This window comes from Dama dama, chromosome 5 (assembly GCF_033118175.1).
Source record: "Dama dama isolate Ldn47 chromosome 5, ASM3311817v1, whole genome shotgun sequence".
Lineage (NCBI taxonomy): Eukaryota > Metazoa > Chordata > Mammalia > Artiodactyla > Cervidae > Dama > Dama dama.
This window is the reverse complement of record NC_083685.1, coordinates 110,311,655-110,383,743: the sequence shown is the minus strand read 5'-3', so window position 1 is coordinate 110,383,743 and position 72,089 is coordinate 110,311,655. Positions and strand designations below refer to the sequence as shown.

The 72,089-nt window shown below is 47.6% G+C and overlaps 1 protein-coding gene across 1 annotated transcript; it reads left to right on the top strand.

The window, feature by feature from the left end:
* The first annotated feature begins 29,044 nt into the window (after positions 1-29,044).
* CCR7 (C-C motif chemokine receptor 7) lies at positions 29,045-40,156 on the top strand. The gene is made up of 3 exons (XM_061143971.1): positions 29,045-29,149; positions 35,042-35,091; positions 38,145-40,156. The coding sequence occupies exons 1-3, from the start codon at positions 29,140-29,142 to the stop codon at positions 39,222-39,224; spliced, it is 1,140 nt and encodes a 379-aa protein (XP_060999954.1). The 5' UTR covers positions 29,045-29,139; the 3' UTR covers positions 39,225-40,156.
* Positions 40,157-72,089: the final 31,933 nt, after the last annotated feature.

The following is a 72,089-nucleotide window of genomic DNA, read 5'->3' as shown; positions in this document are numbered from 1 at the left end:
AAGGTTTGACATGAGTTACGTCCTTCCCAGATTCACTTTTCCTGTGTCCTCACTAAAGTGGAGGGGTTGCTAGCTCCTAAAAGTAGCAATCCTTTACATAACCCTTTTCACGCCCACAGCGCAAGGGAGGGGTGTCAATACGATCCGTCACCAGAAGAAAGCCTTACAATTTCTGCAATCACAGGGAATTCAAAGGATGGCAAATAAAAAGCAATATACACTCAGCATGGCACAATTAATAAGTATTATTCTCTTGATCCTTTTCCCAGTTCTGCCAGTAAAGCTGAGCTCGGTGGGTCTGCTTTCTTCTTTGTAATGCCAACTGATGAAGTCACCAACCTACCCACCCCCCACCCTCCCCAAAGCAGGCCAGCATCAAAAACACCAGTATCTAAGAAGGAACTACAGACGATGGCGTGTCTGCCCCGAAGCTGGGGAGGGAGAGGTGCCACTCTATATCCAAAAAATACTTCAAAGAGTCAGATTTAATAAGGTGTCATGTTGAAGATTTTCATAAGAATATAAATCATATTCTCCAGGGTGATGTGTGGACTCACATAATTTTTCATTACTCTTTCAGGCTGGACTTGATCTGAACAAATCTGTCCCTGGACACATTCAGTCAACAAAAGGGTCTGGGGAGATCCCTAAAGCTTTAGAAATGGTTACCCAAAAGACAACCATAAAAAGAGCCTTGGAAGACATCTGTAAGTCTGACTGGTTTTCTCACTTGAGGATGGGTTGTCTTAGAAATCACATTGGAGCTGACATCTCTGCATCCCTCAACTGTCCTGTGGGCTTTCTCTGTCAAATCACAAGAAGATCATTCAATTTTCCCCTTCTCCCACCTGCATGGAAGAGCAAGTGAAACCTAAGTGTGTTTTCCCTTACTGAAGCACCCTTTGGATCATTTAAAACCCACAAGGATGGCATCATCTCCCCACCTCCTCTCTCCCTAGAAGCCCTCCTGGTCCAACTTGAACTTCCTGTTTAGATCCTTCAGAGTCTTCAGTATGAAACAAGACAAGTACATCTCTATCACTAAGTCCCTGACTCTTGGCTTTGTTTTACCAAAGACTTCTCATCGGGAACAGACAGTGAGGCAGAAAAAGAGGGGAGTGAGGGAGGGGGAAAGTAATCATGACCAATCACTAAGAATCACTCATAAAAAAGCAGCTTCTCAATTAAAACAATTAAGTGCTCATCAAGCTCACTCTCATGGTGTAAAGTCAAATATTGAATTTCAGTTGCCCTGTAAGGCCTAACTGAGATTCTAACTAGTCAGACATAAACTGTACAGCTGGTTCATTCCTGGGACCCTTTGGGGCTTCTCAGAAGCAGCATGCCCTCTCACCCACAGTGTATCCCCACCAAAAAAAAAGACACATTCTTACAAGTATAATCTACCTGATTCTGAGAACTCTTCTGGCCCAATTTGCTCAAGTGTATGTAACCAATTACTATGCCCTTGAATCTCATACCATTTCCTCCTATAAGCCTATGTCTCTTTCCCAGTCTTGGCCCATCAAAATGTCACTATCCATAGGCTGACTCTGTTGGATACATCCCTCTAATAGACCACCACACAACCATTAAAAGTGATGTTGTGGAAGAATATTTAATGATGAGGAGGAAAGCTCATCAGATACTTGTCAAGTGAAAATTGCAGGTTTAAAAACAACAGGTGCCATAAGGTGCAAGCCCACTTTAGAAGGTTGTATATATATATATATGGCACAGATATAGTCATCTCTTAGTGGTTTTATATTCTTTCTTGGGCTTTTCAGCAGGTCACATTTTATGAATATTTTTATCATTGAAAAAATGTAAATAGAAAATAGAGGAGGGTATGGCAACCCACTCCAGTACTCTTGCCTGGAGAATCCCATGGATAGGGGAGCCTGGAGGGCTACAGCCCGTGGGCAAAGGTTTGCCTACAGTGCATAGGCTAAGAGTCGGACATGACTAAAGCAACTTAGCACAGATGCACGCAAATGGAAAACGCCCTACTTGTTATAGGCTGTGTGCCCCCTGCCACCCCAGTTAATGTGTTTAAGTCCTAACCTCCAATACCTCAGAATGTATTTGGAGACAGGGCCTTTAAAGAGATAATTAAAGTCAAATTAGGTCATTTGGGTAGGCTGTAATCCAATATGACTTGTATCTTTATAAGGAGACAGTGGAATGAGCATGTGAATACACAGCGAGAAGGCATCCATCTGCAAGCCAAGGAGGGAGGTCTCAGAAGAAACCAGTCCTGCCAAATCCTTGATCTAGGACTTCTAGCCTCTAGAACTGTGAGAAAATAAATATCCATTGTGTATGCAACCCAGTGTGTTTTGGCAACCAGAGCAAACGATACACTATTCATCCACCAAAGACTAGCCCCAAGGCCAAGCCTGCCATGAAACTACCTCTCACCCCCAAACTTCCCCTCCCTCTGTCTTTCTGTTGCTACTGCTTCTGTGTCACTTGGCCTTGTTTAGAATACATTTGCTCACACTACCCCCTGCTGCATTGTAAGCTTCCTGAGGATGAAGTCCACGTGTTAATCACCTTTTTCTATCCCACTGCTGCTGGTTCAGAAGGCCTGGGAGTTCTCCATGAATGGCCATTGAAATAACCAAGGAACAGGAATGCCACTGGGGATCAGACCACCTAGATGTTTTCTGGCGGTGGTGGTGTTGGTGTGTGTCTGTGTGTTGGGGGTGGGTGTGGTTTTTCCAGGAGGGCACCACCTCTTAGCAGCTGTGTGATCTTGGGGGCGGTCACACTTCACACCCAAACCTGAAGAGTTTACAAAGCATTTTCCTACGGAGTCTCTCATTTGGTTGTCATAACAATCCACCACGATTGCCCATCGTTTCCTCCAGTTCACAGGTAAGGTAACCATGCTCAACGAAGGCAAAGAAACAAAACATTTCATTGTGAAAATTTACAATAATAGCTAAAATGCGCTGAGTGTCTGGTACAGCACTGAATGCTTTTCGTGGCTTGTCCCAATTAATCCTTACAAGGAGCCGGGGAGGGAGGAATTGTCCCTAGAGCTATCTTACAAGTAAATGGAGGCTCAGAGGAGTCATCTGAGATCACAGGGCTAAAAATGATGGAGCGGAGCTTAAACACAGGCTTGATAGCCACAGCCCACACTTAGAACAAATGCCGCCTCCTCCTCACATAAATCAGTATATTTTGTTATTGTTCAGTTGCCCAGTCGTGTGTGACTCTTTTGAGACACCATGGGTTGGGATTTTCCAGGCAAGAATACTGGAGTGAGTTGCCATTTCCTTCCTCCAAGGGATCTTCCCGACTCAGGGATCCAATCCTTATCTCCTGCCCTCATCTCCTTCGTTGCAGGCAGATTCTTCACCAGTGAGAGCCACCAGATATACAGGGTCCTAAATGAGAGACGCAGACAGGAATTGCTCCAAAATTCAGAGACGGAGTTGGTCTAGACAGTCTTCTTAAACAAGGCGAGGTTCGAGCCAAGTCTTTTCAGACATAGCTGAGTGGAGAGGATGGGGTGGGGCCCGCCTGCCTCACTTCAATGCTGTTTATCACTGAGTCTCACAAGTCAAATTTAACCACTCAGTTTAACTCCTCATATCCCTCTGGAACCACCAGGCTCTACCAGCACCGGAGTGGGAGGTGCAGGGATGCAGAGAGGATGAAGTGGAAGGTCCCTGCCCATGAGGAGACCAGTCTCCCGTGTAGAACAATAGGGTCCAAAAAGATGTGAATCAGTTATGATGCCGTAACTTCAAGGGTCTATCCAGGACCTTGGGGAAAGCCCTGGTCTGAATTCTGCCACTGATTTTCTATGAGACTTTAGGCAAATCGCAACACGTCTCCCGGCCTCAACTTCTGCACCGGGAAACAGAATCACTGAATATGTGTTAGAGAATGATTTCTATAGGCTACCCTCTACCATTTACATCCTATTTCTTCTCCCTCTCTCTATCTCTCTCTCTCTCTCTTCCTCTCCTCTTTTTGTTAAAAATAGGAATTTAATGTTAAAGATAGAGGTCAAAGCAAAAACAAAAGTTTAAAAGTCAACAACATACAGATAAAAGTCACAGGAGCCAATAGACCCTCAAGAAAGATGCTTGTTAAACACAAGATTAATTAATCCATTCTCCTAGGCCCACCTCATGGTTCCACACAATCAAAAACACTAACTCAGGCAATAAAATGTAAGGAAGGCAGCTATTTCTAGAAGATGGAGATATAAATAGCACCAACTGCCATTTACATCCTGCTGGGATGAAGGATGCTTTCAGCAGAGACGTTGTAAATGGATTAACCATTTCCTAGGGAAGCCAGAGGAAGAAGTTTGGGCCTACAACAGTGCGTGATACCTAGAGCTGGGCCCACCTGCTTCCAGCACTAGAACTCATGGGGGCCTCTCAGAAATTCTTTCTGCCCCTAGTGCTGGCCCTTCTCCCACTGGAACAGTCACCTTAGCAGTGGGGACAGGTTTCTCTTGGCTTATTTCTTGTAAGATTCAAAAGATAAGAGGGACTCCTAAGGAATTGGATGGGCAGTATTTTCTTACTTAAGAACAGAAGTTGAATAAATAGAAACAATCCCCTAGGACCAGTTGACCAATGCAGTCTTTTTAGATTCTTTCTTTTTATTTATTTATTTATTAATTTTTTAGTTCTACCAGTTTCTTGCTACCAACCCATCTCCCTCCACCCTCGTGCACACACGATCAGTCATGTAATCCCATGGACTTCGGCCCGCCAGACTCCTCTGTCCATGGATTTTTCCAGGCAAGAATACTGGAGTGGGTTGCCATTTCCTTCTCCATAGATTCTTTCTTTAAATTTTATTGGAGTAGAGTTGATTTACAATATTGTGTTAGTTTTAGGTGTACAGAAAAGTAATTCAGTTACGTGTATGCATATATTCATTCTTTTTCAGATTCTTTTCCCATACAGGTTATTACAGAATATTGAGTAGAGTTCTCTGTACTACACAGCAGGTCCTTGTTGGTAAGCTATTTTATATATAGTAGTATGCTAATTCCAAGCTCTGAATTTATCCTTCCCCTCCCCCACATAAGTTTTGTTTTCAAAATCTGTGAGTCCATTTTTGTCTTATAAATGAGTTGGTTTACATCGTTTTTTTAGATTCCAATTACAAGTGATGTCACACATGTGTGATAGCCACATATGAGTACCCACATTTGATAACCACATATGAGTGGTATCATATGATATTTGTCTTTCTATAAGTTTCTGTAGATTCTTCAGCACAGTTAGCATCTTGGTACATATATGATTTCTTTCCTTTGTATTTTCTTCCTTTTCTGTGTTTTAATGACAGGAGAAAAACTATCAGCAGAGGAAAATTCTTCTGTGTGAACTGAACACTTCACCTTTGTCATCCCACTTTTAAGAAATACCCACTACAGTAAGATGAACCCTTCTCTGGAAGATAAAAAAGAGAGGGGTCTCCCCCTTCCCTGGGCCCCCATCATTCTACAATCCCAGGGCCCCCTAAAGAGTAGTGGGTCTCTTCTGATTGCTCTCCAGGTTGGTTTTCAACAACCCACCCAGCATATCAAGGGGTTGGGCTCTCTAAGAAAACCTCCCCCTTCCTGAGCTGCTGTAGAAGCTTAGAAGATGTGAAAATGAAAGATTTCCCAGGAACTGTGCCCACAGGGTTCTGGGGACTTCACAAGCTGAAACCTGTGCCGAGTGACTCCTGCCTGAGGGCCCAGCAGGACAAACCATCAGTGTGGCCATTCATTCAGTGCATCAGAAAGTGCCCCCGAGTCACCTTCATTCACTCATCTGACAGACATCAGTGTGCATCTGTCTCCCCAGCACCGCATTCTCTTCTGGGGATATAAAAAGGAGAAGACAAAGCCCCGTCTTCAGGAACTCAAGACTTAGTGGGGGCACAATGAAGCCTCCAAGCTTGCTTTCTCACTCCCTACCCCCACTCCAGCCCCACAACCCCAATATCAGGAAACGAGACAAGAAAGTTTGAGTCAAGTTGGAAAAACTGTTGGGTTGGGCTGTTGACTACCATTTTGGCAGAGAACCCAGTGGAATCTGAGATGTTGAGAATTTGCAGCAATCGTGGTAGCTTCAGTTGGTCTTCTGTGCAACACCCTTTGGGGGTGAGGGGTAATATTCTAGGCTCCTCATGAGGGACAAGCCTACAAAAAAGAAAAAAGATAAAACAGTCACAAAGCTGGACACACTGCCTGCTCCCATGGAGAAAAGAAAATGATATGAGTAGAAAAAGATGCACGTGACAGAGATTTATATTGAGATAGGCCGTCAAGTAGGAAAAAGTATTACTATGAACCCAGGTGCCAGGTAAAGGCCTTGAAGCCTGGGCCCAGGGTGGAAAACTACTACCTTTTCTGATGGGAGAGTAGTGGTGTTTATGGAAGGTGAGTATAGGGGTTGCTTAGGTAAACCAAACTCATGCAAACCCCATCCCACCATTTCCTCACCCAGTGCCAAGAAACTGGGTCTGGTTGAGTCTGATTGGGTCTGACTGAACCTGGTTGAGTCTGGTTGCATCTGCTTAGGTTGAGTTCGGTCTGGTTGGTGATGCACTCAAATACTGCCCATGACCTTTGTGGACTAGTAGTCAACACAGAGATGTGAGTCCAAGTCCCACATCTGCTCCTTGTTTGGAAAAGTCTCTGATTCTCTTTAAGCCTCAGCTTCCTCATGTGTAAACTTGGGGACCTGATCAGTACTTACCATGTTGTTGGTGTGAGGAGTGAATGAGACTACTGTGTAAAGCTTGAAGAGTACCCAGCAGAGGTTGAGGCTCAATTTGTTAACTGTTGTTATCTGCTACATGGAGTCTTTCCCCATTCTTCCAATAAAAATGGTCCACCTTGAACTCACATCACAGTCTGGCTTTATCTTTCATTTTCTGCCCTTGAAGAGACGATCCCTGTTTGATTCATATCCAGAGAGAATAGTCAGAATTCAAACAGTGAGATTTGAATCATAGATGATTCTTATGTGAGCGGGAGGGGAAAAAAAGAATGTAGAAGAATGATGTCTATGGGTAGAAATATGCAACTACTGCCAGCTACCAACACAACAAACAGAAACAGACTGAGTTGCCAGAGCCTGAAATTCAGTTTCCTGGATGTTAAAGTTAGACTTGCTATGACTTAAGATGTGATCCATGAGGACCACCTGGGAGCTTGGGAGAAAGGCAGTTTTTCAGGCCCTACGCCAGTCCTATGGAATTTGAATCTTAATCTTGACTCCCAAGCATGATGCACTTGTGAATCTGGATAGACCAGTGGTTATCAGTCTTGCCTACACATTAGAATCATTGAAGGATTTTTTTAAAAATCCTGATGTCTAGGCTGTCTCCCAGAACAAGCAGAATCTTGTTTATTTTTATAGCTCACCAGATTATACCACCAAATAGCCCGGGTTGAGAACCATCGGTCTAAACCAACCCTACAATTTACTGGTCAAGAAACTACAGTCCAGAGGTAAACTGACCTGCCCAAAATCACATAGCAAGTAAGTGACAGTGCTTGGGGGTTGAGCCAAGTCCTCCATTCCCAGGGCTCTCTGCGCTGTACTTTACTGCCCTACAGAATTGGGGATGGGAAGGGGGCACCAGGCTTCCCTTTCTGGCTTGGCATCTTCATGGTTGAGTTCTGAAAGAGGAGTTTCCTAGACACGGGTAGCCTGTGCATGGGAATTCCCTGATGGACTGTGTCCACCTCCCTCCACCCATCTCCTGGGGGTAGGTCCCAGAGCCCAGGCTGGGTGGTGTTCTGCTTCTAAATGGCAGCTAGCCTCTAGGTTAAAACAGCCCCCAAACTCTCACCCAGCCAGCCTGAGTCTGCCATTCCCACACACCCAGTCTTCCCAGAGACACAGAGCGCTCAGGGACTGTCCCCCCACAAGGCCATACAGTTCTCAGAACTCAGGTGAGGTTTCTGAGCCCCCACAGCCTCAGCTCCTGGCTCCTCTCAGAACTAGCTGGGACAGGCCCCGTTCTCAAAGTCAGCAACCGCGACGGTCTCGAAACTAGAAGATCTAGAGGCTCCCCCTTGACTTGTTTTTGCTCTCTTGCCAGGGTTTTGAGGGAGGTGTGTGTGTCTCAAACCTCTGATTGTCTCTGCTCTCTGACTTTTCTGGTCTGTTTTTGAAGTGGCTTTTTGTTATTCTGCCTCGGCTCACTCACCTTCCTCAGCAGCTGGGGAAAACACTCGGCTTTGCTCTGCTCCCCGCTGAGCGCTTGGATTCCGTGTAAACTGCTTGCCTGCTGGCCTGGTCGGGAGGGCCTGGGCCTGTGGAGTCCTTGAGAACAATCATGGAGCAGAAAATCTCCTTGTGCTCAAGGAAGAGGAGGGAGGAGCCCTGAGAAAGCAGAAAGAACTTTCTAGGCACACTGTTACCTACAGCCTAGGCAGATCTGGAGAAGGCAGGGCTAGGGACCTCTCCTTTCACAAACATCAGGGTTGCTATAAGGAGGGTGCCCACCTGCCAGGCGAGGCTTACCTGGTAGCTCAGTGATAAAGAATCCGCCTGCCAATGCAGGAGATGTAGGAGACTCGGGTTCGGTCCCTGGGTCGGGAAGATCCCCTGGGGGAGGAAATGGCAACCCACTCCAGTATTCTTGCCTGAAAAATCCCATGGACAGTAGAGCCTGAGGGGCTATAGTCCGTGGAATTGCAAAGAATCAGACGTGATTGAGTGACTGAGTATGCATACACACACTCCGGCCAGGAACCTCCACAGTCTCTTCTGCTGAAATTTGAGTAGATCTAGAACGGCATTGAGATAGTAGTCTTTCATCATATGTGGCTAGTGAGTGCTTAAAATATGGCTAGTGTGACTAAGGAACTCAATTTTAAATTTTACTTAATTTCAATGAAATTTAAATAGCTACGTGTGGCTAACGACTGCTATGTGAGACAGAAAGGCTTATCACCAGTGGTTCTCACAGCTGGCTGCACCGAAGAATCACCTGGGGAGACGCAACCCTCGGATGCCTGCGTCCACCCCAGTGATTCTGATTTACCCGCATGGGGCATGGACTGAGCTGCAGAGTTTGGGAAGCTTCATGGGTGACTCCAGTGTGCAGCCAAGTTTGAGAGCCTCTGGCCCAAAAAACTCCTGACAGCTCTTCTAACCCTGACTTCCTACATTTTGATGTGATTACTGGTGTTTTCGGAATTTGAGGACCACAAATCAATGTGATACACCACATCAGTGAAAGAAAAGACCAAACCATGTAATCATCTCAATAGATGGAGGAAAAAGCATTTGATGAAACTCAACATCCATTCATGATAAAAAAAATAAAAGACGCTTATAAAAGTGGGCATAGAGGGGACCTCTCTGACAGTCCAATGATTAAAACTTCACCTTCAAGGCAAGGGATGAAGGTTCAATCCCTGGTCAGGAAGATCCCACAAGCCTAGGGGCCAAAAAATTAAAACATGAAACACAGGCAATGTTGTAACAAATTCAATAAAGACTTAAAAAGTAATTAATTAATTTTAAAAAAATTAGGGCTTCCCTGGTGGCTCAGTGGGAAAGAATTCACCTGCCAGTGTGGGAGACATGGGTTAGATCCCTGGTCTGGGAAGATCCCAAAAGTTGCACAGCAATTAAGTCCATGTGTCACAGCTATTGAGCCTGAACTCTAGAGTCTGCAAGCTGCAACTACTGAAGCCCACACACTCTAGAGAGAAGCCACTGCAATGAGAAGCATGTGCACTATAGCTAGATAGTAGCCCCCACTTGCTGCAACTAGAGAAAGGCCCACATGGCAACAAAGACCCAGCACAGCCTGCTAGTGTTTTTAAAAACATCGCCATGAATAGTAGTAATACTTGATGAAAAGCCATTCAATAACCCCTTGAGAGGACAGGAAAAAAGGGGGTGGGAGGGGAGGGGGAAGAAGTAGAAAGAATAATAAATAAATAAAATTACTTAAAAACATTTTAAGTGGGTATAGAGGGAATGTATCTCAGCATAATTAAAAAATATATTTATGACAAACCCACAGCCAGTGTAATACTCAATGGTGAAAAGCTGAAAGCCTTCCCCTTAAAATCTGGAATCAGACAAAGATGCCCACTTTCATTGCTTCTGTTCAACATAGTATTGGAAGTCCTAGCCATAGCAATCAGACAAGAAAAAGAAGTAAAAGGTACCAAAGTGGTAGGGAAGAGGTAAAAATTCTCATTCTGTATAGAATTTGAGGACCAAGGGGTTTACTCAGAGAATCCACTCAAGACAAGGTAAGGTATTTTTCCATGTTCTAAACATAATATACATTCATGGTAGAAAATTGAGAAAATTCAGAGAAATAAAAAGAAAGTTAAAATGCCCTGAAATCCCACCACCCAAATAAAGGGTTAAAACATTTAAGTGTAAATCCTCCCAGATATTTTTCCATGGATATATCCTTCTGTTTCCTTCAAAATTGGAATTATATCATGAGTCCTATTTTGTAATTAGCCTTTATAACTTTGTTTAGATAGTTCAGTTGCTCAGTCATGTCCAACTCTTTGCAACCCCTTGGACTGCAGCACACCAGGTTTCCTGTCCTTCACCAACTTCTGAAGCTTGCTCAAACACATGTCCAACGAGTCGGTGAGGCCATCCAACCATCTCATCCTCTGTTGTCCCCTTCTCCTCCTGCCTTCAATCTTTCCCAGCATCAGGGTCTTTTCAAATGAGTCAGTTCTTCGCATCAGGTGGCCAAAGTATTGGAGTTAAAGCTTCAGCATCAGTCCTTTCAGTGAGTATTCAGGACTGATTTCCTTTAGGGTTGACTGGTTTGATCTCCTTGCAGTCCAAGGGACTCTCAAGAGTCTTCTCCAACACCACAGTTCAAAAGCATCAGTTCTTCGGAACTCAGCTTTCTTTATAGTCCAACACTCACATCCATACATTACTGGAAAAACCACAGCTTTGACTAGATGGACCTTTGTTGGCAAAGTAATGTCTCTGCTTTTTAATATGCTGTCTAGGTTAGTCATAGCTTTTCTTCCAAGGAGCAAGCGTCTTTTAATTTCACGGCTGCAGTCACCATCTGCATAAACTTGGTTTATGTGGTTAACAAATATTCATATATCACCAACTGTAAGGTTATATACTATTTTATCATAAATGTAAACTATAGTTTATTCAAATCCATATTAATAGTGGCCCCATTTTTGCTAGTATTTTTCGAAATGTTGCCTTGAATATAATAGTAGCAATACTTGATGAAAAACCATTCAATAACCCCTTGTGAGGATAGGAAAGAAAAGAGGTGGGAGGGGAGGGGAAAGAAGAAGAGAGAAAATAAAATAAAAATAATTTGCCCAAAAGGCACAAAAAATTCTAAGTAATTCAAATTACTCTCCAGAAAAGTTGAACCAGTTTACACTCCTACCAAAAGGGTGTAATGGTACCTATTTTTATGCATGCTGGCATTGTACAAAGTGCATTTGATAAGTATTATCAATTTTGCTTGTCAAACTTAATGAGGTTTTTAAAAAACCACCACCAACAGGCAGCAACTCATTGTTGTAAAGTCCAGCATAGGTTAATAAGCACCAACTCTGTACAAGATGTTATCTTAGATATGGATAGTAAAGATGAACAGAACCAACTTCCCTGGTGATTCAGTGGTTAAGAATCTACCTGCCAATGCAGGGGACAGGGTTTGATCAGTAGTCCAGGAAGATTCCACATGCTGTGGAACAACTAAGCCGGAGCAACACAACTACTGAAGACCACGTGCTCCAGAGCCCAGGTGCTGCAACCACTGAGCCCAAAGGCCCTAGCACCCATGCTCTGCAAAGAGAGAAGCCACTGCAATAAGAAGCCTGCACACCACACTTAGAGAGTAGCCCCTGCTCACCGCAACTAGAGAAAGCCCAAGCAGCAATGAAGACTCAGTGCAACTAAATATACATAAATAAATTTTAAAAATTTAAAAGATGAACAGAACTGATCCCACCCTCTGAGAGCTCAGGGCAGGGGGGAACTCAAGGACTTGGCTGTAAGGCAGGGAGAATGACATAGGTGCTAAATAGAGGTACAAAAGTCACAGTACTGACCAGGAAAGAAAAGCCCATGATGCTTCACAGCAATGCCAGGAAGTCTAGGGGATGGGGAGGTGCATTTGAGCTGGATCCAGAAGATGAATACAGGCACTTGCGAGCATCAGGAGGTGGTGGTTTTGACCAATATTGAAAGGTACTAGATGCTCAGGGGACCAGAAGATGTCACTTCTATCTTCCAGAGGCTCCTGCATTTATCAACCCCCTGCAGTCAGGAATTGCCTGCAGTAGGGGAGACCCAGGTTCAATCTCTGGGTCAGAAAGATCCCCTGGAGAAGGGGATGGCAACCCACTGCAGTTTTCTTGCCTGGAGAATCCCATGGACAGAGGAGCTTCGTCCATGGGGTCACAAAGAGTCTTAACATGACTGAGAGACTAACATGTTCACTTTCACTTTGCAATCACAAAGCCCACCTTCAGATCTATCCCACAGCCTCTTTTTGCCACTTAACTCCCTTATTTGTGATGGGGAAGAGGAGACAGCTTGGTTGCCTCCTCCAAAGTCACCTTCAGAGACTGCTGAAAGTGAAAGTGAAGGTAGCTCAGTCATGTCTGACTCTGTGCAACAGTCCATGGAATTCTCCAGGCCAGAATACTGGAGTGGGTAGCCTTTCCCTTCCCCAGGGGATCTTCCCAACTCAGGGTTCAAACCCAGGTCTCCCACGTTGCAGGCGGATTCCTTACCAGCTAAGCCACAAGGAAAGCCCAAGAATACTGGAATGAGTAGCCTATCCCTTCTCCAGAGGATCATCCCAACCCAGGAATTGAATCAGAGTCTCCTGCATTGCAGGCAGATTATTTACCCACTGAGCTATGAGGGAAGCCCACTCAGAGACCTCTATATGGAAGCAAATAAAAAACATAGTATCAATTCAGTTCAGTCACTCAGCCGCGTCAGATTCTTTGTGACCCCATGGACTGCAGTACGCCAGGCTTCCCTGTCCATCACCAACTCCCAGAGTTTGCTCAAACTCATGTCCATCAAGTTGGTGATTCCATCCAACTGAACAGTATGATATGGTTTTATTTGGCTTATTCACTCCTTTTCTAGAAGACATTGGCATACAATGTCAGTATGTCCATTTTTTAAAAGTTTCAGGGAATTCCCTGATGGTCCAGTGGTTAGGACTCAGCACCTCAGCACCTTCACTGCTGGGGCCAGGGTCCAATCCTTGGCCTGCAAGCCACAGAGTGTGGCCAAAAAATAAATTAAAAATCAATGAATTTTTTTAAATGAAAATTGAAATTAAAAAAGAGTTTGCAAAAGTCAAGGTCATAGGGCAAGTTTGGGGAGACTGGGATTCCCCAAGCCTCAGCACCTAAGCCCAACTTGCACACAGCACCAACACTGTACAGAGAAGGAGGTGGCCAGTTCAAGCCTCGACTCTCCCACTTAGGACTTGTGGGGGAATTCACTTCATCTCACTGAGCCTGTAAAACACGGATTTGGAGGAACAGTGAAAAATGAGATATGAAGGGTGGAAAAGAGTTTTGTTAAAAACAACAAGAATAAGAATAAGACGGCTTCCCTGGTGGCTCAGTGGTAAAGAATCTGCCTACCAATGCAGGAGAAACAGGTTCAATCCCTGGGCCTGGAAGATCTCACATGTAAACTGCCTGCCACACCTACTGACCCTGTGCTCTAGAAGCCAGGAACCACAACTACTGAGGCCCACATGCCTAGAGTCTGTGCCCCACAAGAGAAGCCACTGCAATGAGAAGCTCAAGCACCCTAACTAGAGAGTAGCCTCTGCTCACTGCAGCTGGAGAAAAGCCCACACAGCAACAAAGATCCAGCACAGCCAAAAATATATACATAGAATTATTTTTAAAAGAATAAGTTGTAGGGGGGATCGGGATGGGGAATACATGTAACTCCATGGCTGATTCATGTCAATGTATGACAAAACCCACTACAATATTGTAAAGTAATTAGTCTCCAACTAATAAAAATAAATGAAAAAAAAAAAAGAATAAGTTGTGACTCCCATCAATGTGGACCATGGTCAAGTTAGCCAGCTTCTTACTTTCCCTTTTTATGAGTCTGTTTCACACACACACACACACACACACACTCTCACACACTCACTCACACCCTTTAAACAAAGTCTCTGACGTACTAGCATTTCAGGAACAAGGCAAGTCCCCAGAGATGGCCTTTCTTCAGAAGCTCACTGAAAATGAATTCAGGAACTTGCCCAACTGTGATTCAGAGCAGGGGGTTGGAAGGGCATGACAGCCACGGGACCTTTGAGAGTGGGGTCCCCTTTTCCACCCGTTGACCGACACACCCCCTTCCCCCAGCTCTGCTCTGTTACGTCAGGGACAGAATTAAATTTCCCACCTGCCCTGCCTTCTTCACTCCCCCATCCCCTCCCCGCTCTGTGACACGCATCCCTGGAGAGTCCCCCACATAATCGCAGAACAAAAACAAAACAACAAAGAGAAAAACACCAAACCTTCCCCCTCGCCACCCACCTCTCCACTATGAGTTGCCCACACGATAGGGGTTCTTAAACTTAGGCTTCAAATACTAGAAATGAAATGGGTTTGTTTTTTTTTTTTTTTTTCACTTCTGCTATTTACACAGAAGTGCCTGCCAGGGCTCCTCAGGCGCTAAACCCACCATAATTCAAATTTATTTTTAGGTTTCTCAACTGTAGAAGTCTGCAAAATGCCAAACTGGGCTCATGTGATACAGTCAACAGGAGAGAGCCTGGGAGACGGGGGTGGGGGATGAGTTATGAGAACCTGTCCTCCTCACCCCCAGCTCCCCCGCCCCGACCCTGTGCTTTACTGATTCTGCTTCATTTCAGCCTCATCGAGACTTGTAGAAGAAACCCATCTAGTATTGATCTATTTTCGTAGATATTGAAACTGAGGTTCTGGGTAGTTAAGCAACTCGGTCAAAGTCAATTAGTCAGTACCAGGACCTGGATTTGAAACCAGAACTGACTCAAAAGCCAAAGTTCTTTGTGCTGAAACCCTCCCCCTCTCTGTCTTTCTTTCTCTTGCTTCCACAGCAAATTCACGTGTACTTTCTTTACCTAAGTGTTTGCATACTCCCCACTTTAGCCACCTGTGCTTTGACCTTTTGTGCTTTGGAATAAAAATCAGGTCCACCAGAGAAGATTCTGGAAACTTAAGGTTTACTCCATCCCCAAAGCAGTGCATAGGCTTCCTTGCAACCTATTTCAGTGACTGACTCTTAGCCCCTTGCGAATCCTGGTGGGGAGGAGAGCAGAGGCAAGTTGGAACTCTCTAAAAGCAACCTGGGAGGCTGCTGGTTTGGGGCGACACAGATCTGGGTTGGAGCCCCAGATTGGACACTTACGGCACTTAAATGTCACCCAGCTTGTGCTTCCTCACCTAGAAATTGGCAATGAGGTACCCACTTGGGAGCGTAGATGAGAGACCCAAATGAGTTCATGTGAGGGAAAGGACGCGAGTCAGGTCCAGACACAGAGCTGGCCATTCCATACATGTTTCCCTCTTGCCTTCCCTTCTCACCACCTCCGGAGAGGAGCACAGAACTTGACCAGGGAGCCTGGCCTGCAGGGAGCTCTGGTAACTATCTCTGAGGAGGTTCAAGACATTTATTAAGTAAACAACAAGGTTCTACTAAGACAATCATATTCATATCATTTATTCTATGATAAACCACAATGGAAAAGAACATTGAAAAAAGAATGTGTATAAATGTACAACTGAATCACTTTGCTGTACCACAGAAATTAACACAACATTATAAATCACGCTAAGTAGCTTCAGTCGTGTCCAACTCTTTGTGACCCCATGGACTGCAGCCCTCCAGGCTCCTCTGCCTGTGAAATTCTCCAGGCAAGAATACTGCAGTGGATTGCAATACCCTCCTCCAGGTGATCTTTCTGACCCAGGGATTGAACCTGTGTCTCTTATGACTCCTGCATCAGCAAGCAGGTTCTTTACCACAAGCACCACCTGGGAAGGTGGTGTCCTTCTCACCCCCAGCTCCCCAAAATACTTCAATTTTTTCAAAGAGTTTTATTAAGGCCAGCTTCCAGCATTTGCAGGGGCCAGCCAAGGGTACAGTAGAAACCTGCATACCACATGCCAGATATTTATGCCCATAAACTGGCAAGTATTAATAAAATAGGTTCTATCCCATTTTGAAAATATGTTTCCCTCATGTAAAATATATTTTATAATGACCTAAAAGGCCATGTTTAAATTTGGAATTCTCAGATTCCTTGGAGAGCTTCCTATCAGCCTCCAGCCCAGGGCCTGCAGCTCAGTCCCTTTTCCTTCCTACTCCCCGGCCTGCCATGTAAGCTCCGTCTACACCACCATCCTCTGGCCAGCTTTGAGCCTGGGGGATTCTGGATGTTGGGACCTGGAGGAAGACGAAGAAGTGGAAACACTGACCCACTGTGGGCCCATCCTTCATGTGACAAAGAGGGGTGCAGTTAGAAGGAACCATGGATACCACTGTATTGGTCAGAGCTGCCATTTGTCTGTCACTCTAAGTGGGAATTCATGCAGTGAGCTGGGACCACAATGGTTGCCTCATCCTTCTTTCTGAATTAACCCCTAAACTTGACATTTGAAAGAAAATTATATTTTTGATCATTTTAATCAATTTGCAATCATCTTTGTCTCCCCCTGGGACAGAGGCCAAGGAGGGGGAGACTCTAACATCTGTCCTTTGATATTTACACATAGAATCTCTTCAGCTCTATTTTTGTCCTTTGCTCTTAAAAGTCTTTGCTCTAGAAAACCAGACAGTATAGGCAGAAACCAGATCTGTAGTTGCCAAGGGCTGCGGGTGGAGGAAGGGGTTGACTACAAAGAGGTATGAGAGAATTTAGGGGTGTGATGAAATTGTTGCATACTGTACCTTGCATGTGGTGGTGGTTATACAACTGAATGCATTTGTAAAAATCCCTAGAGCTACATACTAAAATAGGTGGGTTTTATTGCATGCAAACTATATCTCAAAAACTTATATAATAAAAATTCTTCAAACCACATTTTAAGAAAAGAGCAAGACTTGAAAGAGGAATGTGTTCAGGTCTCTAAAATAAATTTCTTTGGTGAGACTTTGAGGGTGAGTCAGTGTAGAGTACATCTGTCATGTTTGTAGCTGCCCATCATCTTATGTATGAACAGCCTTTCTTTCTGGAAGAAATTCCCTTGTTATGGTCTTGCCTCCCCAAGTAGAAGTCAAGAACTCAAACTCCCAGCCTCCCTTGCAGCTAGGCATGGGCACATGACCTACTCTCCACCAGTCAGAAGCATTCATGAAGATTTTGATTCAGAAGTATGGTGAGCGCTGCAGGGGGCTTCCATTTTTGCTGGTTGTGAAATTGAGTTCCTGGTCACCAGCTCAAATTCGTGTAGGGTGGGGATGCATGGGGAAGCTCTGTTCACTGCTCTCTGCTGCTGGCTCTGTGTCTTCCTGGGGAAAGACCTTGATTTCTCTGCGTCTCTTCATCTGCAGGGCTCACCTGCAGAACTGTTGTGAAATTAAGTGAAGTGATTCAGGGTCTGGTATGCAGTAGGTGCTGAGTAAGTATTAGCTCCTGTCCTCCCTCAAACAATAGGTAAGATCCTGGAAACTGGGAACTTGCCTTAATGGCCTAGGAGCCTTCCCAGAGCTGGGACCCCAGGAGCTTTATTCGGAAGCCAACGCTGACACTAACCTTTGAGGAGCAGGAGCAGGTAGTCAGATCTATATGCCCGTTAAGCTTCCCTCCTCAGCCCAGCTCCTCTCTGGCTGTACCAAGGAGTGAACATTATTTCATGAGCTCAAGGTAGAGCCTGTTTGGGGTCAAATCAACAAAAAGATGCTTCAGTCTACTGGTTGAGCACAAGAATATGCCAAGTGCTGTGTTAAGCATCCAAGAAATAAATAAGTTGCCAACAACTAGCAACCTGATGGAAGGAGAAGAATGCATAGATGCCTGTCATACAAATTAGACTGAGAGATACTAAGACAGTACTAGTGTGAATAGAATGTTGTGGGCTTGAGCACCAGAAATTCTTCAGGAGGCGAGGGCTCTCTGAGCAGGGTCTCGAATGATGAGTTTGAGTCTAACAGGGGAGGAGGGATTCAGAGGCATCTTAGCCTGAGAGAAGAGCATCTGGAAAAGCCCAGAAGAATGAAAGTGCATAGCACTCTTGAGGGAACTCAAGTTGGTCCAGAATGATGGCAATACAAAGTGGGTAGAGGTGAGGAGTCAGAGACTCCTCCGGCCTCTACAGAAGGGCTTTGAATGCCATGAAGAGAGCACAAGAAAAGAATGAAGCAGACATGGTCTCTTTCCCAGCCCCACCAGAGATGATCAATGGACTCCTCAAATGTGGATGACCAGAGAGGACATCTAAGGTCATCTGGTTCAATTCCCAGGTGAAGAAGCAAGCTTCTTCAATGAGGAGCTCCTGGAAAATGGCTGGCTGAACCAAGACCAGAACCCCTTATTCTTTTCTACCACAATAGGCAGTCTCAAGTGAAACAAGCGTGAAGCCACTTGGGCTTTCTAATACCTACAACGTACAGACTCAGCTGTGACACGTGCAACACTGGCCCAGTGGCAGGCCTGGCCTAGGGGGTGGGGAGTGGGCATGCTGGCTGTCTCACTCATCAGTTGTCACGAGACCAGACATCACTTCCCCCCTCCTGCTTTCACCACAGAGGCTATTTCAGTCCAAGTTTCTGATCACCCTCGCCACCTGCCAAGACAAAGGTCACCACAGATGTCAACACCGGGTTTCATGGAGGGACAAAAGGAGCCCACGAGGGATTCTAGGAAACCTTCAGCCACACACAGGGGCTCCAACCTAGAGCTGTTGGCTACATTGACACTGTGGCCAGCCCCACCCTCTCTAGGGGTCAAAACTAGAATGGTATGAGGTTCCACTGAGCAATTCTGGAAGCATAAACTGCCCCCTGCTTTCCCTTAACCTGCCATCAGACCCCCAACCTCACCTGCCCCCACCGCTTTCCTCAGGGAACCTGGCAACGTGAAAAACACAGACCTATAAACCCTGCCTCTTGATGCCCGGCAATGAACCACGCAGCAAAACAGGAAGCATCTTCTTGTCATTATGTTCTCTATGCAGGCACGTCCCGACAAGAGGCAGGAAACCACCATCTGGCCGTAGCAACAGGTGTCAGGGTAACCTGAGGCTTCCCGCCAGTCCTCCTTCCCTTTTCTTCCTCCTGGAGAGCGGTCTCCTTTCTCTCTGCAGCCTGACAACTCCTCACCTCTCACCTGCTGCTCCTTTCCCTCTTCATGGCCTGAGGCCTGATAATGACCCTCAAAGGCCCTCAAACCTAGTAAGATTGTTGTCTCTCCCCCAATATCATTCCTGAGACCGGCCAACCAACACAAAATGTACACATACACTGAAATTAAAAGAACTTCTCTTTTGGATTTTTCGGATTGCCAACTTCTAGGTCAGTTCAAAATAGAAATTCTCTCAAATTTGGGGGTGTCCCTGGCTTCCTGGGGCCCTAAATCTATCCTAAATCTGCCTATTGAGTTACCCTGCGCTGGTGGAGACCCGCACTCCTTGACTTCAAGTGGGGTTGGTTGTTCCCAAGTGAAACAAAACAAGGATCAAGGGAGGAGTATTAGAGGCATGGTCTTGGACTTTGCCCATTGAATTACAAACCCAGAGGGACTGGAAGCCAGAGGACACTCTGGGTTAAGCCAAGAAATTGGTACTTTAACCAGGGCTCCATCTGCACCAAAGGCTCCCTCCAGAGGACTCTGGGTCTGCTGCCTTCTCTTGGGTCTCTCCAGATCAGACCTTCTACCTAAGGTCTCTGTTCTTCTTTGCCCTGAACAAGACTTATCCTGTTCTTTCTTATGTTAACAGAGGGGCTGAGTTTATGGTAGGCTAAGTTTTTCTTTATCCCTAAGGTCACTGGGTTATCAGTGGATGGTTGGACTGAATGACTGTAAAAGTCTCTTCCACGTCCTGCTCCCTGCTCCTTCTCAGAAACCTTTGCTCATGGGCTGGACTTCCCCATGAGAATGCAGTGCACACATTCTCAGAGAACAGGGCAGCGGGTGAAAAGCCTGGTCTGAGAACATCTTTCCTAGGAGTGGCCTTAGCCCTTTAGGTCACGCCTCACGTCAACTTGGCATGGTAGGAAAAGCCCCTTAGCTTGGAGTCAAAAATCAAGACACTTCTCTTTCAAGTCTCAGTTTCCTTAGTCAGAAAATTGAAACCTACCAAACTGAGCAACCCTGATTGTTAAATGCAATTAGACTGAAGAATGTGCTTGGAAATATGCAAGCCCCATACAAATGCGGAGACGTTGCCTTCCATTAACTGACATGTTCTTCAGTCATTAGTTGACCATGGCGTGTTGGGTCTTCAGATCCTTGCTCTTGACCCAATACCTGGCAGAGCAGATACTCAATAAATGGATACTGGGTAAATGATGGGCCAGTGAGTGAATGGACAGATGGACAAATGTTCATGAAGAGTAGTGGGGAACAGTCAACTATGGGACAAGCATTATACACCATCTGTTTCACATGTCACAACAGCAGGGAGAGATACGCTCCAAACACACAGCCAAAGCAAAATACATCTCATGTGTCAAACACAACCAGATCATTGTACAAGTAACAAAGGCCAGAAATCTGGCCCCCAGACGCATCTCCCCTGCAAGGAGGCCAGGTTAAACAGTGCGGCTTTCCCTGTTCCCCCAACTCCCAAACTGAGTGATTTGGGGAAAGTGAGCAAGCTGTTCAAGATCTGCCTGGCAAGACTTCTGGCCTTGGCCCTTGCCGCTGACCTCTCACCACCACCTTCCTCCCTTCTCCTGGGTCACCCCTGCTCCCCTCAGATAGCACTTTTTCCATTAGCTTCCTGATTCCCTTCTTTGTGCTTCTGTGGCATGTTGGGCTTGCCCCTCCCCTCATTAGTTAGCTCTTACTACATTGTGCTTTAATTTTGTCTTCCATTATTTTTTAAATATTATGAAATACTGAATTCATAAAAGCATAAAGAATATTACACTGACATCTTTGTCCACCACAAGTCAAACCTTACCAACACAGTTTCAGTTCCTAAAAATCCCTCTCCATTGACACCCTCTTCCACCCCCATCTTGAATTTAGTATCTACCTTTCCATGACTATTTTTATTTTTTTAACTGGAGTATAATTGCTTGCAATAATATGTTAGTTTCTGCTGCACAGCAACGTGAACCAGCTGTATGTATCCATGCCTGTTTTTATACTTTTAATGCTTATGGGCAATTGCCTCTTTATTTTTCCATCTCCTCCACTGTTATGGAATGAATGTTTGCATCCCCCCAAATCCATATGTTAAAGCTCTAAGACCCAACGTGGCTGTATTTGGAGATGGGACCTCTAAGGAAGGAAGGTTACATAAAGTCATAAAAGTGAGTCTAACCCAACAGGATTAATGTCCTTAGATAAAAGGTGTCACAGTGGTTAAGAATCCATCTGCCAACACAGGGGACATGATCCCTGCTCTGGGAAGATCCCACCTGCCGTGGAGCAACTAGGCCTGAGCACCACAACGACTGAACCTGTGTGCCTTAGAGCCTGTGCTCTGCAACAGGAGAAGCCCCTGCAATGAGAAGCCTGTACCCCACAATGCAGAGTAGCCCCAATTTGCCATAACTAAGGTAAGGCTGCACAAAGTAATGAAGATCCAGTGCAGTCAAAAATAAAATTAATAAAAAAAGGAAGAGACCCCCAAAAGCCGTCTCTGTATGTGTCTCTCTTGTGTGTTTCTGTGTCTCTTTGTTCCTTTCTCTGTCTCTCCCCTCCAAGCCGCCTTGCACACTCTAAGAAAAAGTCATGTGAGGACATAATGAGAAGGTACCCATCTGTAAGCAAGAAAGAGAGGATGCTCCTCCTGGACTTTGATCTGGGACTTCCAGGCTCACAATTAACTGTGAGAAAATTAATTTCTTGTGTTCAAGCTACACAGTTTGTGGTATTTTGTTGTGGCAGTCTAAGCTAATATACCCACCACGTTCCACATGAGCTTGGCAAGGTCAGGGACCATGGGTGTTCATCTTCGTATCTGCAGAGTCCAGCACTGTGCCTGGCATATAAGTGTTTATCAAATATTTGTTGAGTAAATGAATGAGTGAAGGCACTGCGGAAGAAATATGGATGTCCTAGGGCCTATTCCTGAGAGCAAGGTGTTCTCTGCTCTGCCATAATACAGGTCTTATTCAAGTTGCTGCTGAAACCAGAATCTGCAGTCAGCTCCTAACAATATAAATTTAAAAAGAAGGAAGGAACCCCCAAGAGAGAGCTGGAGGAAGTGGTGTCACCTTAGGGAAAGGTTGAAATCACATCATCAATCAATCAAATATTCACCAAGCATCTGTTTATTAGGTATTCAGTTCCGAACTGCCTCCATTTCTGTAAGACAATCAATCTTTGGAAAAAACGTAGACCAAGTGGTACAAAGATGCCCCAGATAAAAGTGAGCACAATGCATTTGCTTCTCTTATGGACAAGTCCTTGGTACAAAACCCAGTCCCTGAGCACTGGTAATGGGTTTCACTTCCAGAGTCCCTTCTTTGACTTTAAAGATTTTCCAGACAATAAAAAATAAAAATTAATAATTTTTCTTTAAAAAGATTACCCAGAGGGAAAGAAGCAGCAGTCTCAAGGGGCTGACTTCAAATCTTTTCCTAGGTATGTAACACATGGTCTTAACAAGTGGGCTGAGACAGAGGATAACAGCCAGGGCACCTGTAAGTGAATGATATTAGATACATGTTTTATTTACTTTATTGTTTATTTTTGGTTGTGCTGGTTCTTTGTTGCTGCGTGCCAGCTTTCTGTAGTTGCAGTGAGTAGAAGCTACTCTTTGCTGCCATGTACAGACTTTCATTGCAGTGGCTTCTCTTGTTGCAGAGCAGAGGCTGTAGGCACACAGGCTTCAGTAGTTGCAGCATGTGGGCTCGGTAGTTGTGGCTGGAGGACTTTAGAGCACTGGCTCAGTAGTTAATGGCACATAGGCTTAGTTGCTCCAAGGCATGCGGAATCTTCCCATACCAGAGATTGAACCTGTGTCCCCCACATTGGCAGGTGGATTCCTATCCACTGTACCACCATAGAAGCCCTAAAAATATATTTTTAAAATCACAGCATTGTTTGGCACAGTACAAAGACCAGTCAAAAATGTACACAGCACAATCTTTCTTCCAAAAAGCATACCATCTCTGCTTGAATAGAAAACAGTTCCCATGCTGTTGTTATAAATGGCAATTGAGTGTCCTTGAAGTTAAGTGCTATGAGTGTTCAGAGGAGGGAAGGAAGAGAAGGTGGGCCTGCCTGGACCTCGAAGGATGGGATGCAATTGGAAAGCCGTAGGTTCCTCCTATATTGTCCCTCTCAGAAAGAGTGCATGGTCACTAACTGAATGCTAGCGTGTGGAGGGGAAGCTCAGAGTGTTGAGAAATACTAGGGAATCCCCATTGCCTTGCTCAGGGAACAGCTGAGAAACTGAAATGGAAGGCCTCCAGCCCAAAGTGTGCCATGTTCACACAGCCAGAGTCAAACAGGTTGGTAAGGACGGTGAGCAGAGGTCTGGGGTGGGCACCACGGCTTAGCATCCAGCTGAGTCTGCTGAGAAGATCAGAGTCAGGATGCTTCCCTTATCCCCTGAGAACTCGGTGCATCTACCACAGAGCTCTCCAGTCCTGCCCTGCATCCTGTGGATGTGACCTGGGGTCTTCTCTGGGACCTATATGGGGCTGGAGAACCAAGAAAATTCCTGAGGACAATAAAGATTATCCTGAGAAGGGAGCCTGGAGATTATGTGGTCCAATCTCCTTACTTTCCAGGTGGATATCCAAGAATCAGAGAGAGGAAATGACTGGTCTGAAGCCGCATAAAACATTCCACCAGAGGAAGACTGGAACACAGGTCTTCTGCCTGTAAGCTCAATTTTTCTTAGAAGCATCTGGCACATGGAAGCTTCCAGAATAGTTCCAAACTGAAGTTGCTCTGCCCTTTCTTGCCAACATCCTACCCAGATATAACCCACTAGAGTCTTTCCCACCTAGTGCAAGAGATTGTCTATATCTTTAAAAGTAAGCAGACTCCAAGTACCAGTGATGGGAGCAGCCAGAATCTTTAGAATGGAAGGAAAGTTCCAGTTCCATGAGGGCTTCTCAGGTCTCCATTGGGGAGGGGGAGGGGGGTTGGAATAAAAGAGACTGGTTAAGCAGTGGACAGGATGCCACAAGAAAGTTCTGCACTTCAGAGTCTCAGATGCCAAAGCTTGGGCATCTCCTAGGCAGTCCATATCCTCACTTCATACTTGAGAAAACTGAGGCCCAGAGAGGGGAAGCAACCTACCCAAGATCATACAAAGAACTGGTGAAGAGCTTGGCTTAATGCACTGCATCCCAATTGAATGTTCTTCACATCTTTAAGGCAAAGAAAAGCTATTCTATCTATTTATCCACCTGTCTTCCAGCCCTAATCAATCTTGGATTTCCTTCTCTCATTTTAGGTAAAGCATCATGTCATGCTTGGTCTCAGTCATAACTGTAGGCAACAGGGATACAATCTAGCCATAACTTTTTCTACACAGTAGTCCCCCCTTATCTGTGGGAGATATGTTTCAAGATCCCCAATGGATGCCTGAAACTATGGATATTACCAAACTCTATATATCATACTTACTATATTTTTTCTATACATACATATCTATAACAAAATTTAATTTGTAAATTAGGTATGGTAAGAGATCAACAAAAATAGCTAACATTAAAATAGAAAAAGTATACCAATATACTGTAGCAAAAGTTATGTGAATGTGGTCTCTCTCTTTCTCTCTCAAAATGTCTTATTGCAGTGTGCTCACCCTCCTTCTTATAATGATGTGAGCTGATAAAATACCTACCTGATGAGATGAAGTGAGGTGAATGACATGGGCATTGTAACATAGCATTATACTACTGTTGAGGTGTCATCAGAAGGAGTATGGTCTGCTTCAAGTGATCCTAGATCATCAAGCCATGATGATGTCAATGGTTGGGGATCCCAGGTGGGACAGAGAAGGACAGTGCAAGATTTCATCACATTACTCAAAACAGTATGCAATTTAAAAGTTCTGAGTTGTTTTTTTTCTAGAATTTTCCATTTGATATTTTAAGACTATGGTTGACCACAGATCATTGTAACCACAGAAAGAAAAACCATGGATAAGGAGGGATTACTGTGCCTTAAACTCCTTAGGCATAGGTATCATCTTCTATCAGTCAGAGCGGAAGCAAAAAAAAGAAGACCTGCTCTAGGTATTTCAGACAAAAGGAAGTTAACATAGGGAGTCAGTTAGACAGATGACAGAAGAGCTGATAAGTCAAACAGAGGATCTTGAAGTCACTCAGATATTAATAACAGCAGGAAGTTGCACCATCCCTCTGGTAGTGCTACCAGAGCCCAGAAAATAGGGCAGGAATTGGAACTAAGGTGCAGGTTACTCATCAGGTGCTGGCACAACAGAGATAGGGGTTGGCTGATGGACTCTGGGATCAAAAACATGTGGCCATGGCTGGGGATGCCACTGGCTGTTGGAAGCAGAGAGAGAAAGGAAATATCCTAACAATGGAAAAATATGCAAATATTTACCCCTCAAAATATTGGAAAGGCTATACTAATATCAATCAAAATAGATTTTAAGACAAAAATTGTTTGCAGAGACAAAAGATATGTTATACTGATAAAAAGGGTCATCTATCCAGAGAACATAACCAGTAAACAGACACTCACCTAAACAACAGAAACCAAAAATACGTGAAACAAACATTGACAGAACTGGAGGGAGAAATATGAGAAATACACAATTCAACAATCATAGTCAGAGACTTCAATATGCTACTTTTAATAATGAGTACAACAATGAGGCAGTAGATCAATAAGGAAATAAAGGACATGAACAACAGTATGTATCAATTGGATCTATTAGATATTATAGATATCTATAGATATTATAGATATAGTTCTATAGGAACTCTTCACAACAACAGGATACACATTCTTCTCAGGTGCACATGGAACATAGATAGACCATATGTTAGGACATAAAACAAATCTCAATAAATTTAAAAGAATTGAGATCATATAAAGTATGTTCTCTGACCACAGTCAATAACAGAAGGAAATTTGAAGAATTCATAGATATGCAGAAATTAAACAATACACTCTTAGATAATCAACGGTTCAAAGAAGGATTCACAGGGAAAGAAACTGGAAAATACTTTGAGATGAATAAAAATGAAAACACACCATATAAAAAACTATGGGATGAAACCAACACAACATTGTTAAGCAATTATCCTCCAACTAAAAATTTTAAAACCTATGGGGTATAGCTAAAGATGTGCTTAGTGAGAAACTTGCAACTTTAAAAGCCTATATTAGAAAAAAGAAGAAAGATCTCAAATAAAGAACCTAAGCTTTTACCTTAAGAAATCAGAACAAGAAGAACACACTAAACCTGATTCAAAAAGATGGAAGAAAGTAACAAAGGCTAGAAATATTTATGTAAATGAAATACAGAATAGGAAAAACAGAGAAAGTCAATAAAACCAGAAGCTGGTACATTGAAAAGATCAGCAAAATTGACAAAACTTCAACTAGACTTACCCAATACCAAACTACAAAAATATATTGCAAGAAAATGAAACTACTCCCTATAAATATAGATGTCAAAATCCTCAACAAAAATCCTCACCAAATCTAGAAACATACATAAGAAAAAAAAAAAAAAAAGATTATACACCATGACCAAGTGAATTATCCCAGGAATTCACATTGGTTTGACATTTAAAAGCCTGTCTCTATAATACACCACATTTAATAGAATAAAGGACAAAAATTATCATATCAACGGACAGAGAAAAGGCATCTAACAAAATTCAACAAACTTGGAATAGAAGGGAATACGCATGATACACAAAAACTAACTCAAAAAGAATGTCAGAACTAAAACCATAAAACTTTCAGAAGGAAGCATAAGAATAAATCTTCATGGACTTGAATTAGGCACTGTTTTCTTAGATATGACACAAAAAGTATGTGAATAAAGAAAAATAATTTGCTCATAATTTTAAAGTTTTGTACATCAAAGGATACCATGAAGGCAGTGAAGATAATCCACAGGCTGGGGGGAAATATTTATAGGTCATGTATCTGATAAAGCTCTTGTTTCAAGACTACATAAAGAACTCCTATAACTCAACAGTTAAAAAGCAAATAATCCAGTTTTAAAATGGTCAAAGGATTTAAATAGACATTTTTCCAAGTAAAATTTCTAAGTGGTCAATGTTGTGTTGTTGTTGTTTAGTCACTAAGTCTCATCTGATTCTTTTGCAACCCCATCTATCTATGGGATTTCTCAGGCAAGAATACTGAAGTGGGTTCCCATTTCCTTCCCCAGGGGATCTTCCCAACCCAGGAATTGAGCCCATGTCTCCTGCACTGGCAGGCAGATTCTTTACCACTGAGGCACCGGGGAAGCCCACAAACGGTCAACAGGCACATGAAAAGGCACTCACCGTCATTAGTCGTTAGGATAACACAAAGCAAAACCACGTCACACCCACTAGGATGGCTAGAATAAAAAAAAAAAAAATAGAGAGAACAGGTCTTGTTGAGGATGTAGAACCTTCATACATTGCTGATGAGAATGAAAAATGGTGAGGCCACTTTGGGAAAAGCTTGACAGTTCCTTGAAATGTTAAACATGTAGTTGCAATATGACCCAACATTTTCACTCGTAGGCATGTTCTCTAGAGAAAAATAAGCATATCTCCACACAAAAACGTGTATATGAATGTTCCTAGCACCATTATTCACTATAGCCACAAACTGGAAACAACCCAGATGTCCAACTCATCCTGGATAAACAAAATGGAGTATATATGCACACGATGGAATATTATTGTGACATAAAAAAGAACGAAGCATTGGTATCTATAACAACACGGGTGAACCCTGAAAACACTATGCTAAGTGAAAGAAGCCAGACACAAAGGCCACACAGAGAATAGTTTTATTTATGTGAAATGTCTAGTATAGGCAAGTCCGTAAAAGACGAAAGTAGATTTGTTGTTACCAATGACTGGGGGTGGGGATGGAGGGGATATGGAGAGTCATTTCTAATGAGTAAGGGTTGAGGAGGGGTGGTTTTTCAGGAGGAAGCTATTTTAAATGTTCTAAAATCGATTGTGGTGATGACTGCACAACTCTGTGAATATACCAAAAAAAAATTTTTTGACTGGTACTCTTTAAAAGGGTGAATTTGTTTGTGAATTATATCTCAATAAAATTGTACTTAAAAGGAAAGGAAAGAAAGAGAAGAGGAGAGGAAAGAGAAAAGAAAATGAAAGAAAAAGAAAAAGAGGAAAAAAAGACAACCTGGTCCAATGGCTGACTCGTGTTGATGTACGGCAGAAACCAACAGAATATTGTAAAGTGATTATCCTCCAATTGAAAATAAATAAATTTCAAGAAAAGAGAGAGATCCTGGCACATCCCTCCTCTTCTGCTTTCCAACATCGGTCAGTGCCTCCCATTGGCCAAACCTACCCAAAAGCCAGAGGGCAAAGCAGTTTGGGAAATGTAGTCCCCTGTGACACTGAGGAGAGCAAGGGAAGGATGGGGATGGATTCACTTATCTCCAGCTCCCTGGCATGTGATACCCAGGCTGCAAACACTTGTCACATCAATAAATAGTTTCGTTCCCCTGCCTTGGGCGGGGCCCTGAGTCTGCAAGGGGGGGCTTTCTGAATGCAAATTACCTAATGATTCATGATCCTATGACCGGTGAGTGGGCCGTCCTTCTCTTTCACCTTCTTATACCCCACACACCCTTTGGTCCCAGGAAGCCACCTGAGTCCAGACCCTGAGTGAGGCCGGACCAGGGGGAGGAGCTGGGGTGGGAGGGGCAGGGGAGAGGGTGGCTCCTCTCAGAGCTTAAAAGGGGCTCGAACCACATCCTCCCCAGACAGAGCCCCGGCACAACCTTCCTGTGTGGTTTCAGCCGCCGAGAGAGTCATGGACCTGGGTGAGTGAGCCTCCCCCAAAGTGAGAGAGCAAGCAGTTACCGGGGTCAGTATGCCCCGAATGGATGCCCCGAATGGATGCCCAGAATGACTTTGTGGAATGGGGGTGGAAGGCATGGGGGAGCCTCCCAGAGGAACCAGGTGGCTTTGGTGGGAATCCATGGCTCCTCCTAGAGAACGTGCCCCCCTGTTCCTCCAGGCACTTCTTTCGGACCGGGGGAAGGGGGTGACCACTGTTACCAAGAATAGTAGGTTCTGCAGAAGGTGCCAGGGCTGGGGTGGTAGAGGTCTAGACAGCACCTGCTCTAGTTAGCCAGGGGGTGATGGGGAAGGCTCTCGGGGGCCCTGTTTCATCAGAGAAATCTTGGAGGGTTCAGGACCCTCCATTCGCCCTCCTATTCCCACCTCTCTCCCAGGCTAAATAGGGCTAAGCTTGTCTGCTCTGTTAGGGTTATGACGAGAGGCAGATTCAAGGTGAGTGCATTATGTAAATGACACTATACAAGCAACACAAGCTGTGCTTTTTTTTCTCTCTGCTGCACATCCCACGGGAAAGCTGTTGTCTCTTGCCGGTCAAAGGTTGAATGGGCAACAGGAAATGAGACCACGAGGGGCCTTCAGCTGGGAGAAGTCACAGCCAGGGCCTCCAACTCAGCCCCCAGTCTCACTGACTTTTTCTACCAAGGAGATGGTTCTTCCCTTTCCAAAATCCATCCTCTGGTCTAACCTTGGTCTTTACTAGAGGGAGTCCAAGGGAAGCCCCAAGCAGCTTCTTGGCGGGTTCACCCAGCTCCATACACCCCATTTACAAATCTCAGCTTAAGTCAGACTGAGCTGAGGCTACAAAGGCCAGGTTCCTGGACGGCTTGTTCTCACCAGCAAACAAACACCACAGCAGCCTCAAAGCCACAAGGGGTTGGCTTTAAAAAGTGAAGGTTCCCTGTTCATCCTCTGCTGTCCTCACACCCCTCCCCATCACACCACAGCCTCTTGCCTTCATGTCGGCTTTTCCCGCCCACTCGGAACCCAGGGTCTACTCAGCAAACAGCTGTCAAAGGGCTAAAGTGGCTGTTGCACCCCCCCGACCCAGAACTCCTGGAAGGCAGGCTTTGATTCTTGCATCTCTGATTCCCAGGGACTTTGGAGGTGTGAGCAGAAAAAGGTTTGTGGAATGAATGAATGGCACCAAGAACTCTGACTTTAGTTTTTAAAAATCTCTTCCAACTTCCCCTCCTCCCAGCAGCCTGCCCACTAATCCCACTTCCCAGACATCCACCACCACTAACCATGGTACCAGAATGCAGACATCGTTCCCTGGAGACCCCGATCCTGCTCCTCTGCTTGACCTCTGTGAAAGAAACCAAACAGGTCCCCATGGTGCACTGGTAAAGGCTAGAGAACCGGCTCCCTGGTGTGTAGTGCTTGCCAATTTCCACAGTGTAAATTCTTCCATCATAGCTGATTGAAAGCTGTCAGCCGATTTCAAGCCGTGAAACGACTGAGCGCAGAGTCAGAGAGAGATGAGCCCGTGAGGGCAGCCACAGCACAGCACGGAGGGTCCTCCTCCCAAGGACTAGGTTTGGGGTGCTAGACTCACAGGCATTAATGGGGGAGGGAGTTCCCTTTAATGCAGGACATGTCTCCAGGATAAAACAATGCTCTCACTGCTTCACTCAATTCGAGAGAGCCCCAACGGCTGACTGAGCCCCCAATACTGGTAGGAGGGGACATCTCTGAGACACTTTGCTCAGATCAGGCTCCAGGGCTCTGGGCCGTTTGTAGGACGGATAAGCCACAAAGGATCTGTTTCTTTCTCTTTGTCAGCCCTGCAGGGCGCCTGAGGTGGGTGAGGGGTAGAGTTTCTGTTACACATAATGAGAAACGCCAGAACCAGGGCTGAGCTGGCCTTTTTCACGATTTGAATGGGCAGCCCCGAGACGTCTTCCCCGTCCATCTTCAAGAAATGGGGCCTAAGACTTCAGTTAGAATTTTCCGAAGCAGAGAAGAAAAAAAATGAGCCATGGGATATTCATTTCCCACAGCTCAGCCAGAGATAGTGGCAGAGGGAGATGTTGAAGGAATTCAGGGCCAATCCCTCTGGCCTTTGGGGAGCCTGACTGGGGAAGAGGGGAACCCTGCAGCCTGGGGGAGCTGTTGGGAAATCTCTCTTCTTTGCTTGGTACTTTCAGTCAACTGCTATTGATGGAAGAATTCAGGCAGGACCAGTCTGGTGGGGGGAGAGACACACGTGTCAATGAGCCATTGCAAGAGGGGGAGAGAGAGTGCTGATGGGATAAAAGGAGGGCAGTTGTGAAACCTAAAGAAACGAACAGTGACTATGAGTCAGGGGGCATTTAAGCTGGGTTTTGAAGGATGTGTAGGAGTTCTCAAAGCAGACAAGGAGGAGCAAGGGGCCTAGGAGGTAGCAGGACTAGCAATCTCTATGGCTCAACTGTCAGTAATGTAACTGAGGGAATGGACATAAGATATAGTAAGTGGAGGACAGTGGGGTGATTCAGAGGTTAGCCCCACCTAAAGGCATCAAAATCCAATTTTTTGAAAACTCTATGTAACAAAGCAGAATATCCTGTGGACTCACCCTGCAGGCTCCCAGCTGGTCAGCTCTAATAAAAACTAATAGAGACAAGAAAGAGGCAAGTTGAGGAGAGTGTCTAGAACCTGGCTGTACTGAGAAGGAAGGGAAGTAGGAGGGACAGGCAGGGTCAATCTTTAAGAGTCTGTGTGGCATTGCTGAAAAAGTTTGGGCTTTTTTACTGAAAGCAATGAGAAGCCAGTGAAGATTTTTCTGTTCCAGTTAGGTGAGTTAAATATTGTGACCTGTGTTTCAGAGGAGCTCTGTGGTGGCAAAGCCTTATGTCAGGGTAGAAGTGGGGCCAGCTCTGGGATGTTACAGGGATAGAGGCAACAGAACGAGTGACCAATAGGTGGAGGAGAATGTGGATTCCCTTGATGCTCCAAAGAGGCCCCAGTACACAGCAGACTCAATGGAAACGAAGTAGCAGGAGTTCCATCCAAAACTTTCAGACCCATCTCCTTGCAGCTGTGTGACCCAGACAAGTGGATTAACCTCTCTAAGCTTCTATTTTCTGAAATATAGAGTGAGGCTCACAAGGGTAACTCACAGGATATTAGGAGGGAACGGAACATAAAGTCTGGGAGGCAGCACGGAAGAGGAATTGGGAGTGTGGTTTCTGAAACTAAATGGATTCAAAGCCCAGCTCACTACCAGTCGGCTGTATGACTTTGGGAAAGTCACTGATCTCTAGTTTCTCTCACCGGGAGCTAAGGTTGGAGTTCTAGGGAATTTCCTTTTCGTTGTAATCATTACTAGAAACTCAAGAACTCAGAAAATACCCAATGCATCACTCAACCACTCCTCAGCCCCTGAGATTCCCAAGTTCTCTGGCCCCACGCCGGTGGCTGCCCAAGGCCAGTTGCTTTATGACTTTGTAACAGACAAAAATCATTTGAGTCAAGGCCGTTGACCAGGCCCCCTGTGCTTCACACCAGAGTTTCCCCAAGTTCCTGTTTGGTCACCTTTCTTGAAAAACAGCCTATGCTGGTCCTAGAAGATCCCTGCTCAACGATCTTCTCCAACACACCTGGAAGGAGACCTCACCTACTCACATCCTCCAGCCCCATTCCTGAGCCCTCCCCCAGCCAGTGGCAAAAGGACTGAGACAGGGCCCAGGAAAGGAGCTTGATGGAGTGAAATAGGAACACAACTCTTGCTCCTCGTGTTTCACCCGTTGTGACATCAAAACCTTGAGGTTTCTCAGTTCTCACTGACAGTCAGAGCAGGCTTTCTCTAGAGTAACCGAAAGACTGGTACGTGTTTAAAGAAACCTCGAGCGCTTCACATCAAGATGAGTCAGTGGAGGTTGGGCAGCTCGTTGGACCGCGAAGAGAGTGTGCTTAAGGGTAGAGATGTGGACTCGAGCTCAAGGGCTCTCAGGATAATGCAGCAAGGAAGGGGGATGAGAGAGGGGAGCGGTGATCTTGCACAAAAATCCATTCCCACCCAGGACTGCAAATACTCAGGGGCAAGTCAGGGATGACAGCTCCTGCCCCCGGAAACAGAAGATGAAGCTAGGAAAGCAGGTCCAAGTAGACAGTGGAGGGCTGGCCAACCACGCTCAGCATCAGGCTGTCATCCTTAGGACTGGTAGAGAGGTCCTAAGGATTTAGCAGAAGGGCATGGTGGGGATTGGCATCAGAGCTATGATTGAGGAAGATGTGCCTAGCAGTAATGTGCAATATAACAGGAGAAATGCCTGTTTATTTATGTGACTCCATGCCCTTCCTCCTCCCTCCAAGACACCCCAACCCCAGAATTCCTGCTTAGGCAAACTCCCTGGATAACAGCAACTTGGAGGTCATGTCATGAAATTTCCAGCAGGTGGTGCTGTGGCCAAGCTTACGGATTCACTGGCCCTGTGCCGCTGCATCTTGGGAAGCAGAATTCCTTGCTTGCTTCAAGGGAGCCCTGGGCCTCCAGGAGGTGCTAGAAGCAGGGTCCCAAGCATTGATCTATTGACCCTCCTGAGACTAGAGATGCGATGGGTCAGCAAGTCCTGCCTTGGATTCATTCCTGGCATCATAGTTACTGTCTCCCATGGGCTGGTCCAATTATAGGAAGGGGTTTTACAAAGATGAAGAGGGCACAGCTCTCAGACTTTAAGTGAGATAAGACTTCTGTATAAATCACCCTGTCGACTTGACCCCCTGGAAGAAATAAACTCCAAGTCCAGCTCTCAACTCAGCCACCAAGCAGGACTGAGCCGCCAGGGCTCACATCAGGCCTTGTGAGAACCTGGATTCTCAACCTGCCGTTCAGAACTAAGGAGGGCCTCTTGGCTTCCAGAAAGTACCCAGGCTCTGACTCACTCCTTCCCACCATTTTTCTCTTTCACCTGCCTCTTTTCTCTTCCACCAAGGCCCTAGATTAGAAGCAAGTTAAAGAAGAGAAAACATATCCACGCAAGTCAAGTGACCTGGGGGAATGGCCTCACTCCTGTCACAGAGCCACACGCAAGGTCCCCACAGGGCAGCTTGGGAGAAGGGCAAACAAGTCGTTCATTCATTCAGCAGCACACAGTCTCTGGGCACCTCCTCATTTATGGGCCTGAACTGGGTAAAAGGGACGATGTCCCTGGCCCAAAGGCAGACTGGGGGCATGGGCCAGGTGAACCACCAGGGAATGTGGATGGATGACAGCGGGTGAGGGCTGTTTCAGGGAGCCCCATGGGCCCTGAAGAACTTTCCTATTTGCCATTAAGAGGCAGTAAGGAACACTCCATGCAGCCCTGTGAAATCAGTCTACTTCCTCAGCCAGCCTCCATCAGGAGACAGTCAGGGCTTCAGAGGTGGCTGCCCACCCACTGGGTGCAGGAAAAATGCCCCCCATTGGCTCCTGGCACCAGAGCAGAGCAGGACACCCACACACTACCTCCACCACCTTAGGGTCTTGCTTCCTGCATAGCATAGAATAGGAGGGGATCATCCAGACACGGAGTCAAGGTCAGCTGTAGCTCAACCTTGAGGGATAATTTGGGCCAGGGTGGACTTTCCAATTCCAGAAGAGACCCTGAAGAGCCAAGGCCGGGGGGGGGGGGGGGGGGCGCCTGCCTTGCCTTCTGATCCCCCTCCTTTGCAGGACCCCTTCTGGAGCTGAGGAGGAATAAGAGGTGAGGGCAGTGAGATTGGGCAGCTGGCCAGGTGCTCCAAGGCACAATCTGGTTCTCAGGTTCTCAAACACAGTGTCCAGAACTTGTGATGAAAGTTCCCCACGTTCTCCCTGGCTCTGTGGGGTTTTTTTCATAACAAAGAGCCAGCATGCCTGAGCAATAATTTTCTCACCTTGTCTCCTTCAGGGAAGCCAATGAAGAACGTGTTGGTGGTGGCCCTCCTCGTCATTTTCCAGGTGAGGTGTTCAGCCTGCCAAGGAAAGCTCTCTTTCCTTTCCCAAATGCCCCTCAGCAAGCCTAGCCCTTCCCAAACCCAGGACCTGGGGTTCTGGTGGAGTCACTGGGCATTTACTGGAAAGAAATAGACCCAGGCACAAATTTGGTCTTCTTTAAGCTGATGACCACCCTCTCCATCTGCTGAGTGACCCTAGAAAGCCACAGGTATTCTCTGAATTCCTTTATCCATTTCAATTAAAAGTTTGGAAAAGCAGGTTACCCTGCATTCCCCACTTCATTTCCAATATCCCCACCCAGGAGAAGCGAAGGCTGTGAGGTTACTGGATCTGGAACATATGTGCCCACACCCATGCGTGTAAATCTTCATATGTGAGATGAGAAAAGAACCCGTCGGCTTCACATGTGAGATTAGGAAAGAACCTGCGGGCAGCTTACTATCCCATCGCCCCAAATATATCTTCCCCCCAAGACCTCCAGCTAAACACTCCCTTCGAAGACCCAGTTCCCTTTTCTGAAATAGACTGATCTGAGCCTCACTGGGGGAAGGGGAGGGGAGGATGGGGACCCTGGAGGGACAGAGGGTGGATGGAACCCATCCTTCAGGGGGGCCCAGAACTCTGGAGGAGCAAAGGTCACCAGCTTACAGGTCTCAACTTCTCAATCCCAGATGTGGAGACAGAAAAATCCACGCCCACCAAGTGCCAGAGTTAGAAATCCACTCTTCCCCCGACTTTGCTGGGGTTGGGAGCTCTGCTGGAGCCAGAGGAGGCGGCTGAGGCCAGAGCTGGAGAGGCAGTGCTTCAGAATTTGGCTCCTCCCCAGGTCTGGAGGCCAGAGAGGCAGTTTTCCAGGAGCTCTGGCCAGAGGCAGGCCCCAAGCTGGGCACTGTTCCCAAAGCCCCATCCCAGAGGCCTCCTGGAGCTTGGGTTGTAGCCTACAGCCTGGCCCCCTTCCCCATCAGCACTCCCTCCCCACCGTCTCCCCTCTTCCCAGGACTCCAAAGGGCTAGAGTGCTAACAGTGGAGGCTGGAAGGTTGGAGAGGGGATGAGGGACAGCTGGGCTCATCCTCCTCTTTACCTGGGGAGATGGGGGTGGCTCAGATAGGGCAGGATGTGGTGGAGCTGTGGGCTGCAGAGACAGCAAGCCTGGTGGCCCCTGGTGAGGGGTGGGGCAGGTACAAAGAAGAGAAAGAGGAGGCAGAAGGGGGCAGTGGGAAGCACATGTCATAGAGGCTGGGTGTATTGCCCGCTGAAGCCCAGAACCCCTTTATGTCCAGATCTGAGGTCTCGGGTGTTACCCTGGGCAGCCAAGGACAGCCAGCCTCTCACAGGCCTCCCGGACTGCAATCGTACCTGGAAAAGAGAAAAGGGTTGCCACTGACATCTCTTCTCAAGATAGCAATGCCCCCCAAAAGGCTCCAGGATATGATTTGGTCCTCACCCTGTCCCCACACAGAACAGTGATGAATCCAGAATTTGGAAGTGAGAAAGAGACAGGATACAGGCAAATCCGGAGACAGGGTTCCCGTTCTGGCTGAGTAACCTTGAACCAGTTACATTGTTTCTCCAAGAGCCTCCTTTCATCACCTCTAAGGTCCCTCCAGTTGCCCAGTTGTGAAAATCCATCATACAAGGCTGCCCAGGGCCCCATTCCCAGAGGACGGACCAGGAGCTGAGGCAGTTTCCAGCCCAGCTCCCCGCCCTGCACCGCTCAGCCACCCCATGTGTCTCCTTCATTGATCAAATCACAGCCGTCTGCCTGAACCTTCACCCTGCCCTGCAGATAGGCTAAAAAAAAAAAAAAAAAGCCCTGACATGTGAGCCCTACTGATTGGAATTTGTCAGAAGAGACAGCGAGGAAGAGAGGAGTAAGGTGTGGGGAGAGGGTGGGAAGATGGAGGGAAGGCAGAGACATGGCTGTGCTTCCTTCCTGTGTTCAAGAGGACTCACAGCTGAGGCTGTGGCCCTGCCATCCACTTGGGCCCGCATTGCCTGGGCTCCTGCTGCCTGCCGATCTCTGTGCTTTGGGCCCCAGGGATCCATAAGCCTTCCAGTCACTCACCACCCATGATGACAGCATCTTGCCCCAACCCAGGGCTTTGTGGGCTCTTAACAGAGTTTTACCTTCCTCTCTTCTCACTCCACTTCCCTGGTGGCTCAGGGGTAAAGAAGCCACTTGCAATGCTGGAGACACAGGTTCGATCCCTGAGTTGGGAAGAGCCCCTGGAGAAGGAAATGGCAACCCACTCCAGCATTCTTGCCTGGGAAATCCCATGGACAGAGGAGCCTGGTGGGCTACATTCCATGGGGTCGCAAAGAGTCAGACCCAACTGAGCGACTATAACCACCACCACCTTCTCATTCTGGGCCCTCCTCAACTTTAGCCCAAGTGGATTTTCCCTCAAAAGCTGGGCTATTTTTGTAGGCCCCCTCCCTTGGAAAGTTCTTTCTACCAGATTCCAAAGAAGGCTCAAAAAGAAAGACCCTACCATCCCATTCTCCTGGAGCTTCCAGCAGGCAAAATTAAAGCTCCATGAAGACAAAAGGATGCCAGAATCCAAGTTAGGAACCTCACAACAACCATGTGAAAGAGATAGTATTCATCTCCATTTCACAGATGAGAAAACTGAGGCTTGGAGAGATGAAGTATATTTAACCAGCCCAAGGCTCTTTTGACCCCCAAGCCTAGACCATTTCTAGTCTGCCATTAACACCTGTAAGATCAAGTCTCTCAGAAGACTTGCTACTTACTGGAAATGCAGAATCCCAGGCTTCACCCCATCCTGCTGCATCCTATGAATAAAATCCCCAAGTTCAAGTTCATGTTAAACTTCGAGAAGCCAACAATTTCAAACTGGAGAATCACCTAGAAAGTTTAGAAAAACAGATTCCTGGGCCCCAGCTCCTGACATTTGGGTTCAGTGGGTCTCAGATGGGGTCTGAGAATTTGCAGATGATGCTGATCACAGTTGGAAACCACTGCTCCAGACAGTCCCAGGGCAGTGAGATTCTGACCCACCCAGCTAAGCTGGAGCATGTTCCTTCCCCGCAGGTGTGCCTCTGCCAGGATGAGGTCACGGACGATTACATCGGAGACAACACCACGGTGGACTACACGCTGTACGAGTCTGTGTGCTTCAAGAAGGACGTGCGGAACTTCAAAGCCTGGTTCCTGCCGATCATGTACTCCATCATCTGCTTCGTGGGCCTGCTGGGCAACGGGCTGGTCATGCTGACCTACATCTATTTCAAGAGGCTCAAGACCATGACTGACACGTACCTGCTCAACCTGGCCCTGGCGGACATTCTCTTCCTTCTCACCCTCCCCTTCTGGGCCTACAGCGCGGCCAAGTCCTGGGTCTTTGGGGTCCACGTTTGCAAGCTCATCTTTGGCATCTACAAGGTAAGCTTCTTCAGCGGCATGCTCCTGCTGCTATGCATCAGCATTGACCGCTACGTCGCCATCGTCCAGGCCGTCTCGGCCCACCGCCACCGTGCCCGCGTCCTCCTTATCAGCAAGCTCTCCTGCCTGGGCATCTGGATGCTGGCCATGGTGCTCTCCACCCCAGAGCTGATGTACAGCGGGATCCAGAAGAGCAGCAGCGAGCAGGCACTGCGGTGCTCCCTTGTCCCTGAGCACGTGGAGGCCTTGATCACCATCCAGGTGGCCCAGATGGTGGTAGGCTTCCTGATCCCCCTGATGGCCATGAGCTTCTGCTACCTCGTCATCATCCGCACCCTGCTCCAGGCACGCAACTTTGAGCGCAACAAGGCCATCAAGGTGATCATCGCCGTGGTCGTGGTCTTTGTAGCCTTCCAACTGCCCTACAACGGGGTGGTTCTGGCCCAGACGGTGGCCAACTTCAACATCACCAGCGGCACCAGCTGCGAGCTCAGCAAGCAACTCAACATCGCCTACGATGTCACCTACAGCCTGGCCTGCGTCCGCTGCTGTGTCAACCCTTTCTTGTACGCCTTCATCGGCGTCAAGTTCCGCAGCGACCTCTTCAAGCTCTTCAAGGACCTGGGGTGCCTCAGCCAGGAGCGGCTGCGGCAGTGGTCTTCCTGCCGACACACCCGGCGGTCCTCCATGAGTGTGGAGGCTGAGACCACCACCACCTTCTCCCCATAGGAGGCGCCTCCACCAGGACTAGAGGGACCTCTCCCAGGGCCCCTCGGATTAGGGACATGGAGAAGAAAATACAACAGCTGCTGAGGGAAAGGTTGGTCTGGCCATTGAGGTTTATCTTGTAAAAACCTGAGCCGCAGAAGACAGAAGAACACCAACCCTCGCTAGCTACCTCAACCAAGGTTGCAAAGAGACGTGGTTGATAAGCTACCCCAGATCCTGCAACACTCCAAAACCAAGACCATTATCCTCTAAACCCCAAACCAGAGGTGAAAGTCAAGAAAGAGCTCACACCTCGCAGAGTGAAGGGGAGCGGGTGTTGGTGAAATCTAGGTGGTAGAAGGGGCCTGGCGAGCATTCCAGATCAATGTTCTTCTCAAAAGAAGTCCTCCCCAAGACTCAAGGCGAGGTCTTCCAGAAAGCCAGGCTTTGTCCCCAAGACCAGAGATCATGGGGAGACTCCTCGCTTGAGCAGGGGAACAGGGATGCCAGTGGGTCAAACTAACTCTCTGAATCCCTGCCTCCATCTCTCTTTTTCCTCTGTCATCTGAGCCAGCAAGAATCGGCAGCCTCCAAGCCTCCTAAAAGCATGCTGACCCCTCGCCTGCCACCTCTCCTCAGGCTCTCCACGCTGAAGGGGTGTGGTGCTTCCCACAGGCCAGGCCCCGCCAAAGCCATGTTCCCAGCCAGGATTCTGGGGCAGAGATGAAGTATGGCCGGCCCGTCTCAGGCCTCAGCTCGGCTCCGAAGGGAGGAGCAGGCAAGGAGAAAGGTTAGGGGCCGGGGATGGGTGACAGCGCTGCCTGCCGCCAGCCAATGAGCTTTGTTCTTTGCCACAGGGACAAAACATCTCTCATCCTGTTCTGCTTTCAGTTCATTAAGAGAGCATATTTTACTCATACACAAATAAAAGTTTTCCCTGGAGGAAACAACAACTTTAAAAGAAAGGGAAAAAAGTTTTTTTTTTTTTTTTCAGTAAATGGCAAATGAGTGTGTTCTTATTTTGCAAACCCCATGCCCCACCTGACCACCCCCACAGCCCTTTTCTCCCCCAGGCTTCATTGTTCAGAGATGCTCAGAGCCACAAGGTCAGCTTGAGCTATGCTCTGAGCCCTTCCAATGACACAGGCCCTGAGTGGCTGAATGAGGTAGGAGGGGCAGAAGGACAGGGTGTCCAGCTTGCAAACACCTTTCCAGAGCTCATGGGACCCAAGCCTGTGCAGTCAGCAGTGATCTAGAGACACAGTCTGAGCTGAGCTCTGAAAAGAACCAAGTTGTCCCTGTAACGTCTATGGCTGGGAACCCTCCCTGACCCTTAGCAGCACTTTCACACTGTCCTGTTCATCTATCCCAGCTCAGTCTGGAACTGGAGCCCCTGTCCCTTGCTCAGTCTCTCCAGGCTCCCAAAATGGTGTTTAGAGAGAGGACCATCCCCTGACACCCATCTGCCATGGCATCCTGGATTCAGGGAGCTTGAGACAGGACCCACGTGATATATCCTGTACTGGATGCTTGGGAGTCAGGTCTGCCCTTGACCTTCGCTGGCCACTATTGCAACGATGGCCTTCCACTGTGTGGACACCCATTGTGGAGGGGAAGGAATAGCCACTGTCCCCATCACAGGCCCAGGATCCATGTCACTGGGTGTTCTGATGCCTGCCCAGTCCCTGGCTTCTCCAAGCCAGAGAGGTTAGTCCAGCCTGTGACGTATGAGGAGGTGTCTGAAGGACCTGGCACTGTAATAGCTCAGGGTCTGGAGGTAGAAGGAAGCTGAGACCCTCAAGAAAAGGTGATTCCATCAATTTTGCAAAGCAAAAGAGCTTCATTGGAAACAGAGCCTGCCTGGAAATGAAACCCGTTCTCTCATCTCATAAGCACATTGCAGTACCCTCCTCCATGGGCTGCACTGGGCTCAAGCCAGGACCGGCGCCCTGAGAAGGATGAGGCTGGCACGTGGAGCCGTGGCACCAGCAGCCACATTAATATTAATCAGTGCAGCTGCCATGGTGGGAGGGGTCACCCCAGCACAACTGTGGGCCCTGAGGGGAGCGTGCCGGGACGTAAGGGTGGGAACGCTGGTGTGCACATCCTAGTGAGCTTACACATGGGAAAATATCCTCCCTTCCTGAAGGGGAAGAATGCAACAGAGCCATCATGAGCAGGAAGCCGGGCCAACCGCACAAACACGCCACCTCGGCTTCAAATACGTTTTTCTAAAATATCTCCAAGTATTTGCAAAACCCCCAGCAATGTCCATTCCCCACAGTGCTGTGTCTCAGAAGCACTGACCTCGGCTCACTGCTAGCCTGGTTGCTGCTCGCTTGCACAACGCTCTCACATGCCTACCCTGAGGTGGGGTGGGGGCCTAGGACCAAGGAAGGGACTCAATGGGAATACCCAGGGCCTCTCTCTTTCTCTCTCTCATCTGCCTCATGTTCACAGCCCCCACGACCCCTCCGAAACTCCCCTTATTTCCATCACCAGTGCCTTGCCCCCTCTTCTTTCTCAGTTACAACCCCAGGCTATAAATCTGAATTTTTAGCCCGAAGCTGCACATCTCTCGAACCATGGCCTCATGGAGCTGCAAGGAACCTCAAAGATCAGCGGGCCCAACCTCTAATCCTTCTCTAGTTGGGAACATTGAGGTTCGAGGGAGGAAATGACTTGCCTAGAGAGACACTGGAACACGGGGTAGTAGGTAAACTTGCTTTGGGGACTTGAGGATCTGGCAGGACTGCAGGAGGTGGGTGAGGGAGAGTGGAGACTCTGGAGCCCGGCCAACTTGGACTCTCATCTCTGCTGCTTCCCAGCTGTGTGACCTTCAGCTGTTGCTCAACTGCTCTGAGTCTCAGATTTCTCAACAGCAAATTGGAGAGGATTTGGCAAACATGTAACACAATGCCTGGAATGCCTGGAGCTCGGAATCTGCAGCCAGACTTCCTGATTTGAATCTCAGCTGCACTACGTGGGCTGGTTCCTTAGTCTCTCTGTGCCTCGGTCTTCTAATCTGTGTAATGGGGATGGGGCTTCCCAGGTGGCGCTAGTGGTTAAGAACCCACCTGCCAATGCTGGAGACGTAAGAGACGCAAGTTCGATCCCTGGGTCGGGAAGATCCTCTAGAGGAGGGCACAGCAACCCACTCTAGTATCCTTGCCTGAAGAATCCCATGGACAGAGAAGCCTGGCAGGCTACAGTCCATAGGGCCGCACAGAGTCGGACACAACCGACGTGCCTTAGCATGCACATAATGTGAATGACCAAAGAACCTACCTCTTAGGACGGTTGTGAGCAGTAAATGAATTCCTATATGTAAAATGCTTAGAAATCCTTAAAAAGGATTGTTGGTAATCATTAAAATATTCAATAATTGGTAGCTTTAAAAAAGTTGCTAACCACAAGGAAATCAAATTCATTTCCATACCCCTATAATTTATAAATCAAGCTAGGAGACAACTTTGAAATTAGTCTCTGCTTCTCACCCATTGTACAGGTGAGTCAACTGAGGCTTGGAGAGGGAAATGACTCTCCTGAGGTCTCCCTTGTGCTCTAGGCAATGGTAGAACTTAATGGTGCTCGAGCTCCCATCCAGAGCTCTTCCTCCAGTCCACCACACTGGCTTGCACACATCCACGGTCACACACACCAGCCTCATCCAAGACTGTCCAGCACTTCTTAAGCAGGCACTGTCCCTCTTGTCCTGCAGCAGGTCCCTAAGAAGAACTCTCCTCTCCCTCTTCAATAGTTTCCATCCTGGCCATTAGGTTGGGGAGAATGAAGTGCAAAAGAAATACGACAGTGGTTCCAAAGGAAATTGGACAACTGAATTTTTTAAGAAGGAATCCGCTCTGGGTGTTAGGTTCTCAGTTGCATTTCTGTGTTGAGGGTGAACAGTTCAAGGAAGAAGAAACTGACCTCTGAGGGTGGGGGGTTAAGGCAAATGACATGGGGAGGGGAGAGCAATTCTGAGAGGTGAGCAGAAGGCAGTGGGGAGGAAGGGGAGGGGTGAGTTCTAAGGATGACATAGCTGGGAACTAGACTTGGAGAGTGTTCTCAGTGGGTAGAAAGATACCCCCACTACACTCACACACACACACAGCACGCACGCATTTCCCTGAGCCTCCCAGTCTCACGTGGGGAGGAAGGGGCTATGTTAGCCCTGCAGACAGATGGGCCCATGGCTTTCCTTGCCAGAAATGGGTTACAAATGGCCCAGTTTCCCTGGTCTGAGCCCATAGAAAAACCCCCCAAGGAAGAAGAGAAGGGATCTCTCCCTTAACTCAAAAGAACAACCCTGTCAGTCCTCCTAGCCCCCACCCCAGGAAAGAGGCCCTGCAGGAAGTAGAAGCCTTGTCACACACACACACACACACACACACATCCCACACAAACCACACACACATACACACTAACCACACACACACAGACACACAAATCACACAGACAGACACACAAACCACACACACAGACACAGACACACACACACCAACCCCCCTGTCATTTGTCATTTATCTTGTCTCAGGCCCAGAAAGAGATCCAGACAAGGGGCCTGCGGCAGAGAAGATTCACAGCCCTCGCTCAGCAGCCAGCGCAGCTCTAGACTAAGGAATGAATCAAACTGAGCTCATCCAAACTCAGTCTCGAGGGGATATGAATTCTCCCTCGGGCTCCTCTGTGTGCGGGCATGTGTGTGTGGCTCAATTCCGACTGCCCGGCGGCTGTCAGTTCTCTGCCTCCCACATTCTCCACTTGGAAGGTGGAGAAAACCTTGTTTTTGCCTATTGTTCATCAGCCCCAGGGTATTCACTTGCTGGGCTGTTCTGTGCGTCACACTGACCACTACACAGCGTGCCTCTGGATTCTCATCTCTGGGGAAATAAACATCTCCCTGCAGGGCAGGGCGGGGGCGGGTTTTGCCTGGTACTGAGGGTCCGTTTAGTTTCCTCTCGTGGCAGTAGGTCCCAAGGTCAGACTGCAAGAGAGCCAGAGGGCAGGGGAGGAAACACGCCTAGTCCTGACGTCCTCTGAGGCTGGGTCAGAGCTCGCTTAGGACACAAGAGATCATCATTGCTCTAAGTAAATATCTGACATTATGAAGTTCAACAGATGTCGCAGATGAAACGCCCCCAAACTCTTTCCCAATGTTTACAAAGGGGCCTGGGAACTCGTGCACATTTATCTTGTATAGTTTATGCAAGCTGCACTCAGAGCTGAGCAGAAACATGATCACATGCAGCGGCCGAGGGGTGCGTTCTTCACAGGCTGGGGAGGGGCGCGCATGGCCAAAGGCATGTGATCAAGCCAGGCGCCAGGAGTCACCCACCCCGGTGCCAGGGCTTCCTCCTGCCCGTCCTCCCTGACAGCTGACTCCCCAGGCATGCCTGCGTGAACCCCCTTTCCACCACACACCTGCTCTGCGCCCCTCTGTCAGGGATGCTCCCCTTCTCAGGGCACTGCTGCTGCTGCTGGCAATCTCTGGACTCAATTGTTCAAGGAAAGGGGGGCAGGGAGAAGGACAGGGCCTGGGCAGTCGACAGACCCAACCCTCTGTGTATCCCTTCCAGAGCAAGAGACAGGCCCAGACCCACCTGGCATCCTCCAATCCCATCAAAGGCAGAACTTGGATTTCGGTCCAAGAACTATATACCTCCTCCACCCCAGCCTCCCTCTCAGTTACCCCACTCCTGCCCAAGCCCCCTTACTCCCAAACGTGGACATGGACTACTCAGAACTTGTGAGTTTTCATTTCTGGAGGACTCAGAGCTGGGAGACGGTGGGTGGAGGAGGGGAAGGTCAAGAAAGGGACTTCAGGCAGCATGGAGCCTCAGGGTGGAAGCAGCCTCGAAGAAGGGGGAGGGGTCATAACCTAGTTGCTCTCGGCTCATGAGTGCTGAGTGGCTATGATGCTCCAGGACTGTTCTGTATCCCATCTCCTGCTGAATTCTTATGACAACAGGTGAGGAAACCTAAGCTTAGAGAACTTGTGTAATTTATCTGAGGTAACACAGCCAGCAAAAATAACTACAGCTCGGGACTTTCCTGGTGGTCCTGTGGGTAAGACTTCACCGTCCAATGCAGGGGGTGTGGGTTCAATCCCTGGCCAAGGAGGTAAGATCTCACATGCCTCACAGTCAAAAAAACCGAAGCATAAAACACGAGCAATATTTTTAAAAATTCAGTGAAGACTTTTTAAAATGGTGCACATCAGAATCTGCCCACAATGTGAGAGACCTAGGTTCCATCCCTGGGTCAGGAAGATCCCCTTGAGAAGGGAATGGCAACCCACTCCAGTATTTCTTGCCTGGAGAATTCCATGGACAGAGGAGCCTGGTGGGCTACAGTCCATGGGGTCACAAAGAGTCAAACACAACTGAGTGATTAATGCCACATCAAAAAATTATTAAAAAAAAGAATAACTACAACTTTATTAGGATTTTATCATGCACTACACACTGTACTAAGCTTCCCATCTTATCCCATTTCATTTTCACAACAACTCTACTTGAATCCCATTTTACAGAAGAGGAAACTCAGGCTCAGGAAAGTCAAGGAGATTTGTCCAGATCACACATCTACCATTTGATAAAGCTACTGAGTGATTTCAACCAGTTCTAGCTGGCTTCTCAAACTCATGCTCCTGCCACTTCACTCCATGGGCCAACTAAATAGCTGTTTATTCATTGTCAAATATATACAAAGCCCCTACTTCTTGCCAGCCATTGTGTTCAGTACAGCCAACGTTTCTCATAACCCACTGGATGCAGAGCACTGACCTGGGAGGAGGGAGAATCAAGTGATAAAGACACAGCCCCACCTGCCCAGGGGATTGTGACCCCACAGCTGGGCGGCAGTCAGGCTTTGTTGCTCCCTTCCGGGTTTGTCTCCCCGGTCTCCTCCAGGCCCTGATTTTCACACAGGCTTCTTCCACAGGCTCACCCTGTGGGGCTGTGTGCCTGAAAGGTAGGGGTGTCCTGGCCCTACCATGGGCTCACTGGGCAACATGAGCAGGTCCCCTCTCTGGGTCTCCATCTCCTTAGCTGTGAGATGAGGGAGCCGGACTAAATGGGTGGGGTCAGCCAGCAGAGCTCCGGGCACATTGATGCCTGAAGAGGTGCAGAGTGAGTGGGTGAGGGGCTGAGGAAGCTGCCACACCTCCAGCTGTGGTTTCTGGTGGGGCCACCGAGGCAGCAGGTGGAGGGAAGTGCTTGTCACTCATCCAACAAAGGCAGTAAAACAAAAGCCTCTCGGGGCTCTGTGGGCGCAGGCAGTCAAGGCGCCAAAAATAAAACACACACCTTTCCTTTGATAGACCCTAGCAGCTGCGGAGGGGCCAGGCCCCGGGGGAGTGGTGAGGAAAGAGCTCAGATTTCATGCGCAGCACACCTCCCCCTGCCACCCCCACCAACACACACACACACAAGCAGCATGCTCACTCATATACACGACCAGCTTCACAGGTCTGAGACCCATGCAATCACACAGAGCCTGCACTCAGAAGGGCCCACACCTGATAAAATGCTCAACTGTCTCTGTCTTGAAATTCTTCATAATTTTTGAACAAGAGGCCCAGCATTTTCATTTTGGACAGGGCCTTGCAAGCTCTAAGGCTGGTTCTTTGGGTATGGATCCTTCAGTACGTGCGTTCACCAAATGTGAAGAAGCACAAAACAGTTACATCAGACAACATATACACTGTACACACACACACACACAAGTACAGATACATAAACACCCCGCCCCACATCAAACAACAGTCATTCCTTGTGCACACTCACCATAGTGCACACACACAACCCAGAGGGCCGTGCACACTCACAGCTGATGCTCAGAGACCTGCAGCCCATCGGCACAGTTTGATCAAGTTTTAACATTAGGGGCAGCAGAGCAAAGTACTAGGGAACGGGCCCGGGGGTGGGGTGGAGAAACAGATTTGTTTACTCTGTCCCCAACGTCCCCAGCAGCTGTAGCCAGCTTCTCTCATCGGCCTGGGACCAGGAGCTGGGACCAAAAGAAAGGATGAGCGTGGAAAGTGGAGGGGTCAGAAAAAAAGAAGAAAGCAAAGGAATCAAATGGGGAGGGGGCAGGGCACGCAGGGAAGGGGAGAGAGGACAGCAGGGCAGGAGGGAAGTCTCCAGGCAGTGAGCCTGATCAGTGGTCCCATCAGAGTCTAGGCAGTCTCGGAGGGACTTCCCTAATGGCTAAGACTTCCAGGGGCTAAGACTCTGTGCTCCCAACGCAGGGGACCCGGGCCACAACTAAAGATCCCAAATGTTGCAACTAAGACTTGGAACAGCCAAATAAATAATTTTTAAAAAAAAGAAGGTCTTGGACTCAGAAAGTAAGAACAATGACTCTGACCTTCCCAAAAGTACAGCACACCCCACCTCACCCCAGAAGAGAGGCAGTTCTAAGCTTACCCACCTCTACTTCTCACTAGCCACCAGTCCTTGGGCAAAGCACTTAACTTTTCAGCCCCAGGCCCCTCCTCACATCCTCATTGCAGGGTGGTCAGGTAGGCATCAACACCGTGCTCTCACCTCCTGGATTCTCCCCAGCACTGGGCATCTCCTCTCCTTGTCAAGGCTTGCCATCCAATCCTGGGCTCAGAAACTCCCTCTTTCCCAGCCAGATGCAGATATGGATCTAGCCCAACATCCTTTCAGGGAGCGTCAGCATCCCCAGGTTCTTTACAATCCTGCTGCACCTTCCCCCCGACAAGCCAGGAAGACCCTAAGACCTGGGACTTTTTCTTCCTCTTCTACTTTCTGCCCCTAGCCTGACCCCCGTCATGTAAAGCTGCTCCAGGCTCTCTGCCCTGAGATCCCAATAATCTGTTAGGTGGTGCCACACACCAGGGAGTTCACCAGGAAACAAATCAGCTCTAAGGGGAGTCCACCATGCCCTCAGGCTGTCCCCATTTCAGTCATCTTCGGGGAAAGAGGAGCTGCCATCCAAGTGGCACGTGAATAACCTTGGTTTCACTGGAATTCTTCCAAGATCGTAGGTCCCTCAGAGCCCCCACACACTCATACTCCCTTGATTTAAGAGAAGGAAACAAAGGCATTGAAAAATGAAAGGGTGGGGGCAAGCACCAGAGTTGTGGTCTGTGGTCTTTCTGATCTGCAGCCCCTAGGAGACCAGACATAGATAGCGTGGTCCTTCCTCACTGCCCAGCCTCTCCAGTGGACAGATGCCTCCTATGCCCCAGGCCAGCCAGGGCGGGGGGTTGGTCATCAGAGGTCCCCCGGACAGGAGGAGGGAGCAAAGCAGAGCATTTGGCCTGAGATTCCCATACCAGCTTCACCTTTTTCCTTCTCTGTCACCTCAACAAGTACTCTCTGCTTCCAAGCCTTAGTTTTCCCCATCTGAAAATGGGCACAATGTTGTCCTAACAACTTTCCTAGAGCTGCTGGGAGAATTCCACTCCATGAGATCAGGAGGACTGAGGAGCTCTCTGTGACCACAAAGTGATAAGAAAATACACTTTCTTTGTATTGGTTCACTTAATGATCTCTAACTGGGAAATTCACACAAAACAGGAGCCTCATCTTGGTGGTGACCAGACATGAAAGCCTCCAGCCTAGATATCAGTCTTTTTTTTTTTAGTTTATTTATTTTAAATGAAACAAAGATGAATATTTTAATGAGAAAAAGTACAATTCACAAAGAATAGACATCATAACCACAAAGACACCTAAAGCAAAAATTCAAAAAAATAAATAAATAAATAAAGCAAAAATTCAGAAGAAATATAAGAAAAAAGAAAAAAAATCATAGTGAGATATATTAACATTTCTCTGAGAATATTTTATCAAGTGCAGAAAAAATCAGAATAGGAGCATCTGGAATGATGTCATTAATAATTTAAATATAATAGACTTCTATTTAATTAATCTTATAGCCTACACAAGTATATTTAAAATTCTGTATGTTATACGTTGCTATTAGATAGACATCAGTCTTTAGGGAGGGTAGAGAGAGCCACTTCCCACGACAATCACTGGAATAATCTCTGAAGGCGTGGGTGCCTGCTTTGACCTTTTAAGGGTAACTTTCCCCCCAGAGATGTAGGAGTTTAGCACCCCTGACACAAGAGAACAGAAGTCTCTTGCTTTGGCTACAGGGCGGGCGGCCGGGGGAGGGGAGGGGGGGTGGCGGGGCGTCACTGCCACACCTGTGTACTCCCATAGCCTCCGGTACCCGACAGGCTGAGCTCACTTCTGACCACAGTTCCTTCCAGGAAAAGAGGTTTCAACCACACTTCGAAGGTTCTTACCAACTCCTGATTGGCTGGCCTAGCCAGTGCCTGGCACAGAATAAGTCAAAAATGTTGGTGGAATCAATAGCAAATTTAGGGTCTTCCCACACCTTTGACTCATAAGTTTTCGCTCTGCCCAAAAACCCCTGCACTGCAGAGATATGCCCGGGGTCAACGGGCCCTGCTCTAAGAGTGCTGGTCAGGAGCAAGGGTAAGGGTGCCCTTTCAGACTCGCTGCCCTGGGGGAGTCCCAGGCAGTAAATAGATGACCCTGCCTTCCAACGTCCACCCCCGCCCCACCCAGGCACCCGGTCAGAGCTGTCCGGCTCTGACTCGAGGGCTCCTCTGCAAATAGATGCCGTTTCCATGGGAACTGAAACCCCCGTTTGTTTTCCCTCTCAGACACTCTGTAATTTCCAGCACGACCTGTGCAACGTCATTATCGTAACCTCGTGGCAAGCTGCTCTTCCGAGGGTGTATCCAGAGCAGGCAACTGAACTGACGCGAAGAGGTCACAACAATCTCCCCCTGATGACCCCAACACACAAGAAAGGCCTCCAGTGGTCGTGGGCACCAGCCCCCACCCACCGCCCCACTGCAGAGAGACTCACAGAGGAGGCAAAGCCAGAGACTAGTCCTTGATCTTCCTGAGGGAGGCCTGGGGTTGGGGCGTGGGGGGGCACTGACGGGGGCCCATTTCCAGTAAGAAGTGGGAGGGAAGAAAAAGGTCTCAGTCTGGCAGGCAGGGCCCCCGGCGATGGGTAACAGATGATTTCTAGCTGCAGGGGGAAGGGAGGTTGTGCTCACAGCAGTTGGATCATCAGCCTCTATTGTCTGAGCCTCTGAGGAAACAGCCGCAGAGACGAAAACTGAGCTGATAGGGGGACTCGGGGTGCTGAGAGGGTGGGGGTGACAGGTGGACGAGGCAGTGGGGAACTGGACGAGAACAGGATGGACAGGCCGCCTGTCTCATAAAATATTCTGCTCTCTGGCCCCCATTCCACTCAGGCTCGGATCCTGAGGAGGCAGGTCCTTCCCCTGTTGAGCCCTGAGAAGACTGTAGCCCCCGGCCAGCGCCTTGGCCACAGCCCTTGAGACACCCAGAGCCAAAGGACTCAGCAGAGCCCGCTCGGACTCCTGGCCCCTGGAAGCCATGGCGCCGTCTCCTACCACCTGCAAGGGCAACAGGGAAAGTTCTCTCTGGGCCCCGGGGGGCCCCCGGAAGAGGAGAATGAGCAAGGGCTGGAGTCTAGATGCCTTTGAACTAGGCTCTTGACCTCACTCTCACTCCGAACACCCTCGTCAGCAAATGGGGCATAATAATAATAACGCCCACTCTCTCCCCTTCCAGGGCTGTGTTGTGGGCAAGGTGAGGAAACTTGGTGTGAAAGTGCTTGACGCCCGGAGACCTTGTTATTATTGTTATTATCACCTGTGGGGAGAGTCCCACCCCACCCAGTTTCACCCCAGGCTCCCACCACTGCCCACCCCTTCCCGCAGAGCCCCCAGCCACAAGCCAGGACGCTCAGGCCACATCCCGGACACTCAGGATTACTCAGTGGGGTCCACCAGGCAGGCCTCAGCCTCGGCCGGTGGCAGGAGTGCAGGGAGAGGAGTGCTAGGAGGGGAAACAGGATGTGGCCAGCGATGTCCCGTCCTCGGGCTGACAGCTGCTTTCCGAGGACCCCGTGGCTCAGCCCTCACCCTTGTGCCCTTGGCCGGGTGCGCTTGCCAAGGCCACACCAGCTCGGGTCACCTCCCGGCAGCGCCGTGCGGTGAGCGACAGCACTCAAACCACTGACCTGATTTTCTGCAAAAGGGAAAAGATAATAGGGTACTTCCACGTGGGCGGCACACACAGTGGAAACTTTCTCTATTTCCTTGACAGGAACCCAGCCCTGAGAGAGAGAGAGAGGGAGAGGCTGAAGTTTCTGTGCTAGGAGCTTCCTGCAGTCCCAAAGCCAGGTGTTTACCTGCAGCAGAGACCTGAGTTCCTGGAGCCCTTCAGCAAGGGGCCAGTGCCTCAAGGCCATCTGAGTCTCTATGAAGCCTCCGGAGAGGAGCTACGGTCCAGCAGGGTGGGGTCGTGGACCAGGCCCCCGCAGACCACCACCTCCCCCACCCCCGCTCTGGCTCTGTGCTGGGCCCCCACAAAGGGATTCGGAAGAGCTCCATCCCCTCTCCCCAAAAGATCTCTCAGGTCCTGGGTAGACATGTTTGCTATATGAACAAATATCTCTAATCCCTGTACTTTCTCTATACCCAGGGTCCCATGGGCCTCAAAAGTATCTTGGGGCCAGATCCTGCCATCCCGTAAGGATTGAGGTCTTCTCAGAGTAAGTTCTCAAGGATGGGTAACTGTCCTTATGATCTAACAATCATCCTCAGAGGCAGCCACCTTCCTCTGGGCCTGGAACAGCATGCAGAGGAGCTGCTGAGTGGACGGGTTGGTCACCCACCAACATGTGGTCTTAGAGATGCACGGCATCAGAGCAAAAGGGACACCAGAGGTCACCGGCCAGCTCCTTCGGGACAAACCTAAGGCCTGAAGTGTCCTTAGCCCTCACTCCCAGTTATCTACCCTCACTACTCAAGCTGCTGGTCCTGAACCCGGGAGCTTATAAGAAATGCAGAGGCCCAGCACCTTGGAATGGTCAGTTGCAGGCAGGGGCAGACACAGACACCGGAAACCACTGCCATCACAACCACCAGGTTCAGAGCCCCACACCACATCCTACATCCATAATGGCGAGGAAACAGACGGGATGTCCTTCTCCCTAAGCTGAAACCACAAGCTCTGATCGCTCACAGCAGCATCTCGGCAGAAAACTCCAGATTTCTGGGGGAGGCGGAGAAGGAGGGCTGACGGCAGAGAGAACAGGACTCAAGCACGTTAGCACAACCTAAACCAGCGGACACTGGGAAAGGAAGGCTCTACTTTCACATACTATCAAAGTGAAGCGAAAGCGTTAGTCACACAGTCGTGTCCGACTGTTTGCGACCTCATGGACTGTAGCCCGCCAGGCTCCTCTGTTCATGGAATTCTCTACCCAAGAGTGCTGGAGTGGGTTGCCATGCCCTTCTCCAGGGGATCTTCCCAGTCCGAGGATCGAACCCAGGTGCCCTGCATTGCAGGCAGATTCTTTACCATATGGGCCTCCAGGAAAGCCTACTATCAAAGGAGGATAGAATGGAGACTGGTTGAGTGACTCTCCTGTATCTACAAGATGTTATATTTATATTTAAATACAATCAGTGTTCCCCACAGGACCTTTTATCCTTACTGGCTTTGTCATTCCTGAATTCTTAGTCTAACTGGTCTCTCAATTGGCTGGCTTTGGTTTTCAAGATATTTTTATTCCAACAAGGACTCATAGAATTACATTCCATGATTTCTTTTATGTTTGATAATGTCTGTTTGTAACCATTAGAAATAAAAGCAACTTTAAAGGACTTCTGTAGTGGCTCAGACGATAAAGAATCTGCAATGCAAAGGACTCTGGTTGGATCCCTGGGTGGGGAAGATCCCCTGGAGAAAGGCATGGCTACCCACTCCAATATTCTTGCCTGGACAATTCCATGGACAGAGAAGCCTGGCAGGCTATAGTCCATGAGATCGCAAAGAATCAGACATGACTGAGCGACTAACACTTGTAACACCTGCCAGGTAAAAAATAAGAAAGAAATGCAGATGCTCAGGCCCCAGACCTTTAAATCAATATCCGCCTTTTGACAAGATCCCTAGTTGGTGCCTCAGCCCAGGCGTGGGACTCCTAGGAGTTACGTTCTGCCCGCAGAGCTGTAGAACCCAGGACAGGGTACAGCCAGCCCACCCAAGTCACCACTGCTTTCCTCTCCCAGCCAAGAGAGTCAGACGAGGTTGACGTAGTTGTAACCTCAGAGGGTCCTAGCTGTCCGTGTGGAAGATGGGCAGGAAAAGACAACCCCACCCTGGGTGTGGAGAACCTACAGGCTCTCTCCTGCCTCTCACCCCACCTTCTTCCACCTTCCAGACTTTGCCCTTCTTAAATCAAGGGGCAGCCAAAGGGGAAAAAAAAAGAAGGATGTTCTGGACTTCCTGGGAGGCCCAGTGGTTGACTCCATGCTTCCAATGTATGGGGCATGGGTTCAATCCCTGGTCAGGGAACTAAGATCCTGCACACTGTGTGGTGTGGCTAAAAAACTTAAATAAATCAATTGAGGGACAGTGGTGGGCAGTAGACTACAGGCAGGTTGTTATCTGGCCTGACCTAAACTTTTAAGGACTTTTGGTTCACCTGCTTTCTAGCAGCTGATAATCAAAGGTTTCAGTTTCGCCTGCCCCTTGGCTTGTGTCCCTTGGTTAGCCCGATTCCAGACACCAGTGCATGAGTGCATGTATGTGCACTCAGTCATGTCCCACTCTTGGCCACCCCATGGACTGTAGCCCACCCGGCTCCTCTGTCCATGGGATTCTCCAGACAAGAATGCTGAAGCAGGTTGCCATTTCCTTCTCCAGGGGATGTTCCTGACACAGGGATCAAACCCACATCTCTTGTGTCTCCTGCATTGGCAGGTAGGTTCTTAACCAACCGAGCCACCAGGGAAGCCCTCCAGACCCCAGACTAGAGTCCACTTTTGGGCCTCTGATCCCTGCAGGCAATCTGCACTCCAGCTGAGGCCCAGCCGGCTTCAGGGAGGGGAGCTGTGTTGGGAAGAAGGCAGTTTGGCTGAACCGGAAAGCCATTAACTGCTATCAACACCCCTAGGGTGTGAATATCATTGATTCATTTATTGCTGTAACATCCTAGTGCGAATTAGCTATTGGCTCTTCTTCAGTTGGCTGTCAAAGAGTGGGATGGGACATCTGGACTGTCTGAGTTTTGACAGAGGAAGCGGCCTTAGGAAGGAGAAAGCACTGGTCCAGTTAGTTTCCAGCCCTCCCGCTCTGCTCCATCTGGCACCACTCCATCCTAGGGCAAAGGATGCAGGGGAAGTCTCCACCCACCACAGATGTCTGCACCTGTGGCTGAAACTACCAGGTTCCTGTTTTATGCAGTCTCCTGGCCTGGGATTCTGAGGGTTCAGTGAGGAGGGGCGTTGCCTCCATCTACTCACGGGTCTCCCATCTCAGAGCACTGCTTTTAAAGCAGTCATCATATTTCCCACGAGGAGGGGAGGGAGGGAGGAGGAAAACTGACATTTAAGGGATTCATCATGGGTTGGTCATATGCTAACTGTGTAATCAGCAGCTCATTCAGGTCTCACAACACTGTGAGTTGGTACTGCTATTATTCCCATTTTACAGTCAAAGAAACTGAGGCTGGAAGAGGTTAACAATGTGCCCAAGGGCACCCAACTATTAAGTGGCTAAGCTAGGATTAGAACCAAGATGTTCCATCACTGGCCAGGTCCAGAGAGGTGAGGCTGTGAATTGGTTTGAGCTTCCTCCAAGACCAGCTGAAGGAGGTGGGGGCTCTAACACCTCCCTCTTCATCCTGAAGGCTCTCTTCCTCCTATCTCTCCTCCTGAAGAAAGCTAACAAAAGGAAAGGGAAGATGTCAAGCCAGCCCATGGAGCACAGGCTGGGGACCTGGATTCCTGCCCCTTTTCTGAACCCAGTGACTGAGCCAGCATTAGCCTGGGGCCAGGGTTCCCTGGCCCCCTCATGTTAATTCCTGGCCTGTCACTCCTGCTAGGACTGTCACGTTCCAAGGCCTAGCTGCCTCTGGTGCTCCAGCGGGCACAGACCTGGGGCAGGGGGAGAATCCAGCTGGGCCTGGAAAGGGGCCAGGGCTCCCTCCAACCAGGGCAGGTGGGCATAGGATGAGAAGGGACAGCGGCGGCCTCTCCAGGCTGAGGTGTCAGCAACCTGGAATAGCTGATGCCCCCTCCCCCGAACTATGCCAACCCCATATTTAGGAAACAAATATTTATTGAATATGTCATCACATTTTGCCATGAGCAGCAGTTGCTGTGATTCCATGTCTCTTTGAGGAAACTGAGGCCCAGAGAAGTTGACCCACGCACACAAAGTCTCACAGCCAGTGAGGGTACTGAAGCTGAGAGGCAAGCCCAGGCCTCTCTGCTCCCTCTCCCTCTGGCCTGATAACAAGACCTCCATCCTTTAAAAGTGAGACTTGAGGATTTCCCCGGGCGGGCCAGCGGTTAAGGTTTCACCTTCCAATGCAGGAAGTGCAAGTTCGACCTCTGGTCAAGAAACTAAGATTCCACGTGCCTTGTGGCCAAAAAAAGTCAAAACATAAAACAGCAATATTGTAAGAAATTTAATATACTTCAAAATGGCCCTCATCAAAAAAAGGGAAAAAATCTTTGTTAAAAACTAAAAAAAAAAAAAAAAAAAGATTTTTTAAAATTAAAGTGAGACTTGATTTTGGAGACCAGAAGCACAGTCTCTGTGCTTCCAAGTCCTCCAGCCACTTGCCTGTGGTCTGTGCTGCCCTGGGCCTGACTCCTGCACTGCCCTGAAGCCTGGAGGGTCTCACCACAGGGCAGAGGCAGCTGGGAAGGTATAAAGAACAGGCCGGCAGCTACCTTATTATCCTTCCTCTGCTCAAAAGCCTCCCAAAGCTGTCTAGCACCTGCTCAACGAATGCATACTTCCCACACAAGCCCTCTTCAATTACCTCCACAGTCTCAGTGCCCCCATGACTTTCCGCCAGTTCTCTTGTTTCACCAAAACTGGACTGATCTGTGTTTCCCCCAGGAGACCTGAATTTCCCTCTCCCTCCGCCTCTGCACATGCTCTTTCCTCCCCCTGAAGCCCCCTCCCAGTCATCGCCACCTGTCAGAATCCCATACCTCCTGCGTGGCCCATTACAGACGTCACATCCTCCAAGCACCCTTTTAATGTGAACGCGTCCCCTTCACAGGGATTTCTGAAGGACATCTCACTCCCCTAGGCTGTTATGAGCTCCTGAGGGCTGAGTCCTGCCTTGTTGGATCTGTCACGGTGCCGATTCTGGGCAGGGGCCTAGCAGACCTGGTGGAACTGATCACCAGAGCCTCTCTCGGAAGCAGGCCTTGCACCTAGAGAGGCCTGGGGTGGCTCAAAGTGAGACTCAGACTTCCTGGGGTGCAGGGTTTTCTTGTGCAGGGCTCACCCCTCTCCCGGGCTGCTTAGAGGTGCCAGCTCTGTCACCAGGAATCAGGAGAGATCTGGGAACAGCGTGCGAAGCCAAGGAATGTCCCACCCACAGCATCTGGAGCCACTTCCTTCCTGGAAGGAGAAGAAAGGAGAAAGAGGAGATCCAGCCTCCCCCCACAGGGGGCGTGTGTGTGTGTGTGTGTGTGTGTGTGTGATGAGCTGGGGTGCAGGTGGGAAAGGAGGCTGCCAGGAGACAATCGGGGGCCCTGGAGACCCCTTCTCCCTTCTCTGCTCCTTCCAGCCTCTCCTCTGTGAATCCCAGACTTTTGTCCTCCACCCCTTTTCTCTCTCTTTCCCCACCTCCACCTCCCCCATCTCTCACTCCTTTATCGCCATGACCACCACTCCCCTGGACTTCACTGCAGAAAGACCACGCATTACTCTGCATTTCCGCCCCTTATCTCACCATCCCAGGCCTTCCTAACAGTCTGCCAACACCTCTCCACCCCTTCCCGCCTCCAGCTCTCCCTGTCCCGGAGCTTTCCCGCCTCTTGACTGTGTCCCTGTGATTCCCTCAGCCCACAGTGACCTTCTCCACCCCACCCCGTGTTTTCCACCTCACCCTGTGGGTGACCTGCCTCTCCTCCAAGGTCCCATCGGATGGCACTGCCTGGCTCCCAGGTCAGAATACATCGCCCTCTTCCCTAGGCTCCCACCCACCCAGTGCTCACTACACTCTGTCCTGGATAGAAATAGTCTTGTTAAAATAACAGTAATAAAAGTCTTTGTTTATCCACAAATCCTCTTCCTCTTCCATAGTATAGAGTTGACCCTGGGAAGTGGTTCCCTCCTAGGGGAATTTCTCTCCCAATCCTCATGGCATTAACATAAGGCTGTACAAGGAATTCTCACCAACAGAATGTGAGAGGAAGAGACAGTAAAGAAGCTAGTGCACCTTCTCGGTGGAGCCACATCTCTTCCCCATCCACTGCCTGGATGCCAATGTCCAAAATGATCCTGGAAGCCACATGTTAAAAAAGGGCAGTGCTGTCAGCAAGGTTTCTGGATGAGGCCCTCTGCCAATCTGGCATTTCTTAAGACCATTATAGGAGCAAGAAACAAATTTCTGTTGTCTCTAACTCTACACATTCTGGGCTATTTGTTATACCAGTTAACCTATCCTGACCAATGCAAGTCACTGCCAATTTACTGAGAACTTACTATATGCCAGGAACAATAAATACTTTCACAGTCATTGTCTCAGTTAATCCTCACAGCACTTCTACAAGGGAGCTACAGTTAAGTCCCCATTTTATAGATAAGAGAAATGAGGCTTAGAACTTGGTCATAGTTCCCCAGTTAATAAGCTGCATTCTAACCAGAACCAGAGTGCAGAGCCACCGATGGTGAGTTTGGTACACAGCAGATACCGGGCCCTTGATTATTGTCACTGGGAAAGTCCAAGTGGGGTTCTGATCACACTTCCCCCCTGCAGAGACAAACGTCACCCACACCATATGATTTTAAATGTGATTGCTTTTTAGCTCCCATCTTCTGAACATGCGAGGTCCCACAGAGAATGGAGGGCACGTCACAGATGTCACTCAGATCATTTCAGAAGCCCTGCCAGGCGGGCATTTTGTTGGTCAGGAATTGGGCTCTGGGAAGCTAAGGGACCTGCCCAAGTAGCCCCATGTGGAAAGAGTGAGGTCTGTTGAGCCCTCACCTCCATCCCCTGTTCCACGCCTCTGCCTTGTCAGGGAAGGGGTGGGGGTGGAGGAGCACGTGCGGTGTGTGCATGCACATGTCCTGCGTGCATCAGTGTTTCACCGCCTTCCATCACTCAGTCTGGTTTTCATTTCTGCAGGGAAGAGGGTGGAGTCTGACAGAAGTGTGGCAGGAAAGAGGATTCCTCAGGCTGAGGGAATAAAAGATCAGAAAACAGAGTCCACAGAAACTGTAGCTGCCATGGCTCTCACTGGCTTCATCCAGGAGGAAAGGGGCCCAAAGAAACAGACTTGCTCAGTGAGTTGGAATTAAAATCTGCACTTCTAAAACCCCACCAGTTCTCTTTGACCAAGCCCTCTGCCTCAAAGCAGGAAGGAGCTAGAGCACCCACTGTTACAGGTCTCAGGGATCACCTCCTCCCGGCAGCCTTCCTTGGCATCTCTACCACTCCCCTGCACCACAGTGGTTTACTCACCCACTAGACTGGGAGAGGGCGGAAACAATTCTGCCTTTGTCACTGGTGCCTCTGCAGACCTCATGAGACCTGGCACACGGTAGGCACTTGATAAATGTCTGTGGAATTCAATGTCCAAAAGAACGCATGGACAAACCACTTGATTATACATGCTATTACACATAATAACAGCCTCAGTGCTTTCATTTCTCAAACCATATAGTCTCAGTGGAACCCCGTGAGACCCCGGTGACAAGAAGAGTGGCAACAAGTGTATGCACACATGCACATGCACACACACCCAAACTGGCATGTGCAGCTCCAACCCGTGCATGTGTGTAGGTATATAGAGACACACAGATCCCATCCCCTTCCTAGCCAGCAAGGAGGATGCATGGCATGCCATTTCCTGCTTTATCTGCAGAGACAGAGGCCTCTCCAACCCCAAGACACACACACACACCCCTGGTCCTTCACAAGCGTAGGGCCAATTTTCCCTTTAGGCTATGAGTGTGTGCTCAGTGGTTTCCAATTCTTTGTGACCCCCATGGACTGGAGCCCACCAGGCTCCTCTGTTCATGGGATTTTCCAGGCAAGAATACTGGAGTGGATTGCCATTTCCTCCTCCAGAGAATCTTCCTGACCCAGGGATCGAACCCACTTCTGTGTCTCCTGAGCCGCAGGATAATTCTTGACCACTTGAGCCATTGGGAGAACCTCCCTTTAGGCTAGGGGAGAGCAAAAGAAAGCTGGCTGTCCACAAGGGGGCATCCAGAGACCATTGACTCCATGTCTCAGAGACAGAGTTACTACTTAATTAGCCTCAGAGAGACCACAAGATCCGCAGGAAAAACTGAGGAGGCTGCCTGGGGTCTTGAGCAGGAGCCCAGAAGAAAAGATGGTCAACCACTGGAATAGCAGGACAGAGAGATGGAAATGGAAGCTCAGTCATTCAGCAACAGAAATGCTGATTATGGTTGCATTTCATATGTATTCAATGTTTGTCTGATCCATGTTTGTACTGTCCCAGGTGCAAACATTATTCAGTTCAGTTCAGTTCAGTCGCTCAGTCGTGTCCGACTCTTTGTGACCCCATGAACCACAGCACACCAGGCCTCCCTGTCCATCACCAACTCCCGGAGTTCACCCAAATCCATGTCCATTGTGTTGGTGATGCCATCCAACCATCTCATCCTCTGTCGTCCCCTTCTCCTCCTGCCCTCAATCTTTCCCAGTATCAGGGTCTTTTCTAATGAGTCAACTCTTCACAGAGGTAGCAAAAGTACTGGAGTTTCAGCTTCAGCATCAGTCCCTTCCAATGAACACCCAGGACTGATCTCCTTTAGGATGGACTGGTTGGATCTCCTTGCAGTCCAAGGGACTCTCAAAAGTCTTCTCCAACATTATTAACATGTAATCTCATTTCATCCGCATTGCACCTCTGCAAGGTGCAGTATTATGATAGTTTTTGTTTCATAGATGATAAAACAAATGACTCAGAAAGATTAAGTAACAGAATCAGAATTGGAACTCAGGACCTATGGTTCATCACTGACTCTGCCAACTGTTCATTCAGCTCCCTGGGTGTCAGCTGGGCCTTCAGACCCCCTCCTTCTAACCCAGGACTTCAGACCCCCTCCTTCTAACCCAGGGCTCCTGTCTCTGAGCTCTTTCTGGAAGTTTCTGAAGGGCCTGGAAGCTGATTTCATAGGCAAGCGTAACTTATGGTCCTGAAGCTACCCGCTCATACACTATAAATTGTTGATGTTGAGTTGGCATAACGCCTCGGAAAGCAATAAAGCAATTCCTAGCAACACTCATAAAGCCGTTTTTCCCCGCTGGAACCCAATCATCTCATGCCTGGGAATTTATTCCAAGGAAATAATTCAAACGGAAGCCAAGTATTATCTGCATAAATCCGTGCACTGGAGCCTTTCTTTAAAGGTCAAAAACTGGGAACCAGACTGGGGAAGTGGTTTAGTAAACTGGGACGTCCACACAATGGGCAATCAAGCTGGAAAACCGCAGCTGTTAAGACTGTGACGGGAACGGGAAAAACGCTTTTACTATACAATGCGTCACCACCACGCTCCCCCCCGGACACGCTCACTCAACGAAGCTTGCTTATCAGACAGGGAGAGAGAGATCTGTTCCTGTTAGAAATAGACTCTTAGCCTCCACTGCCCCCAATGACGTGGGGAAGAGAAGCTGAAATATAACAACAGTATCAAACAAAACAATCTTTGGCTTTGGAGTTTCCAAGGTCCCAGCTGCTGACAATTTCTGAGAGCAATTTTCAGGATTGGTTATTAGTGACTTGCACATTTCACACCATACTGTGATACAATTCTTCATATTAACTTCTGTAAAGATAACTGATGGGGTTTTTGTTTCCTGACTGAGCCCTAACAGATACAGATACTGTCAGTGGACTCAAAGATAGCTCCCCGATGTTGATGAAGAAAAAAGGAAACTTCAAAATTAAAGTACCCGTCACTATGTCAACTTATGTGAATATATGTATTAGGATGGTGACAGATATGGCTGGCTTTTTCCAAATTAAACTCAGGGCTCGTTACCTACTGCTGAAAATTATCATGAAGCTGAAGGTCATGAATCCAGGTACAGCTTAGCTGAAGCCTTATTTTGGGGTCCCTAGTAGGTGGTAGTCAAGGTGTTGTCCAGGGTTGTAATCATCTCAAGGCTTCATTGGGGAGGGTCCGCTTCCAAGCTCACTCACGTGGCCATTGGCAGGATCCAGTTCCTCGTGGGCTGTTGGACTGAAGGACTCAATTTCCTGGCTGGCTGGTGGCTGGAAGCCGCCCTCAGCTCCTTGGCACGTGGGTCTCTCTGCTGAGCAACACCATCGTAGCAGCTGGCTTTGTCAGAGCAAATGAGAGAGACGAGACATGGAGAGGGAGCACGAGCAAGATGGAAGTCAGAGTCTTCAGGGGCCTGGTCCAGTGGTTAAGACTCCACGCTTCCAATGCAGAGGACACGGGTTCGGTCACTGGTTCGGGAACTGAGATCCCACATGTCATGGGGTGTGCCAAAGCGTTTTTTTAAAAAAGAGTAATATCCTCTCACTTTTGCCATATTCTATTCATTAGTAGCAAGTATATGGGTCCAGCCCACACTCAGAGGGAGGGGACCCTACAGGACATGTGGTATGCCTACCACATACTTGAACATTTATAGCATCTTCTCAATAACAAAAACAGTATTTTCAAACATTCCTTGTCTAATCTGAATATTTTCTAAATCTGTCAGCAAACTCCCACACCCATTTCTCACCAGCCACAGTCTGCCCATCCCCTGCTTGCAAGGAACCAACGTTCACGGCATCAGACCTAGCAGAAAGCCCCCCAGCCCAGCCCACACTTCCACCTTGGTGGGGAGGGGGCAGCTATAGGAGGAGAGGAGCAACCAGGCACTTCTGGAAGCCAAGTGTCAGAGGAGGGCGGTCGCCAGGGCTCCACCTTTGAAAAAGGTGGCAATGGTCCCTGCCCTGAGGGCATCCACAGGGCTTTTATTTTTCATTCTCATAACCTTTTCTTTTTCATTCTCTTTTTTTTTTTCCCTTAACCAGCCCTACAAGGTTTGGCCAAAAGTGGCTCATCTACTATCCCGGACTCAAATCACTCTTTTCTTTTCAAGCACACCAGCCTTGTCTCTGCTCTCAGGCCAGACTCTCTCCCTCCTCATTGTATTATTCACTTGGGCTCTTTCCTCTCCAATCTCCCCAGCCTGCCCCCCAAACTTCACCAGCCTGACTCTTTACTGAGCCTTCAGCCTCAACTTGGACATACCTTCTTGCCGGGGCCTTGCCTGAGTCTCCAGACTAGGCCACTTTCCCTCCCTGGAGACTTCAGATTCAGACCAGGGATAGTCATTATTGGGTTGGCCAGAAAGTTCATTTGGGTTTTTTGTAACATGTTTGAAAAACACCTGGACGAACTTTTTGGCCAGCCCAATACAACAAGCCCTGCAGGATTTTTTAAACAGTGCACTTTGGGGGAACTTGCCCACCCCGGTCATGAGCACCCCCAGAGCTTTCCTCCTCCAGTTTCACTCAGCAAACCTGGAATGGGTTAGAGGGTTCCCTGAAGACCAGACACACATCTGTCTTGTCAGAGCTAAACGGGGCATGGAGTCAATGAGCAAGTTGCTTCTAATGTGGGCAGGCAGGGGGCTCAGCCTGGCTCTGGGGGAGGCAGGCACTTCAAGACATCTAGGTTCCACTGAGAAAATCAGGATGCTAGGGGAGAATCACAGTCCAGGACCAGGAGACTTCTTCCAGAGCTCCTGCAGAAATCCAGGATCTTGGAGCTCCTGCGGGTGGTGTGTGGGTTGCCCACAGCCACACTGTTTAGGATTACAACTGGGAGCACGAGATTTAGGGTTGCCAGAGTTAGCAAATAAACATGTAGATGCCTATTAAATTTGAATATCAGGTGAACAACAGATAATTTGTGGGAGACATATCTATTCTACCTGGCAACTCTGCCAAGTTGTCAATAGGGTCTGAGGCACTGAGATTGGAGTCCTTGATTGTTCCAAGGGATTTCTGGAGAAAAGAACAAATCTTAGGGCTCCAAACAGGCCAGGCCCCTGCCATGTTCTCAGAAAATGGCAGCAGTCAATCATTATTGTATGAGTTCAACTCTGGATGCAACCTAAATATCCTTCCAGGGGACTGTATTAGTCTCCTAGGGTTGCTGTAACAAATACCACATACTGGGTGGCTTAAAATAATAAATTCATTGTCTCACAATTCTGGAGGCTATAAGTCCAAAGTCAAGGTGTCAGCAAGGCCAGGCTTCCTCTGAGACTCTGAGTAGAATCCTCCCTTGCATCTTCCTTGTTTCCAGTGCATGCTAAGTCGCTTCAGTCACGTCTGACTCTTTGCGAATCTATGGACTGTAAGCTACCGGGCTCCTCTGTCCATGGAAGGCTCCAGGCAAGAATACTGGAGTGGGTTGCGATGCCCTCCTCCAGGGGACCTTCCTGACCCCCAAAGGATTTAACCCACATCTCTTATGTTTCCTGTGGTGGCCATCAATCCTTGGTGTTCCTTGGCTTGTGGCTGCCTCACAACAGTCTCTGCCTCTTTCATCACATGGCATCTTCCCTGTGTATCTGCTCTTATCTTCTTGTAAGAACACCAGTCCTATTGGATGAGGACCCACCCTAATGAAGTATGACTTCATTTGAACTCGTTAATTGCAAAGATCCTATTTCCAAATAGGGTCACAACCACAGATATCAGGGATCAGGGCTCCAACACACCTAGGGAAATGAATGAATTAAGAATGAGTTATGGAAGAATGTCCATTATGGATCTTTAATTAAAAAAAAAAAAAGAGGGAATTCCCTGGTGGTCCGGTGGATAAGAATCTGCCTGCCAATGCAGGGGACAGTAGTTCTATCCCTGGTCCAGGGAGAGCCCGCATGCCATGGAGCAACTAAGTCCATGGGCCACAACTACTGAGAGCCTGCATGCTGCAACTACTGAAGCCCATTAAGCCCTCGGGCCTAGTCTGTGCTCTGCAACAAGAGAAGCTACTGCGTTGAGAAGCAGCAATGAAGACCCAGTGCAACCACTAATAAATAAATGTCTAAAATTTAAAATAAATAAATAAAAAAGAAAGCAAGATGTAAGAAAAACACACACAGCATGATCCCCTTTTTGACCTTAAAAACAAAATGTATGTATAAGCCACTATGAATAGTTTTTACTTTTCGCTTATTCAGTCAACAAATAAACTCCCACCAGGGATACAGCAGTGACTGAGGGAGGTCCCATCCATGCCCTCCTAGAGCCTACAATTAAGTATGTAGCTCACCAGAAAGATGTCCATTTGTTTCTGTTTCCAAGTGACCTTGGAAGGACAAAGGGAAATATTTTTTATTTTTTCTGTACTGCTTGAAGTTTTGTAACAAGCATCTTATTAATCTGTGGCTTTTAAAAGATGTTTCACTTCTTTTAATCCTAAAGACCAACCCTTTTTGGAAGCTTCTTTGTTATGCCTTCCTGAGCACTGTGGCTCCTGTCACAGCTGCGTAAGCAGTGTGAGCTGATGGCTGTTGGACCAACCAGCCAGGCTTTCTGAGTATGGGTAAGTGTGAACTAGCAGGAAAGTTGTACACAATCCAATCACTCATTTATTAAAATTTTATTGAACTTGTAATTATACATTTACGTGTGTTTTTTTGTTTGTTTGTTTTTACATTTACATGTGTTTACTTAACATCTGTCTGTCCTATTGGATTCTGAACTTGGAGATGGTGGGGCCATATTTATTTTGTCCAACATTGTATAACCAGCCTTCAGATAAGCACTCAACATACACTAGCTACTCAGTAAAAGTGTGTTGAATGCATGAAAGAATATCAAACCTTGAATTGGCTCCTATCCATCATCCAGTCTAACCCACTCATTTTATAACTGATAAAACTGGAGCTCAGAAAAGCCAAGCCACAGACCTGGTTGTGCTCTGCTTATTCACTCAGTTGTGTCCAACTCTTTGCAACCCCGTGGACTGTAGCCCACCAGGCTCCTCTATCCATCGGGATTCTCCAGGCAAGAATACTGGAGAGGGTTGCCATGCCCTCCTCCAAGGGATCATCCCAACCCAGGGATCGAACCCAGGACTCCTGCACTGCAAGTGGATTCTTTACCATCTGAGCCACCAGGGAAGCCCAGAAGTGATAGCGAAGCCCAGAAGAGCCTTATCACTCCCAATCCAGATTCTTACCTTAAAAAAAACAATAATAGCATGATATACGTCTTAATGCTGGAGGAGGGCATGGCAACCCACTCCAGTATTCTTGCCTGGAGATCCCATGGACAGAGGGTTTTGGCAGGCTACAGTCCATAGGGTGACAAAGAGTCAGACATGACTAAAGCAACTTAGCATGCACGCACATATATTTTATAGTGAGATGAAAAGACATATAACCAATCAAGCATACAGAAGTACTATCTAATAATAACCAAAATTGTGAACCATTGTTTTCATCAAATTGTGCATTTTCCCACTAGGGCGGAAAAGTCAACAGATGTTGAGGTTTGTGGGTGCTAGTAAATCACACCCCTCACTTCTCCAAGTTCTGATCCAATTGAGAAATAGTCACAGGAGACAAGTAGGGATTAAAATGTCAGCTTTATTGCTGGTCCAGATGGGTTGGAGGATGTGGCTGAGACCCAAGGCCCAAATGGGCTTCCTTTCCTTCTCTCCTGATGTGACCTTACCCACCCACTCACAGCACAGCAGCTGGACTATTGAAGTCTTCTCAAGCAGAGTTGGGACTGCCCTGGTACTCATTGCCTGGAGAAGGCAGGAGCAGAGAGCACACGCTGCTTGTAGTTTGATCAGTCCCAGAGAGAGAGCCAGGAACGGGCTGAGCAAGGCACACTTGAAACCTTTCCCCAACCCCGCCAAATCAAGAGGTCAGTCCTCCCCTCCCAGTGAGGAACAGGAAGGGGCTGCCAAGAAAATTTAAAAGTATCTTTCCAGTACTTCCAAGAGGATGTCAGTTCCTGTTTTATGAGCTGATGGAGAATAGGGAGAAGAGAAAATTGTCCCCCTTCATGACAGCATTCAATTTACTCAATACCTTTTCATAAAATCTAAAAACTTCTGTGTTCCAGGAAGCACTCTGAGGTTAAAGCTTGTATGATTTGAAGGTGAATTTGCTGAATAAACAAACAAAACAGGAAATTAAACAATTGGTAACTTAAACTAATAAAGGATAAATTTTTCTTAATCAACAGGATATAGGAGACAGGCAGTCCTGGGTCTGTGTGAAGCTCTGGATGCCATCCAGGACCAGGGCGCCTTCTGTGTTTCCACTGCACCATCTTTACAAAGTAGTTTTTGCCCTCATGCTTGCAGGATTTCTTCTCCATCCATCTCTAGGCATCCTACCCACATCCTAGGTGGGAAGAAAGGATAAGGGCAAAGAGACACCTAAATCTGTCCCTTTAATCAGGAAAATAATAGCTTTTCTTGAAACTCTTTTCACAGCATGTATGTTTTCATTTTATTGGTGGGAACTGTATCACTTGCCCCACTTCTCTGGAAGGGGGGCCTTTGCATTTAATTTCTTTTTTTTTAATTCATTTATTTGCATTTAATTTATAACTTGACAAAATTGCGTTCTTTCAAATAAAGGAAGGATAAGAATGAATATTGGATGGCAGAACAAAGGTCATGAAATAATGATGAAAGAAAACATAGAAAATATTGTCAAAGAATTGCTTTTTTAATAAGATCTAAATGGGTGTGTGTGTGTGTGTGTGTTTCACTTTTAGTTTTTGGCAAACATTCAAGAAAGAGATTAGTCCCTGTGCAATTATTTTCAGAGCATAAAATGATAGAAAATTTAGTTCATTTTACATAGTTAGCATAACCTTGATACCTAAACTTAACAAAGAGAAAAAACACACTATAAATACATTCATTAACTAATTAACTAAAATTGCATACCACGCTAACTTGCAAGCTGACAAAAACCTCATATTTCCCCCATCTAGGTTTTTCCCTTGCTTTATTGAAGCACATCCTCAAATGACTTACTAAGAAAAAGTATATGGGAAACAAGCTCTTTTAATCTTTGTGTGTCTACAAATGTTTTTGATCTGCCCTGGTACCTGATGGACAATTTAGCTGGATATTGAATTCTAAACTGAAAGTCATTTTCCCTCCGAGTTTTGACGATATTATTCTGTTCCACTGTGTTTTAGCATCCAGCACTGCTCATGAAAAAGCAGATGCCTTTCTGATTTTCATGCCTTTGTGGGTGTCTTTTTTTCTCTCTCTCTGAAAACTTTTAGTAAACATCTTCCCATGTTCCTATGTATTTTGAAATGTCAAAATCTTGCATGTTCATTATGCTCTCTTAGTCTGGAAGCTTTGAGTCTTTTTGGTCTGGGAAGTTCTATTCAATTATTTATTGGAATATTATCTCCTATTTTCTCCCTTCTCCCTAAAATACTTATTAATCAAACATGGACTTCCCTCATTTTTTGCCTCTTTCCTCTAAAAATAATTCTATTTCTTTCCCTCTTGCTTTGTTTTCTGACAGGTTATCTCGACAATGACTCTCCATCTTTCCACTGAACTTAAGTTACATTTTTTATATCAGGAACGTTTTTTTGTTCTCTAATTGTTCCTTTTTCATAGCACAGCTCATGTTTCATAGATATAGTGTCTTCTTGGATTCTCTTGTTAAGTTCTCTTCTACCTATAAATTGTTTCTGTTTCCTTGGAGATCTCTTTTTTTAGTTTATTTATCTTAGCTCTTTCTACTTCATATTTCAGGTTTCCTCAAATAGCTTCTGGCTTACGGTTGTCCATTCATAGTTAAGAATGAAGCAGTAGAAAAGTTTCCAGGAAGCTTTGTGTACATAGATAAGAGGAGCTGAATGGCAGGCTTTGTTTCAAAGTGAGTTAGTCTTTATGTCTGGGGACTTCTAAATGTCAGCCTGCAATGTGCTTTACTCTAGGATATCATCTTAAAACCAGCTATCCTAGTCTTCCTCAGACAGTTTTGTGTCTTTAAAGAAGACCCTCTATTTTACTGGGGAGGAGCAGTATAGGGGAGGGGAAGGGCAGAGCTATGCACTCTGCATACAAGAGTCAGAGAAGTTTATTGTCTCATTTATAGACTTTCAATTAGACCCCCAACTTCAGTTATATATCCTCTTCTCACCCTCCACTGCACCCCATATATTCATGTCTCAAACTTCTTCAGTCTTCCATGAAAGGGTCAGCTCCCATCTGGACTGCAGATCCTGCCATGTGCATCCAGCCTACAGCATCTTCCATCCTGCCTCCTCAGTCACGACTCTTCCATCAAACCACTCCTCTATAAATATGTGGAGACTTCTCTTGTCCACAGACAACTTTCTCCCAACTCTCTTCTTTGGGAAGATTTATATGTGTATTATTTATTTCTGAGACATTTCTGGAGGAGGAGGAGGAGATAAGCCCATGTGCATTTGGTTGGCCATCACAAGCTAAAAGTCCCACCTGCCTAGTAATCTGGGCTCATAAATGATGGGCATGGGCCTGGGTTCTCTTTTACAGTTTTAAATTTTTACAATTTTACTGAGAAGAATGCAAAGTCTTTCTAAGCCTTGACACATTTACAAGAAATTCAAAAATATGCACAGAGAGGCAAGGAAAACTTTTTTTTTATTACATAACACATTTGAGCATGTGTTGATTAAAATATATTTTAAATGTGAAACGAAAATCAGACATGTCCCTAAAGCACCTCCCAGAATCCTAAACATTTCATAGAAAATACTCAAGAAACCACTGGCCTAGTAAGAGCAGCATGGAATTGGGATTCAGATAAACTTGATACTGACCCTGACTCAACCATTGGCCCTCTCCAAACATTACTTTGCTCAATGGTACTTACCTCCTTAGATTACTGGGAGAATTAAATGAGACAGTATACATGCAGAGTACTTGGCATAGAACTTGGTGATTAGTAGGTGCTCACTAAATGCTAAAGACTGTTTCTTTTCCCCACTTCATACTGAACTTCTCACCATGCTGCACGTCATTCTATGCTACTTCCACCTCCCTTCTTCTCTATACCTTTGAGCTCAGTCTTCAATGTTCAGATCAGACATTCCCACCTTTACAAAGTCTTCCCCACCCTCCAGAAGGCTCACTGTTCTGTCTTCTGTGCCCCTGCCAACCGTAGCACTTGTTCACACCTCTAATCTCTCTGCAACCAAGAGAGCTGTGCGCACATCTGTCCCTCTGCTGGGGAAAGAGTCCCCAAAGGCAGCATCCTGCTCTTGTTCCTAAGATTCCCCCCAGCACCCACTGTGGCAGCTGGCACTCAGTAAATGCTGGAATCTAATTGAATGGCAACTAACTAACCTGAATTAGGGACAGCCTGAAACAACTGCCAGGCTGAGACACAAAAACCAAGCCATGACCCAGATGGACAGATTCTAACTTGTACGCAACACAAATACCTTGTTCCTTTCCTGTAGGAGTTTCTGAGCTGCTGTCATCATGACCTCCACCCCCAGTCCTGCCACTTTGCCAAACACAAGTAAACACATTCAACGCCGGGAGACAGAACTTTGGTTTGGCTCAGCCCTTTCCCCACCCCATGAGACAGAGTCAGGAGGACCAGACAGAGCTCACCTGGATTTACGGGAACCCACTGGGTGGGGATAGGATTTTTCATCCTCCAGAATGACACATTTAGCTCTGGGGCTGGGCGAGGCAGGATGCTTTCTCTGTTATTCTCCTCTGCCTTCTTGGGCAGCAGATGACAGAAGAAAACATTTGGGGTCCTGACCTCTCCCCTCTTCCTCCCTCTGTCTTCATCTCTGACCCAGGTAGGGTCAGGCCAGGAATCAAGCGAAATAGAGATATAACACAGTCTGTATGAAGAACCCTGTTCTGGGGCCTCCCGTAGACCACCCATATTGGGTGTTACTGGTGTCACAAACAGTATAAAGTCCCTGTCCTCCAGGAGCCCCCAGTCTAATGGGAAACAGGATAGGGAGACGCAGTATAGTCTCAGCTTTCAAGTTGCTCTCCAGCTAATGTGGTCACCGCCATACTCAGGAAACATCCGGTCCAGAGTGGGGGACTGTGCAGGTGTACACAAGCATCATCCAGAGTTAAGTAGATACAGCCCCAGCCATGGCACCTACTATGTGCCAAGTATTCGACATATGTATCAATGTTTTCAAACTGCGGTGCTGGAGAAGACTCTTGAGAGTCCTTTGGACAACAAGGAGATGAAACCAGAAAATCAATCCTGAATATTCTTTGGAAGGACTGATGCTGAAGCTGAAGCTCCAATACTTTGGCCACCTGATGCAAAGAGCCAATTCATTGGAAAAAAACCCTGATGCTGGGAAAGAGTGAAGGCAGGAAGAGAAGGGAGTGACAGAGGATGAGATGGCTGGATGGCATCATTGACTCAAAGGACACGAGTTTGAGCAAACTGCTGTCAACTCAAACTGCTATCTCAAGGAGATATCAAAGAACAAGAAAGCCTGGTGTGCCGCAGTCCATGCAGTCACAAAGAGTCAGACACGACTTAGCGACTGAACAGGAACAACAACATCGTGTGCTTGGTCATCATCCAAGTGGTGCAGTCTCAAAACTGTGTTATCATCAGGGATGGCAACTGAAAAATGACAATTTTTAATAACTAGGTTTGTTTACTTGAATTCCTGAACCTGAACGAAAGGGCTTCACAGATCACAGCGATGCTTCTTGGGTCTCCTTGCTCCCACCCTCTTTCCCCTTACACATTGCAGCTGCTCCCAAACCTCCCTCCTCTCTTAGTCTTGCTCCTGCTGTTTCTTTCTCTCTCTGTCTTCCCAACTCTACACCACATTTGTCTAAGGATTATTCTGACAAATCAGACGCCTCCTTAGAGGTCGAGAGAGGCAAAGAAATCAAAAAGATAAAGCAGAAATTCCCTCCAGTGGGCACAAGGAAGGGAATGCCCAGGAAAGAATGTGTGCTTGGGTGCTAAGTCGCTTCAGTTGTGTTTGACTCTTTGCAATCACATGGACCATAGGCTCCTCTGTCCATGGGATTCTCTGGGCAAGAACACTGGAGTGGGTTGCTAGGCCCTTCTCCAGGGGATCTTCCCAACCCAGGGATCGAACCTGTGTCTCCTGAGACTCCTGTATTGCAGGCAAATTCTTTACCGCTGAGACAACAGGGAAGCCGTGGGAAAGAATACTCATACACTAATAATTTCCATCCTGCCATCTAGATATTGATTGACAGGATGGTCCTTACTCTACAGATGAAAAAATAGAGTTTACAAGTAACACACACCCAACAGCAGGCCCTGGATCCATGGGGGAATAGGGACTTGAAACCACGCCTTCCGGCGTCTGGGCGAAGGGAGACGTGGTCGCTGAAAAGACAAATATCAATTCGAGGGGTGCCCAGAGGGAAGGAGCCGGGTGACTCATGGCTTCGTGGAAAGAATCTCCAGGGTGAGGCAAACTTCTCTTCAGTACCTCAGGATACGTATGTGTTTGTGTCTGTGCGTCTGAGAAGTCGGTGAGGTGACCACAGGGAGTTCCCCTCAGCCGTGGTCCACAGCCCACAGCTCCCAGCGTGGGAGGACATTCCACGAGGAGCCGCTCAACCCCAGAGACTCCGGGAGAACTGTGAGGACACTGTGAGGAAATACACAGGAGTAGAGTGGGCCGAGGGGCTCTTGGGGGCCAGGCCAAGGGCATAATTCACCCATGGGCGTCTTGTTACAGAACGTGAAGTTTCCGTCACTGACAATATCAGGCTGGTGTGGCACAGGCAAGAAAACAGA

Bases quoted from the DNA above. Each gene is read 5' to 3' on its own strand.
- CCR7 (XM_061143971.1), top strand. The intron at 35,092-38,144 runs GTGAGGTGTTCA...CCTTCCCCGCAG, and splicing joins CCCTCCTCGTCATTTTCCAG to GTGTGCCTCTGCCAGGATGA.